Genomic DNA, 72089 nt, shown 5'->3' on the forward strand with positions numbered 1-72089 from the left:
CTGAAAGATACTAGTAATTAAAATATTTAAATACACAGTATGAAAGCGGCACAAGATTTGAAACTCAGCAGATGGATTTGGTTTGCAGAGAACCTTTTCTCCACCACTTAGGTACGTAATTATCAATGGCTACAGTCTTTGCTGCAGCAGCAAGATGAAAAGCAAAAGCAAAGTTCTTAAAATGTGGCTCCTCGAGCTGAAGATTCTCAGCTCCTCCAACCCCTTTTATGTCACAGGAGTTCACTAATATTTCCAAAAATAAGAATTGTCATGTTGTTACATGGGGGGATAATCTCATGAAAAACGTTTGTGATTATCACCTCAAAAAGACATAATTTATAAACACTCACTTAAAAAGCACGCACATTGTATTTCGCTTACGTTCCAACAGTTTAATGTCTACTGTGGAACTTACGAAAGAAGATAAATGAACAAAAATCTGTTAAGAAATTAACAGAATCTGAAAAAAGGAAACTTCCAGTGAGGAGGACTGACAGAGGGAAACACTGACCGAGCTGGCAACTAGAGATTTTAAATGTTGAAAGAAAAAAAAAAAAAAAAGGGCAGAGAAAATAAAGGCCTGCTAACAAATAGGGAGGGACATAAAAATCAATGAGCCACTGATAATGGGTTTTATATGGCTCTATTTTTTAAAGAGAAAAATGAAGGAAAGAAATTTGGGCAATTGGTAAATAATGACAGCCTGGTTAAAGTTAGTATTGATGAAATGTAGGTAAGAGGATGCTGGTCACGGGAACTGAATAAATAGCTCACCATACAGTTGGGGAGGAGTGTTTAATGAGGTACTATTAGGATGGATCATCATCCTTTTCCAATTCAGCATTATTCTTAATGACAAAGAGGGAGTGAATAATACATGACCGAAGATTGTATAGGAATTGAGTCTGTTGCTGCTGGAAATATTGCAAATAGGAAAGAACTATAAAGCCAATGGATTTAATAAAAGCGAGTATAAATATAAGCCAAAATTATCTCTGCCAAACACATAAGGCAGCCAGGAATATTAACAGAAGAAGCAAAGCAAATATAACCCCATTTGATAATGGTATATAATTTGTTAACTAGTCACATACACAGACCTCTCTTATCCTTAGAATCCACAGAGGACACCCCTCACAGACACTGGCAAATGGATCACCTGATGTCGAAATAAGGGTGTCTTTGCAGATGGGCCATGTACACTAGAGAAATGCAGGTCTGGCCCTCAGCTCTAGATAGTTATGGACCAAATACTTAGCTGTTATTAAATAAAGTATCAAATTAATTAATGAAGGGAACGCTACAGCTCTGTATCCTCTAGGATTCTTTCCATAGTACGAGGTGGAAGAGAAATTACCTAAGGAAAACTTTTACGTGACCATCCAGAAAAGAAGAAAATGAGGGGAAAATGATAGCAAGAAAGTGAATAGATGACAGAGTTTCAAGAAGGAAGTGGTAGCTTGTGCCAAATGATACAGAAAGGTCAAATAAGATAGGGAAGAAGCGTCGGTATTGAATTTGGCAATTAGGATGTCATCTGTGAGAATTGACGGATAGTTTTTGCCCAGTGGCTGGAGCACAATCTGGAGAGCTGTGATGGATGAGTGCTCAGTTGTTAAGAAAATAGAGCAGATATAAACTATTCTTTTAAGAAGGTGAGTCTTGATGAGAAACAAAGTGAAATAGGGTGGTAACAGGAGAAAGACATAAAGGATAAAGAATGATGTTTTAAAATCAAGGATGTTTGTTGTTGAAAGTAAGAGTTGGTAGATAGGGAGAAAGAGCTTTGTAAACTCCTATTAATTTTGCATGACTCAGATGAAATGCCACCTCCTTTGTAAAGCTTTCTGCATCCCCCGACTCCACCCTCAGCTAAAGTAGGGTCTTCTCTTTTTGCTGTGCCTTCTCTGTAGTGGCACCCCACCTTGTCCACACCTCAATCTTACCACTCTTCGTAGTGTATTCGAGTTCTTTTACCTACTCCTCTAGACTGAATCTCTTCAGAGCAGAGATTATGACTGCACCCTCAGTTTCTATCACAGTGGATGTCACATCATGTTTGATTAATAAGGTCACAATAAATGAATAAATTAAAAGAGTCAATCCTGTTTTCTAGGCCATATGGAACTCTTGGTTAAAACTTCATCTTAAAACAAGGATATGGATTCTGGCAAAGCAATAACAAGAAACAAGAGAAAGAATCAATAGGGCAGAAGATCAGAAAAATAAAACTGAGGATGTGAATCCAAGATTAAGAAGGAACCCACGGTGATGAGTAGACTAAAACCAACCACCGAAAACGTTATTGTGTGAAACACTGAGAATCAAGGATCTGGAGGATATACGCTACATCATAAAGAGAACTTTTGAAATTCTGAACCTTCATTTCCTTCTTCCATCAAAACTCCCTAAATATATAAGCGGATGGCTCATAGGCCAACAACTGATATAATGCCATTTCCAGTCTAAAGAGCTGAAAGAAATTTGCTTCTTTAAATATTGATATAACTTGAAAGAGGCGCGATGACTTATTGAGAACCTCTTTCCAGGGGTTTAAAAGGAGAGAGTTAACGTCCCATGGAGCACATAAATGGGAGAAGCTTTTGTTTGAAAAGACAAAATTGTTAACGCTGGGAACACAAACTGGATCTATAAAGTGGTTAAGATCAAGATGTTTAATAGTGGGCTTCACTTAAGATCTTAGGATCCTTTCCATCCTGTGTCAACTTAAATAGTTGGTGATGAAGGATTTAAGATCTTTGCTGGCATCAGAATGCTTGACAGACCGTAGAGTTGTCAACCTGACATGTTTATGACCCTGAAGTCATGTTCAGTATGACTTCAAGTTCTTTAAGCTTTTATCATCCTTATGGTGCAATAGACATGATTTGAAAATTAATGGTGCTAAAGTACAGATAAGCCATACCACCAATTGAGCTGATGATTAAAATCAACCACAGTTAAAGGATGTGTACGGTCCACTTACGAGTGAGTTCCCCTAACCCACTGCTGGAACTATTCACAAAAAACGTGAGGTCATAAATCTTGTTGGTCTCTGAGGCTAACATTAAAAATTATCTGACAGAAAATTATAGATATGTGGTATATATGAACAAAGACCTTGGAACTTTGACTTTTAACTCCAGTTTACTATTTGTAGCAAGCCAGGTGTCTTAGCACAGGGCACTATAACAAATTACCATAGACTGGGTGGCTTATGAACAACAGAAATTTGTTCCTCATTCTTCTGGAGGCTGGAAGTCTGAGAATAGGGGTTTGTGAGGCCTTCCTCTGCACTGCAGGCCGCTGACTTCTCCTGTATCCTCTCATGGAGGAAGAGGAAAGAGAGCTCTCTGGGGTCTCCTTTATAAGGACACTGATCTCACTCATGAGGGCTCCCCCTTCAGGACTGACCACTTCCCAAAGGCCCCACCTGCTAATATCATCACACTGCAGATTAAGATTTACATAGGCATTTTGGGGGAACACGAACATTCAGTCTGTAAAACTAGGCATCCTCTATTTTAAGGAATGCTCCAATGAAAGTTTGTTTAGCTAGTAAGTAGTGAAAAATTTTAAAGAAGATTTTGCTAGTTAAAATGATTATATCTTTGCAGTTCTGACAATGAATAAGATTCCTTTCCCCATAATTTCACAAAAACAAAGTTAAACTTTGTTTCATTAGCAATTAACTTTCAACCATGACACTATGTTTGCCCACATTTTGTTAATATCGTCCTGAAATTACTGAATCTACATGATGAAACAACTTAATAAGGTTCTGTGTGGTATGAGGGGCATGAGATTTTTGAGAATGTGATAGGATTTTTTGTAAGCCTTATTTTTAGCAGAATCTTCTTTCCGTAAGTCCACATCACGTAGCACCTCCGGGAGGCAAATATTGCCAGATGATAGGAGACTAGATCACAGGGCCTATATTACCACCTGTGTCTTTATGATCTATTTAAAAAGATACTGAGATTTCCTGGGTAACTGAGAAATAGTACAGGACAATAAGAAAGGAAGAGTTCATCGGCACAAAACCGGGCCCTTAACCTAACTTAAGATAGAAAATACCCATGTTTTAAATAACTGTACATAAAGAAAGAAAAATCCCTAATTCTGATGCATGCTGTCTCTTGCTCATACCCCATCCCTACTTCACTGCCAGGCTGTGCCATGAACAAAGACAAATGGAGAAAAAAAAAATTATGGGAAGAGAGAAGAGGGAAAATAATGATAGGGTCAACGGATGATCTAAAGTCACTGCCAGAAATATGAAATCCACTTCAAGTCTGAAAACACAAAACCAAGTGATATCAAATATAGACAAAGGGAAGGCACTGAAAAATGTGCATGTTTTGAAGGGCCTGTCTTCAAAACACTTGGTTCTAAGAGAGACAAAAGTGGGCTGGATGGAGGAAGCCCCCTTTTTCAGGTTGGATAGCACAGCGTTAGAGTTCTAAAAGACAAAATGGAACCACCAAGTCAGAGGACTCGGGATTCCTCTCCCTAGAGCCAAAATTTATAAACAAAAATAAGCTGGTTTTCTGGAGGTTGCTATACTGATTGTGGGAAAACTGGCAAAATTAACTCAGCCCTGTTGATTAGTGAATGGCATTGCATTATTACTGATTTCCTGGTTTCATTCATTGCACTGTGGTACCAGAAGATTCTCAGATTAAGAGAATATTATAAAAATTGCAACTCTCCAGTAAGCCGAAATTATTTCACACTAAAATTTTAAAATGAATGTTACGCAAAATTACTCATGCAGGTACTCATATTTTAGAAGTGTAGTCTGCGTGTGTGTCCGGACGGAAAAAGGTGAGAGTGACATCTCCAGTGACCTACTAGGCGCTGTTCCATGATCCAGCACCAAAAGCCCCCATGTTAGAACTCAGAGAGGCATGGCTTTGGCAGGCAAGCTAATTTAATTTTTTTTTTTTTTTTTTTCCCAGAGAAACACCTTTTCTCATTTGCTATTGCTTTCAGTAAGACTGCCACATCTGGTTCCCTTGTTGGCTTCTGCTTCCGTTCCTGTTCAGATACTCAAAAATACCAGTGCCTTTTTTCTGACTGGCCCTCCTAATTCTCAAACGTTCAGTTCTCTTCCGTTTGCCACTGTTATTCCCTTAGTCTGTTTTTCACCATTCCAGAGTGACTCTAAGATTCTCTCAGATAGGCTATGAATATAATTGTTAGGTGATCTGCTTCTGGAACTAACAAATCGGTAGCTACTCGACGAGCCAACTTAGACGCAAGGATTCTTTCTTGAGTCTCGCCAACATGAACACAATTTCTCTTGGAGTCACTGGATTAATTAAAATGTAAAGCATCAGAATAGAAATAGGAAATTCTTTACTTTGTGTCAGCCTCAGAGCTTCACACCTGCTACCTGTGAGGTAGGTAATGTCCCCATCCTCTTCCTAGGGACAGCGACGCTTGGGCACAGACCTATCAGCGATCTATCTAAAGCACAGGGCCGTTAAGTCATAGATTCTCAAGCAGCCTGGCTTCAGTGTCTATGAACTATTCTGCTTCTGTAGTCCAGTAGTTTCTACTGTTTCTGAACTCGAAATAAAAACAGGTGCTCCTTTACTCTAAAAATGCCATTTTCCTATTGAATCGCTAAAAAAATTCTATGACAATATAAAGGAAAACATGCTGAATGTTTGCAGATTTAAAGGAGAGCCTAAGGAAGGCCATCTTTTTCATAATACTATGGGTTTTGGTGTCTTGTTGAAAGATGTAAAATTGGGTCAAGGACCAGAAAGCAAGGGATGTGGTAGATGAGAGAGGGTATGTTCTCTGAGGCAGAAGCTGTATCCTCTGACCACTGAAGAATGGAAAGGAATAAGAAATAGTAAGATCAAGCCCTGGAGCAAGCAAATTCCCGGGAGAGACAGCCCCACCCTGGAGAGCTTCTGAAGAGCCCCCGAGAGGAGGGCCAGGTTGGGGGGCCAGGGGACTTTACCCCTCTGAAGGAATGAGTTTCCAGCAAAGGACTGCAGACTCCCCCATGTTGGGCTCTCTGTCCATCTTCCAGTTGATTGTGGACACCAGAGGAAGAAGGGTGCACATCTTAAAGCCTGGCTTGCCACTCCCAGGCACGGATTTCATCCTGAAGTAAAGAAGACACGGTCAGACTCCTGTTGGAGCAGCCCGTGCACACAAGCCTGGACCTTGCACTTTGCCCTCATCTCTCCTGTCAGTGTGTCACAAGATTTGAATTTGTTTATTTTCCTCGGATCCACTTTTTGCATAAATTCTTCACAGGGGGGTTACTAGGAGAAACTGTGACCGAAGAAGTTGTTATCTCTAATGGCTCTGAAAGTTGTTAACTTTAATGGATTAGAACTGGAGGCATTTTCAGCTGGGTGATTTCAGGTAGCAGGGGAACTGAGCAAAAGACTTTTTTTAGGCTCTGGCTGGAATTCCAGAGTTCAAATCACATTAATGCCATTTGGTCAAATGTACTGAAAGAACAATCCAAGCACAAATCCTGCCATTGCCCTGCGTTCCCTGAGTGACTGGTAGGTCGACTCATCCGTTTTACCCAGATTGGGGGAGTTCTGATTGAAAATCAGAGTGATTTTGTCCCATTGCATGAACATTGTATATATGATTTGATTCTCAGATGTTAACAGCAAGATGGATTTTTCTGTGTACACAGTTTTTCACCCAAGTTCTGTGGTTTCTGAGGTGAACTCTCCACACACAGGCATCGTTCTACAGTTGTCGCCTTCCTCTGTGATTTTGTCCACGAGTGCTCAGGTCACATAGCTCTGCCAACTGCGCTTGACTTTGATTCCCAGTAAAGGATTCTCATAGGATTGTGTCAGCTTTTTAAAGGAAAATGGATTTTCCCGGATGGAGGGTGTAACAAAGTTCTCTCCTGAAAAAGAACTGCCACTCATCCTGAAGTGGGAAAACGGATGACTTCTGGGGAACAGACAAGGGAATTCTCCAGGTCCTGGGATTGTTGGGATGCAGAGATTAGGAAGAGGGGCCATTTTTAGGTCCAGTCTTTGGCCAACACCACAAACCCATCGAATCAAGTCTGTTACGTTTTAATAACCCTGCAGTCTGCTTGGCCACCATTGCCCTGACTCCCTTCCTCTGAGAAAGCAAGGGCACTGGGGGGAAGAGATGGTTGTGCAAGCCTTGGAGTGGATAGCTGTGGGCAGGCATGAGGCTGAGCACTCTGAGGTCCGACATTCCCCGGATCTTTGCTGCCGCCAGCAGAGCCAATCCAGTACCCTGGTCTGAAGAAACAAACTGCTGTTTAAGCCACCTAGTCTGAGGTACTTCGCTAGGACAGCTCCACCAAGCCAGCCCGGCGGCATTGAGTGCAATAATAAATCCTAGCGATGTGAAGCCAAAATGTTTTTACCCAAGTATTATCTCTGGCTCTGCTCTACAAGCACAAAAGTTGAATTGATTCCTTCTGTTATTGCTTCTTCAAGTGTGCTAAGAAGTCTCGTAGGGGCTGGAAAGAGCAAAGTGCAACATCCAAAGCAGTCCCCTAACTTACTCTCAGGGACTGTCTCACCCCAACGGCACTAACACAAATGGCTGTCCTTCCTCCAGAGACTTGAGGAAGAGCAGAGTTCAGCCAGGGCCACAAAACAGGCCTCTTAGTGGCTCCTCCGATAGCCTCTGTTGTTTTCCTTTTTTAAGTTGTTGCCTTGGGAATTGAGAGAGTATTTACTTTGAAATTTTAACTCTACATTTACTGCTTTTTTTTTAGAAGCTGTTGGGAGGACCAGAAAGTTTATTGCAAAAATGTCATATTAAGCTCCATTAGTGTCCAGAAAAGAGTGATGTTAAAAAAAAAAAAAAAAAAAAAAATCACCGTTTAGACAATACATCTTTATAAAGATTCTTGGTAATTTTGTGACACAGTAATAACACACAAAATTTAATCACTATTCAGGAAATATAAAAATTAAGTGATATTCAATGACTTCATCCCTGATGCCATAAAGGAAATATACTTACAATGAAAGGCACACTGGATAATAAGTTAGGAAACCGTGACTTTTGTCTCAATTCTGTAGTTTTCCTTGAAACTTAGGCAAGTAGCTTGACCGTTTTTATTCTCAGGAGCCTCTTTTGTGTAAAGGATAAATTGTAAATAATCTCAAGGCTCCCATACGCTTTAAAAGGTTTATATTGCCATGCTTATACTCATAATTAGTGGCATTATTGAGTACCGGATAGTTTATCTATAGAAGGAGTCTTGCTGGCAGGTCTTTCCTAAAGAAATACATCTCTGTGATCAGGAAGAAAACTCCATGGTGGGAAAAATTTTGTACCTGAAGAGCCTATACTTTGAGCGTACTTATTAGCAGGACGATGACAATCAGTGCGTGTGTCTACCTAGTCTTTATCGTTCATTCACTGATTCCTTCACATACTGCGTTCATTTATTCATCCAAAAGACATTTATTGAATACCTACTCTCTACTAACTTGAACAGTCGGTGACCTGGCTGGAGACTAAAGGACCTGAAGGTATTATCCCTTGCCATGAACACTAACAGGATAGTCAAGGGTAAAGGAATAGAGGAAGCATCAGCTGAGTAGCCGAGTTAAGAGTAACTGGTGGAGAGTTTCACGTTTTAGTATAAAACAGAATGTATCGGTGCTGCAGTATGACTTACGTGCATTACGCCTGAAAGTTGGCTTGTTCAGAACTAGTCCTGAGCACTGGGGTTAGACTGCGTAGCTAGTGGAGATTCACGATCCTAGGTGTGTGGGAAGAAGGGATGCAGAGACTGTCACTTGCACGAGAAAGATGTCTTTGGGGACACGGCAGTTGCCAGCGCCTGACCTCCCAATAACCTAACGTCTTGTGTAGGAGGTTTGAGTGGCAGATAGGTAATTTAAGAAAGAAAGTAACCATACTAGTCCTGGGATGAAGAGTTCTACATATCTGTAGGAGCAAGGGGAAGGACTGATTCTTCCTGGCTAATTAGATCTTCGAGTAAAGAGTAGCATGTTCCTGGAGCTTGACCCGAGTGAGTAGATTTTGACAAGCACAGAGAAAAGGAAGTGGCTGTCCCTGTGAAGAGAAGTATGTGCTATGACAGGGGAAGTCATGGTAGCCCAGAATGAGGTTGTCAGAGAGTCAACAGATTTATTTACTGGAGGGGCAGGAGGAATATTAGATTCATCTAGAAGCCCAGGCTTGAAGAAGGCATTGAAGAAATGATTAGATAATATATTGTTACATAGGCCAATCGGAAAGGTCTTCTGTGATGAGAATATTTACTAGTCTAAAACACTGGAAAAAAGAATCAAATAGGTCAAGAACGGAGAGTAAGCCATACGATTTCATTTCAAGAAGCATAGCCCTGAGATAAATCTGTGAATTTTCATTTGTTGGAGAATGACACTAACTGAACCAGATTATACAAGGTAATACTTCCACCATGGTTTCCATGATATTTACAGAGAATATTATTGGTGAATTACAAGTTTTTCTTCAACCTTTATGCATAATGATATTTCTAATTTCCATGCCTCTGTGCCTTCTATCCAGAAGGTACAGACTCTGTATCCAGACTCTGACTTCTACCCAGACTCTGTACCGAATCAACCAGTGCTTCGGGACCATGCCTTTGCCTACCTCCTGTATTGCCTTAGCTTTGCCTCCATCACCACTTCACACACATCTCGTATTCCGTTAATTTAACATTAGCTATTATTCCCCAGACATACTTCTCTCATTCGTATCCCCATGCTCCCTCGACCTCGACTTCCCAAATTCCAAGTCTTACGTCAAGCTGAGCATCACCCACCTCAAATACTTTTTTAATTCATGTGCCTTGAATACCTAATAAATAAATATATTTCTTTAAAATTTTGAATACAAGTATTACCATTAATTTCATGATTTAAGTTTATCATCTATTGTATTTTCAAACACTAGGGCTTAAAGCTACTTAGCTAATTGATATATAATAGTTGTCTAATGGGATTAGAGTTTAACTGTATCAGCCAAAATGCATTACTGATGCAGTAGATTACATTACATTATTCATACGATTACTATTACTATAAAAGAGTACCTCCCTCCCTACCAAGGAGTCAAAGTGTGCTGAACTTCTCCTTATGACAATTGATTTTATAGAATTAGTCACAGTCATTTGGCGTGTGCTTATGAATTACCTTCTTTAAGAGATGAGAAGGCAATTCTATTTGTCTTTTGAAAGCTAACCAAAAATCCACTGTGGGAGTCAGCTCAGCGAGTTGTGGCACCTGTTCTGTTCTTCACAGAGACAAGGCACCTGTTGCCAAAGTGCTAATAATGTGTGCAAATTGGTGCACAGCACCACTTGTAAACACTGCCTCCAAAGTAGACTTTTCTTTTTTATAGGAGATAAGTAATCAGCATATCAGCACCCCAACTCTGAATGTCTGGAATAGCTTTAAGTCAACATAAGAAATATGGGGGGAATATTTGCAGCAATAATCCAAAAGTACACACGATTCAATATGCAAATGTAAGTTATTTTCCTTTTTTAGTAATACACTTATTAGATTTCCTTTTGGACTTGTATTTGAAAGCAATAAAAGACAATAATAAATTCCATCTAAATCTCTAATCAACCTACAACTTTCCTCCTCTATAAAGTTTTCTGCAAACAGGGAGAGAGAGAATTTTTATTAATGAAGAATGTAGAATGAAGTTACGAGCAAAAGAAAAGCAAATTTTTGTTTCTTATCATTTCCTGTTTTTCTCTAAGGCATGTTATTCACAAAGAACCCACTACTTACCTCAAGCACTTGATTCCTGAATTCCAGGGAAGAACCAGAAGATATTGACATACTCCCCAGTATTAGATCACAATAGACAATATTAAAATAAACAAAAAAATCTATTGTATCCATCAGAAGGATCTTGCTCTGATCCAGATTCTTCCACTGAGTAGCTGTGTGCCCTCAAACAAATTATTTCTCAGATCCCTTATCTAGACATTAAACTATGATATTTCTATATTTTCTTTTGATTTCAAAACCCTACCTATTCTCAAACTCATGGACATTCTTAAGACTCATAAAATTTCCCCTTTTTCTTCTCAATTTCTTGAATGTAAAATCATCTGCGAAAAATATACCTGAGAGATTCTATTCCAAGAATCCTCTCTCTAATCTTATATTCCCATCCTCCCAAATCTCCCATGATTTCATATGCACCATTTCAACACTTTGGTTGCAAGAAATTTAAAGATTCTTGATCCCTTTGTTCCTCTTCTGTCAACTCCTGCTGGCCTCTCTTCCCTCCCAGTCCCACCTAGAACATGGGGTAGAACATCAGTTCTACCTCTTTGCCCTGCATCCTCGCAATTAGTTCATTTTACTGCACTTTCCTAGTAAAAATCTAAGTTAGGAGCAATGTCAGTGCCTGCCATATCATCTTCAGTTGTGCATGACTAAGGATTATTGGTGGATATTACACAACCATGCAGGTGGTTTCCCCAAGAGGTTTGTGTCTTCGTTCTGATGACTTGTTTAGACTATCATTCTCTTCCATTCCCTTCTAGCAATGTTCTGAGCTTCCACAAATGTCTCACTTAATACTCAAACCCTTTGCCTACAATTATCAGCAGAAAACGCACCTCCTTTATTAAATTAAAAGAGAGAGAGAGAGACTACCAATGTCAATTTACATCAACTATGCAGTCCCTGTCCTAGAAGCCAGTCTACATCCACATCTAAGTCCTGGTCTCTCTTGGCCCCTTTAATTCATCTTTTTATCTCACCTCTGAATATTGCATCCAGAGCATTTCACTTGCTATCAATTGCTCTCTCCGTTGCATCTTCAACATTCTTCTGTCTACTTCTTCCCCTTAGCTTCTAAATATACCTAAGCCCCCCCTTAGCATCTCCCAGCCAGCTACTTCTCCATCTGTGACTCACTCTCATCTGCAGTTAATGAAAGCTTTGTGGCCATGCCCTCTACAGTTTTAGGGCACATTCAGTGCTCCAGGGCCCAGCATGCTGTCTGCTTCTACGTCCAACAAGCTGAAACTGCTTTGGTAGTCATTGGTGGTCTCCTGATTTTGAATACAATGAAATTGTCATTTGTGACTTCACTGAACTGCTCTTCTGCTTTTGGGAATTCTGCCGACTTTCATTTTTTCATTCTTGACACTGTCTAATCTCTTGGTTTGCCTTATACAATACGATGCACTATACTCTTTGGGGGAGTGGTCTCTCGGACACTTTATTCTCTTGATTCTACAAGTGTTCAAGTTTTTGTTCTCTGTGTTATTCTTTGTTCCTTGTATTTTGATTTCATATATTATCCTGGGTCATCTCATTTATTTTTAAGTCTTAAACTACTGCAGACATATTGAGAGCTCCCAAATTTATTTTTTCATCCCAGACTTTCTAAGAAACTTTATATTGAAACCCAGTCCAGGATATATTCTTCTAAGTGTCTCACGTAGACATCAACATTCATCAGATGAAATGTTAATTTCTCGTCTTTCTCAACTGACTTCTCTAATATCTCTTTATCATGTAGTCTTTTGTATTTTCTCGCTTTTTAAATATAATTAAAATTATTTTTTCCCTAATTTTGTCTATTAAATATTTTCTATGTGTTTGCTCCTTCCCATTCCAAATAAGAAGTTTAACGGAGGATACTGTTGTCTCTCATTTGGCTAATTGTGTACATTTCTAATTGCTTTCCCAGTCTCTGCTTTTGTCCCCCTCAAACCTATCCTGTACATAGTTGCCACAGAAAATTAAAACCTAAGTATTCATAAATATTTATCCTTGCTATCATCATAATCTGTCTATATTTCTGTCTTATAGCTGGAAAGGGAATTCTTCAAAGTAAGGATTTAGGGTTTATTCACATGTGAATTCTTAGCAGAACATCAGACATGTAACAGAAAGAAAAAACAGGAGGAAGATGTTGACTAAGAAAGCAATGCTATTTTTCTTAAAAGAATATTTAATTTATCCTTCTTTGGATGGGAAAAATACTATAATTTCAGTAAAATCATTTATCATATTCATTCAATAAATGTCTACTGAGTACCTATTATATAGCAGACTCTGGTTATACAACAGTAAAGAACATAATCTGTGATTTTGAAGTTTATAAACTTTTTTAAAAATATGTTTTTAATGTTTATTTATTTTTGAGAGAGAGAGAGAGAGAGAGAGAGAGAGACAGAGTGTGAGCAGGGAAGGACAGAGGGAGAGAGAGAGACACAGAATCTGAAGCAGGCTCCAGGCTCCCAGCTGTCAGCACAGAGCCCCACACAGGGTCCCGAACTCACAAACCGCAGGATCATGACCTGAGCTGAAGTCACACACCCAACCAACTGAGCCACCCCAGCACCCCAAGTGATTTTGAAGTTTAAGTACTTGATGGAGAACTTAACTTGTTTTATAAACAAAAACAAGCACCATGGAGAAAATACAAGCAATTGGATGAGAAGTAATGTCATAGAAGGTGGTTTGCTATTGTAAATATTGTAGACGAGGTATCTTTCTTTGACATTGGATCAAAAAATCTTAAATAAGAAGAGGATACAGGCCAACTTAGACAAATATTTGAGAGCATGTTATAAGGAAGGGAATAAGAAGTACTATGATCCTGAGGATGGAGTTTTCCAGTGATTCTGAGGAAAAATAAGGAGGCCATTGTGGTTGGAGCCGACTTAGGGACAGGAGACATGTGGTCAAAGCAAATGGCCTCATAATCAATGTTACAGAGTTTTAGTGCCATAGAGGGACTGCAGCCTGCAGTTGGCAGTGAGGAGAAAGAGAACACTTACCCAGATTCAGGCCCAGTGGGGTGAAGGCTCAGGGAGACAAAACAGCTGCCCCCTGAATACCTGTAGAGGAAGCCACGTCCTTCAGGGAGATTTAAGTTTAATTGAGGGTGAGTGGAAGGTAATTTGTAGAGAAGAGAGCAGGGAGTTTTATTTATGATGGACCATAAACTCCAGAGGGCTCACTGGAGAGGTTTTAGGAGTTAGGGAAGATGGAAGAAGGAGACATATTAAAGATATGCAAAGATATATAGTAATTAAAATGTGTGCAGTGAGGGGAAATCCGGAAGTCTGGGACTCCCTTCGGTGATTGACACAAACAGGTAATGGGCTTAATGAGATTAGTTCTAGCTGGTCTCAGAGGAAGCAGTGGTAGGGAGGCTGTGTGACAGGGGATGGGTTTGGGGATAGAGTTATGGAGGCTCAAATGGGAAGGTTTTATTCTGAATGTGTAGTCTTATCCCTCCAGACCCCTGTTGATTTGTTGTTGATATTTTGGGCAGAAAAGAATATATTTTGTGTAAGTATAAAGAGGAATAAAATATCTTTGTGTTCAGAATAAAAATTCTATAAATTTTTGTGTAACATAAATTTTTATTTCAAAATACCTACTGATTCTGGGGTGACTGGGTGGCTCAGTCGGGTAGGCTACTGACTTTGGCTCACGTCATGATCTTGCAGTTCACGGGTTCGAACCCTGTGTCAGGCTCTGTGCTGACAGCTCAGAGCCTGGAACCTGCTTCAGATTCTGTGTCTCCCTCTCTCTCTGCCCCTCCCCCACTTCTGTCTCTAAAAAATAAACATTTAAAAAAATTTTAAATACCTACTGATTTATTTATAAGTCTGAAAAACACTATAACTAAATTCACATTGTACTTGTTATAAACCTGGAATTATTTCAATGGCATTTCAGCTCTCTAAAATATCTATTCCCCCTTGCCTGCTAGAATGTCCACTCTTAAATTCATTCTCTCGATTTAAGTCAATTCTCAGAAAAGAGACGACCTCTATCATCTGCACATGTGGAAGCAATTTATCCAGGCCCTCCAAGAAGGTGTCTAGAAGATTAGATGTGCAGGAGATTATTGGGAGAAATACCTGTGAGAGAAAATGAGGAGGGGTGCAGAGGAAGATGGGAAGCCATCGGCCTGGTGCACCTCTCACCCCTGTGATGGGGAAGGCTAGAAAGAAAGGTCTTAGGTTACAGTGCAGTTTGAAGACAGTTTCCTGAGACTGATGGGGGTCCTCAAGCTGAAGTCTCCAGCCAGAGGAGCACTGTGTCTCAGAGGAAAGAACCTGCCTTAGTGTCCTTGCTGCACTGAGTCATTGAGCAGCCAACTGGAGTGTCACCTTGGTGCAGGTGCAGCAAAGGATCCAGAGCATCCTAGCGAGGCCTTTAGTCAAAAGTGTTTACTGCAGTAGGAAATCTGAGAGGCACATTTTCTCATCTGCTACAGTAAATTAGCAGGCATCTTCAAATAAGTTTAGTTAAATGCCATGTATGAAGGGCGTGAGATAATGCTGCAAAGACAAGTATTGACATAGAAGAGGGTATACAGAAAGCAGAAAGAATCCTTTGGGCAAAGAATGGCATCATGAGTTGAATTCGTGTTCCCTCTGTATTCATTTGTTGATGGCTTAACCTGCATCAAGATTCGATTATATTTGGAGATAGGGCCTTTAAAGAGGTGACTGTTAAAATGAGGCCCCTCGGGTGGGCAGTAATCCAGTCTGACTGGTGTCCTTGTAAGGAGAGGAAATGTGGACACACACAGAGACACCAGGGATGTGTGTGCACAGAGGAAAGACCATGTGAGGATGCAGTGGGAAGGCAGACATCTGCGAGTCAAGCAGAGATGCCTTAGGAGAACTCAGACCTGCCAACACCTTGGTCTCAGAGTTTTAAACTCTAAAATTAGGAGAAAATAAATTTCTTTTGTTTAAGCCACTCCGTCTGTGCAATTTGCCACAACAGCCTCAGCAAATTAATACAGATGTTTCAACGGTTAGAGCTCCCAACAGGAATGCCCAACCCATAGCATAATATGCCATTGTCACGGGAGCTGCTGGAATGTCCCTTCATTCTTTCATTTATCAGAGAAAGTTTCTGAGGAAGTACTTTAGGAGCACAATTAAAGTTGAGGCTCTACCCATGCAGAGGTCTAAGGTCACAGTTACTCTAAACAGAGAGAAACGCAGGAACAGAGGCTCTGAGTAGGGAAGCAAGACTGGATGAGCGCCTGTCAGGGATGGTGCAGGGGTCATTCCTATAGTATGTAAGGTATTCCCAGAGCCTCTGTGTTGTAGCTGCAGAAGTCACCGTTAACAGTGAGGTCCATTAGTGCCACCGAAAGCATCATTTACTGAGACGCTTTTCACGGTGAGTACAGGCAGGAATTGGAAAACATGGCGGCTCATCGCGTGTGCTTAGGTGATCTTAGAGGCCTTTCTTCATTGCAGTCTGTAGAGTCTGGTTAAAAGGCAATTTAGTGAAATTAGAGCAGATTGGCAAAGTGTCTAATCCTCTGATTTAAAAATAAACAGTGTGGAAAACTGTAACTTGTGATATACCTGTCATCGATGAAGAACACTGTATCCCATTCTAAAAAAGGATCTGATTTTTTCCAACTTCATTCGAGAAGTTATGCCCTTAATCTTCCAAACTTATTAAAACTGGTTTAGATGCAAGATAATATGCTTAAAGGAGTTCTTACACCTAATTTAGTGAACGCAAAGAACAGAATTTAGTTTTTCTTTTTTTATGATGCATACTGTACACAAATCTAATTAGAGACAAACTTTGTTCTTCATACAACAAGCTGAGAATTATCAAAATTAACACCAAAGGCCCTTGTTAAGTAGAAATGGATGTAGGTCAGAAATAGCCATGATTATAACTACAGATTTAGAAACTAACAAATTGAAGATATGTATATAAAATGAATAATGTAATTTCCAATTTTGAAAAGAATAAACACAAGCTTACATTTGGATTAATATTTTCACAGGCAGTTTACCTAGAAAATATGTGTAACAGAAAAGAAACCTGATTGTCTGTGTCAGTTATATTGGTCAATTCTGCTTTTAAGCCATACCCATGTAGCAGTAAAATCAATTTTCTTTGACATACACATTATGTCTCAATAAGTAATGGACTAATCAGATGTTTTATATGGTTTCACTTTGAAGAGAAAGAGGCACATAATCTTCCTGAAAGTCGGAAATGGCAGACATTCAGGGGTTCAGTGATTCTGAAGGTGGAAAGAAAACAGGATGCTTAACATGTTGAAAAGAATTACACTAAAATGTTTACCAATGATGCTCCGCCTTTACACATGACTTTGACAGTCCATGTCTTAACCTATTGGCCTCAGTGGAATCCAAGGAAAAATGTTCTTTAGAAGCAGTAAAAAATATACCATGGTTTATCTTAACTTCTAGATTAGATTGTTTATGCTTACTTTCCTTGAGCTGTCTACAGTAGAGATTTAATTTTCTAAGCACAATTCCAGGCTTGAGTATTTATGCAACTTATGCAGGTGGCATCAATGAGACTGTTAGGATCAAGTCTGTAGTTTAACTACTTGGGCTTGAATTTCAACACCGGCCTTTATTATCTGTGTAACCATGAACCACTTAACCACTGTGCATGTCAGTTATTTTATCTGTAAAATTTGAGTAATAATAACGACTTATTAAAGGGCCCTTAGGAGGATTGAAGGCATTATTTCACGTAAAGCAGTTCTAGCAGGCATAGGCACTGATAAGTGTCTGATACATATTAGCTTTCCTATTGCCTGAGCTCCAGAAAACATCCAAAGCAAAGGGTGCAGTGGCTGGTACTCTTGGTATATGGCAGAGCCCAGTCCAGGGACACATTCTCTAGTTTCTGAAGCTAGCTCAGAAGGTGATTCTGACCAGAGAATGTCACAAAACTGGCCAAGGCTCAGAGCTTCCTGAGATCTGCAGAGAGATGGACGGGTGAATTCCACTGAGCCTCCTGTATCTCCTGACGTAAATCCTGACCAAAGGGTCTTTTTGCTATACCTGCTCTTTAACACGTTTCGATCTCACACTATCAAGCTATGAAGATATTAACATTCCATTTCTATGAACAGTTTTTACTAAGTGCATCCCATCCCTCCATGGCTTCACAACCTCCAAGCTTCTCAGCAAGGCCTACGACACCTCTAGCCTGGTCTGCCTTGCATCCACCTTTCCCAGAATCATTACCTATCATGGCATCCTGCTCCCATAACTCTCTGGTTACAAGAATCTGGTGACAAGAATCACATGAGCAAGCTTGAAGTGGACTTTTTGCCAAGCAAGACTAGAATGACTCCAGCCTTGACTCACATTTGATTTATTTATTATTATTATTGTTTTAACGTTTATTTTTGAGAGAGAGAGAGACTGAGCACAAGCGGGGGAGGGGCAAAGAGAGACGGAGACACAGAATCTGAAGCAGGCTGCAGGCTCCGAGCTGTCAGCACAGAGCCTGACATGGAGCTCGAACCCACAAACCATGAGATGGAGACCTGAGCCGAAGTTGGACGCTTAACTGACTGAGCCACCCAGGCGCCCCCTTGACTCACATTTAAACTGCAACCCTTGTGAAAGACCTTGAGACAAAACCAATGGATTAAGCTACTCCCAAATTCCTAATTTGTTGTTTGGGGCAAAGTGGCATTTTGTTATGTGGCACTTTGGCCAGTTTTGTTACATACAAACAGATAACTAGTACACTAACAAAAAAGAGGGAAGAAGCCACAAGTGAAAAGCTTGAAAGTTGTCACTCCATCCTAACAGCGAGTAAAACATGAACAGATTGAAAAACCGGCAACTCTTCTTAGTGCGTAAGACAGGGGCGAACACAGGGCCAGCTGTTGCCCCAGAATCAGATAGGCTGAAGCTTGAGTTAGAAAGTTGGAAGAAGAGCTGAGGTTAGAGAGGAAGTGTGGCGTCCACTACTCTGATGCCTTCAGGGCTAGCAGACAAGCAGGGAGAACAGGAGAAGCAGCTGGAGACCCTAGCATACTCTTTGGCAAAGCTAGGAGGGTGCAAGCTAAGGGGAGTAAGGTCCAAGTGCTTATGACAAAGCCTAATTGTGATGCCAAGGGTTGGAATTCCTGAGAAAGTGCGGAAGAGTGCAGAGAAGGATATTGTGATGGACAGTGAAACAGACCAAACTCCCCTGGCCATCAAGAAGTTAATGCCCAAGCTCAGGCATGAGCCCGCATCCTTCAGGAGATACAGCAGATTGGGTGCCTAGGAAAAGTGGCCATTGTGGTGCCCAGGTGGGTGTTGCCCAGGACACCAGATTACCCTTGAAATACGGTACTTGGTTAATGCAGGAACAGCATGTATTCTTGTGTTCTAAACAACATGTGAAGCATCTGCCAAAGGTGTCTGGGGCCATCCACTGGTGTTTCTATTTGGTGATAGATTGGCAAGTTGATTATATTGCCCCCCTCCCTTCAAATGAGGGTTCTAAGTATGCCTTGGTTTATGTGGACATTGTGTCTGGTCTAACCCAAGCTTTCCCCTGTCACTGTGCAAACCATTCTGTCACCATCAGGGGATTAGAGAAACTGAGTACCATGAACAGATACCTTTGTCGAAAAGATAGTGATGGGGGGGGGGGGGGGGTCCACATTTCAAAGGTCATGATGTGCAAGACTGGGAAAAGAACCTGATATTGAATGGACATTCCATCCCCCCTATAAACCACAACCAGCAGGGCTGGTAGAAAGGAAAAATGAAGTATTAAAGCAGCAGGTTAAATTACTAACAGGTAAAACCACCTTGGCCAAGTGGACTAAAGTACTGCCCGGCCTTTGATACATTTGAATGATCAGCTGGTAGATCCTGTTGCCCCTCATGCCAGACTGGGAGCCCTGCAGAGACACCCAACACCTTAAAGGTACAAAAGTCACAGAAGATAGAAGTTGGCCGGACTCTGACCATGGATCAATGTGCTGTGCTGCTGAGAACATCAGGCATAATCGCGCCTGGGAAAGGTGTCATCTACTGGAATTTGCGGTGGGATGTTCCCATCGGGATGGGTGAGTTACTTCATACTCCTGGGGGAGGGGGAGCTACTCAGTCTCCCCTGGGGTCCCATTGTCCTGCTGCAGGCTGGACGTGTGGAAGCGCATGGTCCCTGGGATGGAACGCACACCAGTGCATGATGGGAGAATGCAGGTGTCCTGATCTGGCACATCCCGCCCCCACCATAGCTCCTCATGCCTGGTGGTGCTGCCTCCCCAGCCAACATGTATAGATGCACAACCAGGGGAAGTTTCTAAAGCTGCAGCCACATTAACATCTAAGGATCAGGCCACAGCTATAATTATTTTTTTTTAATGTTTATTTTTGAGAAAGAGAGGCAGAGACAGAGGGAGACAGAGAATCCCAAGCAGTCTCCGCACTGTCAGTGCAGAGCCCAGCGTGGGGATCGAACTCATGTGAACTGTGAGATCATGACCTGAGCCAAAATCAGAAGTTGGATACTTAACTGAACCATCCAGGCACCCCGGCCACAGCTATAACTCTTATAGAAGGACAGTGACCAAGTGGGCTTGACCAACAGTTGGTTATGTTGGCAGCTGCCCCTCTCTAGCTTATCAGGTTGCCATGGGGGGTATCACCGGGGAGGGGACTGGAAAGCCTAGAACAGTACATTGAGGAAAACAAGCTAGGACTAGTACTCTTCATTCATCTGACATCACCAGTACTGATCCAGAAAACTGGCTTGTGGCTCACACTGTTGATAACACCCGACAAGGGTATTCTTTTTCTGTCAAACTACATGGGCAGCCCATCAAACTGATGACCAGGAAGGCGCTTAAAATACCACCATCAGAGCACTCAGATTGGAATAAGTTCATGTAGCTCACACCAGGTAAAGGACATTTGAGCATCAGGGTACCCCTATGCTGGAAACAGAAATATCACTCTAAACAGAACCAACCCAGTTGTGCCAGGAATACGGGATGGATATGAATGGAACCATCCAGTCATTCTGTCACATTAAAGGAGAGCCAGTGGTTTGGCACTGACCCATTACTCCCCTTCAGGTATTCCCTGGGTAGCCCTGAATGGGACCCAGTGGTTGTGTGGCCCAGTCCGTGGCCATGGCTTCCACTTGGGTGGTTGGGGCACTTGCACCCTTGTTCTCCCTGGGCACAGAGGAGAATCCTCCCGCTGTAACAAAAATTTGTAACCTCACTCTCCTCAAGAAAGAGGGCACATTCTGTTTCTACTGGTATGATCATTTGGCTACAGTTTTTGTCCCCGCCATTAGCCTGAGGGCATGTGATAGCACACGTAGAAGCCCTTACTACGTTCACTAACAAGCCCTAAATGATAGCTGCCAATGGCTGTCTTTAGTGAACACTGAAAGGTCTCTAATTGGAAAAGCTGTGCTCCAAAATAGAACCGCCTTAGACATTATTATTGCCTCGCAAGGAGGTACCTGTGTCATTATAGAAACAGACTGTTGTGTGTTCATACCTGATGAGTCTGCTAATGTATCCTCTTTACTAAATCGCAGGAGGATGCAAATGAACTCTGAATAATCCTCAGCCTGGAGGACTCAGTAAATCAGTGGGCTCTTGGTGGGAAAAAAGTTACTTATTTTGGGAATCATTATCTTAATCTGTGCTTTTTTTTTTTTTTTTTTTTTTTTTTTTTTTTTTACGAACCTGAATTATTTCCATGGTATCTGCTTTCAAATGTAGCCAGATAGCTGCCAAATGAGCCACCTCCATGCTAGTGAAGCCCCTTGCTGACCACGCCAGGCCCATTGCAGAAGAGGGAGGCATGAAAAATTTTAACATCCAGTCGGTCTTGAGGGTTGGAGTGTCTGGGGAGGTCATCTAGAAGACATGGTCATGGGTTGACCGGCAAGTTGGCCCCGGGCCATGGGAGGCTCCTCCACCCTCTCCATCTTTGAAACATGCACCCTGCCTCCTGTTCCCAGAGCCGGCCACCTCCAAAGATGCTGCCTTGAGTGAGCAAGTGTTGTGGAAGCCATCTGAGCTGTATACATGATGGAACCCTGTTAAGGTCTCTCTATAAATGTTTGAGATCATGGCGAGTAGGTACAGAGATCTAGTGGTCTTGTGGCCACCTAGACAAGCCTCATAAGTAAGTTCCCTTGTGCATTAAACCTTCTGCCCACGGATCTGGATGGCTGCCTCTTTCCTTGGTTTCCCCCTGCCCTCCATGTACAAGGCCAGTTTTAAATTTCACCCAAGCAACTACCTAATTTGTGAACCAACATCTGTTGCCAGTAGACCTGCTTGCATGAAATGTTAAAAGAAGTTCTTTAGTGAGAAGGAAAATAAAATAGGTTGGGAACTCGGAGCTGTATAATGAAAGGAAGAGCATCAAAGAGGAAATAGGTGAAGGTGAAATGAAAGCTTTTGTTTTTCTTATTCTTTTTGAATAGTCACCATGCTATATGCTACATTCTCAGAACTTGTATCTCTCACAACTGGAAGTTTGTGCGCTTTGATCACCTTCTTGTTTTCTTCTATTTTTCTTATTCTTAACTGATCTAACATAATGGATTGTTCAAAATGATAATGGCAAAGTATTTGATTATGTATGCTTATATATATGTGTTATGCGTATACAGATGTAGATGTAGATTTCCTTAGTAGAAGTAGAAGTGAAATGAATGACAACAATACAGGGACAGGAGGGAGCAATCAGGATTATTTTGTTATTATAAGAAATATGTCTATTATTTATTTTAGCAAATGCTAATCTCCTTATCCCAGAGAAAGGGGTGGGGGAATTTCAAAATTGGCTCAAGATTTTTTTTTATAAGAGGTGTCAAAACAAAAATTAAGTGAAAGGAAAAAATTGTGTATTTTTTAAAGTTGACAAATCAGGTAAAAGAGAAAATATGTTTTAATTTTCTTGTCGGAATGAAAGCTTAGCAATCAACAGGTTCCTAGTTTCAAAAGAATCCACCTATGTCAAAAGTGAGAGACGGACAGACCTACAGATGTAGGAAGCTGAAGGTTAATACTGACATAACTGGGAACCAGAATAGGAACACAGAGAAGTGGTCACAAGCTTCTCAATTAGTATTATCGGTGGCTGTTGCCATGTTATAAGTGTGTTCTGTGGCCTTGTTGCAAACCGCGAGACATTTTTGCAAATAAATATTAATAAGTACATATGTATACAAGTTCTATGAGATGCATTCTAAGAAAATAATCCATATTGGAAGCAACAGAAGTCTTTAAACTTATAAATTCAATATATGTTCTTAGCCTTTCTAAAATATCCAAATATCACATCATTTGAAAATTAATCCAATAATGTTTTCCAAAGTTTGTAAGTATTGGACTGTTCACTAAAAGCTAAAGTCCTTTGTAAATACTTTAACAGCGGAATCTCACATAGAAGATGTGAATGTTGTATAATACTCTGATCCGAATACAGAAATTGATATAAAAATCTAAGTTAGCAGAAGTAATATTGATTTTAGTGGTAAAACCAAATGAGAACAAGCACACAAATATTCTCATTCTTAAAAAGTGGGATGAGCTTATATGGTGCCAAAAGTACCCTAACACCAATTAGAAGATTCTTTTTGGCTCACCTTAACAGTTCAACCAACAAAATCCTAAAATGAAAGAAAATTTTCTTCATCTGTAATATTTGTCATGGAACAAAAATCAACTATCAGAGAAGGGCACCTATATGTATGTGTATACACACACACACACACACACATACACACACACACATTATTTTAAAACTTCAAATTAAGCATGGTAACTTTTAAATATTAAATGAGTTATATTTGGGGGGGGGGGTGCCCGGGTGGCTCAGTTGGTTAAGCATCAGACTTCGGCTCAGGTCATGATCTCACAGCTTGTGAGTTCCTGTCCCGCGTGGGGCTCTGTGCTGACAGCTCAGAGTCTGGAGCCTGCTTTGGATTCTGCATCTCCCTCTCTGCCCCTACCCCACTCATGCTTTGTCTCTCTCTTAAACTTAAAAAAACTTAAAAAAAGTTTTTTAATAAACATATTGCATTTTTTAATTACTAGGTTATTTTATTTAGCAGTTATTTTGTGTATATATATCAAGTAAAAATTATTTTCCATTTTATTTTTGATGATTAGTTTTATGTGTTAGCTATGGTACCCAATTATTTAATCAAAGCTAATCTAGGTGTTGCTATAAAGATATTTTGTAGATGTTGTTAAAACCTACAATAATTTGACTTCAAGTAAAGAGGTTTGCCTTCAATGATACAGGTAGACTTCATCCAATCAGTAGAATGCTTTAAGGGCAAAACCTGAAGTTTACCAAAGAAGAAGAAGAAATTCTGCCTCAAGACTAAAACCTCAAGCCCTCCAGCCTGCAGACCTGCCCTACAGATTTCAGACTTGCCAGCCCCAACAATCACAAGTCGATTCCTTAAAATTAATCTCTTAACACACACACACACACACACACACACACACACACATTGATTTTTGTTTCTCTGGAGAACCCCCACTGATACAGTACTGAAATATAACATCTTAATACAGTATTTGTACATAATACTAACACCTACCTATTATGCTTATATTTTTACCAAAAAAACTTTAAAACTGTCAGTTAATCCTGTACTAGAAAAAAAAATGACTTCTTGCCTATCATTGTGATTATTTGTTATCATTTCCGAAGAGTAACGTGTGTCAGGAGTTTAGAAACATGAATAGGCATTTAACCACAGAGAATAGAGTGGAATGGAATCTGAACTAGTCAAATCCGGTTAAGAATATATTTGGGGGGGGGGCTCTTCCGCCACCATTTGAAATCCGGCTCCATACAATGCTCCACCACAGCTGTTGCCGTGACCCAGACTGCGCGCCAGCAACCCCCCACCCGCCCCCCGCAGCCCACAGCTCCACCACCATGGAGGACATGAACGAGTACAGCAGCATAGAGGGATTCGCAGAGGGATCCGAGATCAACCGCGAGCAAGAATCCACAGGATGACGGCAAAATATTTATTGGAGGCTTGAGCTGGGATACAAGCAAGAAAGACCTGACAATATTTGTCTCGATTTGGGGAAATCGTAGACTGTACAATAAAAACAGATCCAGTGACTGGAAGCTCGAGAGGATTTGGATTTGTGCTTTTCAGAGACGCTGCTAGTGTTGATACGGTTTGGGAACTGAAAGAACACAAACTGGATGGCAAATTGATAGACCCCCAAAAGGGCCAGAGCTTTAAAAGGGAAAGAACCTCCCAAAAAGGTGTTTGTGGGTGGATTGAGCCACGGTACTTCCGAAGAACAAACTGAAGAATATTTTGGAGCCTTTGTAGATATTGAAAATATTGCACTTCCCGTGGAGACAAAACCAAATGAAAGAGGACTTTGCTTTATCACATATACCGATGAAGAGCCAGGAAAGAAATTGTTAGAAAGCAGATATCATCAAATTGGTTCTGGGAAGTGTGAAATCCAAGTTGCACAACCCAACGAGGTCTATAGGCAGCAACAGCAACAACAAAAAGGAGGAAGAGGTGCCGTGGCTGGTGGACAAGGTGGTACTAGGGGTCATGGACAAGGTCAGGGCCAAAACTGGAACCAGGGATTTAATAACTGTTATGATCAAGGATATGGAAATTATGATAGTGCCTTTGGTGGTGATCAAAACTATAGTGGCTGTGGCTGTGATTATACCGGGTATAACTAGGGAGACTGTGGATATGGACACAGATATGCAGACTACGGTGGCCAACAGAGCACTTATGGCAAGGCTTCTGGAGGGGGTGGCAAGCCATACTAAAGGAGGACTTTGGAGAAAACAGGAGGAGATTGCTAAACCCATCTTGCAGGACGGACGGCATTGAAGATCAGCCTTCTGTTGATCTAAGGTGATTATTTTGTAAAAGACTTCGTAGCGTACAAGACACAACTGTGTCCAACTGTATATAGCCGCCAATTAGTTTTCTTTGTTTTTACTTTGTCTTTTGCTCTCTGTATTATGACTCAGTGTGGAGTTGTGTTTATACAAATTTTATTTGTGTGATTTCATGTTAAACCTCAAATAAATGCTTCCTTATGTGATTGTTTTTCTGCATCAGGTACTAAAAAGCTCTGTAAAAGTGTAACTGAAAATAAACAATAATTAAGGCACAGTTTATTTTGTAGGGAATATTGGTCCATAGGGAGAAACGGTGGTCCTTTTTTGAATAGCCAGCTACAGTGTCCCCCTGTTCCCCATTTTTCTTAGATGTATTCTATATTCTGAGGCTTCATTTCCCTGCTAACTGAGGTTTCCACCACACCTTTAATATTTCTCTGTGCATTTGGAGACCTTGTCATAGTGTTGTCATTAGTGGAAGCTTTCTAGCCGACCATGAATCTTCTGGATTATATTGTGAAGAAGTGTGCCTTTTTAGCACAAAGCATGTTGGTAGTTCCTTTTCATAAATAGAAGCAGTTGTGCTTTGTTCCTGTCTCTGGAAAGCCATTGGTTATGACACACTCAATCAGAATCTGGTCTGTTAGAAAGAGCTTTGGCTAATCGTAATACCATGACATTACTTGTTTTCTTGATTAAAACATCCAGATATACCCAGGGAAAAGGCAGTCTTAAACAGTGTGTTGGAGCTACAGTTTAAGAGTATCAGAAATTGTTACAAGGATTTTGGCAGAGAGGTATGAGGTGGTTAAAATTTGAGCAAAAGTGAGATGCAGATATTTGAAGTAGGGACTTGAGGAAGTCGGTTGTATTCTACTGGTATTGTCGCAGCAAGCACCAAACTGAACAAAATGTTTTCTTGTGGGGCGTTTTTTAGGAAGCTATATTGGGTGTTAACTGTTAATGTGGTGTGAGCTCTTAGAAAAAGTCATGCTAGTAGGTTTCATCATTTTTAATGCATTAGTGCTTGAGCTGCGTAGTTAAACATCCCGTATTCAGACATAGGAAGGAGTCGTGAGGAAAAGTATACTTTAAATTTTATGTATGTCGATGCAAATCTAAGGTGACCCGAGTTATTACAACAGATTTTCCTGGTGAGTCAAAAAGCAGTTTTAACTGTAGATTTTGAAGAATTTCCTGGGTAAATTTAAGCTTTAAATTTTATATTCACTGTCCTTGGATTTAAGTTTTTTTGTTTTGTTTCTGTGGTTCTACATTAGCCTTTAGGATTGGCATACGGGTTCTTGTGCAGAGTAGTTGACCTCACCTTCCAGGAAATGTAAATTTTTTATGCTGCTGAACCTGCCTTTTGTTTTATTTGGTGCCTGCAACTTTCTTTGTTTAAGGATGTTTGTACTTGCTAGCTATCAAGTTACACTGCACTTGGCCTTGTTTTGCTCTTGTTTTGCTGTTTGACCTTAAACCTAGGCCAAGTACCAATGTTGGTTATTGCAAGGGACTGCTTATTCTTTCAACAGGCAACCTTAGGGAACAAGGGAGATTTTCATTTTAAGTTATGTTGTCAAAGTCTGTCAGTGCAGTGTCTAGGGCAGTGAATCCTGTTAAGTTCAAATTTATGATTAGGTGACAAGTTGACGTTGAGATTGATTGTCCTTTCCCTGATCAAAAATGAATAAAGGTTTTTTAAACAAACAAACAAAAAAATGTTTGGGGGCATTATTCTCATGGGTTTTTTTGGAGAAAACTCAGGGACTACTGGGTGGGGAGGGGCAGCCATCAGAAGGGAGCATTGTTCCCTTGCTGTCAAATTCTAGTCTTCACCTATACTGGCTGACTTCACACTTGATTTATACATCAGGTCTCTATATACAGCTTTATTCAAGCATAGGATCCCACTGCTGCAGATTGAAAATCATTGCCTTGCCAAATAAATCGCAATCAGGTTAGATCGGAGGCATATGGGTAATAGAAGTGAGGAAATGGAGGGGTGCCTGGGTGACTTAGTAGGTTCGGCAACTGACTTAAGCGTAGGTCGTGATCTCACAAGTTGTGAGTTCAAGCCGCACACAGGACTCTATGCTGACAGCTCAGAGCCTGGAATCTGCTTTGGATTCTGTGTCTCCCTCTCTCTCTGCCCCTCCCCCATTCTCTCCCTCCCTCCCTCTCTCTCTCTCTCTCTCTCAAAAATAAGTAATAAAACATTATTATTCTTTTTTAAAGAAGTGAGGAAATGGATACCGCATGAACAACCCAACCTCTCCTTCCTTTTCATAAAGAAAATGTCACAGATTTTTGAAGTCCGAGTTTGGGAGCTATTTTCCTCTTTCCTAAAAAACAGCCATTATTTTAGATAGAAAAGTTTTCCCAAGTCAGAAACTTTCTTCAGAGTTTTTTTTTTCTTTTGATTTTTTTAAATAAACAAGTTCTCGAGAATTATCAAAATTAATTTTACAAAAGGAAAATATCATTTTAATGTGAGAAATCAATATGAATAAATATTAAATTATCCTTAATTTCTGTTTTCTTCCCTCCGTTGTCCTAATTGTTTAAGAATCTCCTAGAGCTCGTGTTCATCATCGCCTTTGCCACATTCTGCTTCTGTGGTTATGATTCCATCAGGTTTTCCACTCTAATAAAATCTCTGTTTGTGGATTTATAATTTCATTTCAAGTCTTCCCTACAGAATGACAACCTTTGCCCAGTAGACAGCTTCTTTATTTTAAATTCAAGAGGAATATGCCAAGTAGGTTTCTCACTAATACACATATAGCTCAGTGTTCTTTTAGTAAGATGTTATGTTTATTTTTTTCATAATTCAGCAACTGATTTAGTATTAGGCCTCTTTAGAAAATCTGAACTCAAGAACAAGGCAGGTCCTCACTCAGCCATCATCAAAATAACGCACCGAGGTTTAGTGTCTTGATATGCTCAAGCCTTACGTTTCTAAATCATTTAATGTGACCTTACCTTCTTGGAGAATGGAGAGATTTCCTGAGGCTAAGCCAGTTAAAGTTGCTTGGCATTTGTGCTATTTTGGGAGGTAATAAGCTATTCCCTCCGTGTTCAGTGTCACAGACCCTAGTGTTTACACCATATTATAAAACCTGATGACAGACAGCATAGCACCAGCTGGCAATGTGACCTTTCTCTCCCTTAGTGATTCTGTACAAAGCAGGCCCTTTCCTCTTTGTCTTTCTGCATCCTCCCTCCATATAGTCTTGGCCTCAGCTTTTGTGGAATCAGTGAATTAAATGAGATTATACAGATGAGACAGCGTGAGTGTGATTGAAAGTATTTGTATGACTTGATGGCCACCTGAAGTCTTAGCTTCCTCTCCTGATGCCTGATGCCTTCATTTTCTTTATTTGGTTGATAGGCAACAGGGTAAAGTGAGAAGTGTGTGCCTTGTGACAATAGATCTGGATTTGAGTTCATGTCAAAACAGGAACTAGTGATGAATGATGGCAGAACGATTTGACCTGTCTGAGCTTCAGGTCCCTCATCTGTAAACTGGGGGGTTAAAATACCCACTTCTGAATCTATCTTTATGAGTGTTATAAAGTGTTGGCATCCAGTAGGCCTCAATGCATTATAGTTATAATAATGATAAGGATTAACTTTTCTGCAAAAATGGTATTGATGAAGAGTTTAATTTTGATCATTTTAATACTCACCAAGAGAGAATGGGCCAAACTGGTTCATTCTTCACCGACTACTGCCGTTGGATGGAGGAAACAATCACCAGAGATAACCTGGAATATGGCCAAATGGAGATTTGCTTCTTGCGAGTTGACTGGCAGGCACTCAGAACTCTGTTATTTACACTCCTTTCTGACACTGGTGTATAACTCCTGTGTTCATCAGAGTCCAGACAGTGGCAAAAGAAATGAGAGGAAAAATTTTTTTTATCAATCCCAGTTTAAAAAAAAAACACTCTAGTAAAAACAGAAATTTCTGGAGGAAAAAAAAAGTTCAGATTAATAAATGGAATACAGTGGTTGCTTCTCTGTATAGCATGAAGCTTTTGAGAATCACAGGCCTAGTATGAAACAGGTCTGAATTTAAACTTTATTTCTGGGGGCACCTGGCTGGCTCATTTGGTAGAACATGTTACTCTTGATCTCAGGGTCATAAGTTTGAGCCCCATATTGGACGTGGAGCTAACTTAAAAAAAATTAAAAATAAATGAACTTCCTGCCTTCCTCCTTTACATATTATGAGAAACGTGAAAAATATGAAAAGGGACAGAGTTTATGAGGATGACGGACAATTGAAAAATATTTGGAAATATTGTCGTCAAATGTTAAATCTTAAAACTTGAACCTACTTATACATAGTTGGATAGAGTGTCTTCACATGTTGTGATATCCCTATAAAAATTACTTTTACCCATAATATCAATGTTCAAACACTTTGTAGAACAGCAGGACAAGTTATTACAGAACATGTTCAGAGTCCATTACAATCTAAGCTGGAAAATGTTTTAAATGAAACCCCAAATTCTCATTGATTCTTTCCCATAGCTTATACATTTTGGAGTAATACAGCTCAAATTCCTGTTTGCATCCTGCTTTTAAAACCCTCACTGCTCAGTGGGTTGGCTGCTCTGTTGCCTATTCTGTAAGCAACCTTGGCTTTCCATCTCAGAAGGAATCAATGGAGTGGGGGGGTGGGGGCAGGACTCTTTTCAGGATATTTTGTTCTCCAAGACAAAATCACTAGTCATTAAAAAAAGTGTTATTATATACCATATACTTTCAAGTAACTAAATAACAATGAACTCAACATTAACTCTGTAAACATTTCAGTTTGCAAGGCACTATTCCTTCATATTTTATTTCTGACCTGTGTAAGGGCACCAAAATATTCTAGGACACCAACAGATAAGCCAAACAGTAGTTAAAAAGTTTATTGCCTCTAATACACTGGTATTAAGCAAAAGGAGGAGAAATAAGTCAATAATCATAAATGGATTTTCTACCAAATGAAAAGCATTATCATGAAAAACAATTATACTCCTAGAGTTTACCATCAAAAAGCTTATAATCTAGTAATTAACCTTTTACGGCAAATGCCATAGTGGGTGTTATTCCTTTATCTGGAAAGGATGTAAACCGTAATCTTAAAAGTGACACTGGTCACATTCCAGATTGCTAAAATAATGTAAGGACAACCTCAGTACGTGAAGAAATTAGTTTTTCTTAAAATTAGGTCTTCTAGATGATAATTTTATCATGAAAATTTAAAACATAAGACTACTACATTCTAAACAAGCAATAACATGAAGAACAGCCTTCAAACTCAAACACCTGGAGATTTCATTATCTGCTTGCGCATTCCCCCAACTAGATGTGCCTTTCATACAGAAGAGTTTATTAAGAGCATAGTAAACAAAAGGCTATTTTGCTAGCCAGAGAAAACTGTTCAACATCTTTGGGAAATATCCAGAGACTATTGTTTCCTCATGTGCTGCATCAGGAAGAATTTTGTGGGTTATCAAACATAACCCCATGCTCTCAGTCGAATCACTCCCTCATTCATATGTGATATCAATAATGTCAACTGCAGTGTTGTTTCTGAGTAATATATCGATGTGCCATGATTCATGGAGAATTAAGGGAAGCAGAAACTGCTGATAATGGAAGTGCATTGAATTTGTTTTATTTCTATTTGGTAGCAGTGGTGGTTGGATATTTGAGGAGAGGAGGCCAAGGAAGAGAAAGATAAGAGCTCCTGTTTCTATAAATCAAAAAGTCAAACTACAGTAATACACTCAATCAGAGTTAAGAATTAAAAAGAGAGAGAGAGAATAAGATAAATAAAAATTGATAGGAGAAGCTAATTACTCCAAGTGTTTATATAATAATAACTTTAGCAGAATAAAGAATACCTATTTCAAAGTGACAGTTACCATTAAACTTATAGTATAAGGTAAATCCATTAAAATCACAACAATTAAAGGGATACCTAATTTTATCATCACTATTTAATATTATATAAACATAGTTCAACGCAATGAGATAAAAATATGGAAATCAAAGACTTACATGTTAGAAATGAGAAGGTAAATTTGCATGCTCTATGATTATACATAAAATTTGCAACAAAATCAAGTAAAACACTGTTCAGATTCATTAAATTAGAGAAAATGAGCAACATAAAATTAGCACAAATAAATGAATATAATTCTAAATGGAACGAAAGGGGGAACGTGTATTGATATCAGATGCTAGTCTACAGAAGGCACAATAAACTAGTCTTACATTTTTATGCGGTGCCAAATGTGGTATCTGTGCATATAAGCCCAAGTCGCTGGAAGTACAAAAAGAGTCTGATAACTCAGTATTATAATAGGAAACTTTAATATATTTTTTCTGGATTTTACTGCTTAAGCAGATATAGTATAAATAAGTTACAAAGCAGAGGTTACCAATAATGGCCAGTGGATGTAAAGGAATCCATGATTTTCTTTTAGGGGGGCCAGGAACTCCTTGAATTGATAGGTAATATTTTATGAATACATTTTATGTATCTTCTACAGAAGAGTACTCCCCACCTAAGTTACTCTGAGATGCAAAAAGTGTTAATTGGTATAAAGTGTCTAGATAATTTCATCAAGGTATTTCATGTGTATGTGCATATATATATATATATATACACACACACACATATATATACACACACACACACACATACACACACACACACACACATATATATATATATATATATATATATATATATTCAACCACTTTACCATAAAAAGAAATTGTGGGATATCTATAAAAATCTATGACGATGCACTATATACATCTGCACATATATAGATACATACACAGAGTATGACTTGAACTCCTTCTCTAACACATTTAAAAGGCCACATTCTCTAACCATGACTCAACAATAGTAGAACTTAAAAACAAAAGAATAATTTCTAAAATCTAAACACTTGAGAAAATTAATATGTTCTTTTTAAAAAATTTTTTAAAGTTAATTTATTTTTATTTTGAGAGAGAGAGAGAGGGGCAGAGAGAGACGGAATGAGAGAAAGCGCCAAGCAGGCTCTGCACTGTCAGCATGGAGCCAAATGGGAGGCTCAAACTCAAGAAACATGAGATCATGACCTGGGCCAAGATTAAAAGTCTGACACTCAGCTAACTGACTGAGCAACCCAGGAACCCCGAAATTAATATACTCTTTTAAAAATTAGTACGTCTAAATAAACCATAGGCTAAGAAAATGTGAAATATAATATAATATGTCAGAAGTTGTGATATCCAGCTGTCCTCAAAGGAAAATTTAAATCTTTAAAAGCTTCTATTATTGAAACTTTTTATGAAGCTAAATAATTGATTTAATGTAAGAATTAAGAAAATTAAATAAAAAGAAAAGCACAAGATATGGATAATGATGAGCAGAAATTAGAAAGGAAAAAGAAATTTCATTAATAAATGAAGCAGGAGCTGGTGCTCTCAAATTGTCATTAAGATATCCAAAACCCTAGCAAGTCTAAAAAACGGAAATACATGAGAGGAAATGCCAAAGTAAAGTAAAAAAACAACAACAACAAAAAAAAACCATTATATTCAAGGAATAAGAGGATTCCTTTTTTTAATGAAAGGAACACTGCTGTAAAACACCAATTTAGTTCAAAATGCAGGAAAAAATAGAAAAAATTCTATGAAAATATGAATTACTACTATTTTTCAAAGACATTAAGGAAATGAAATAGAGCCATAACTGTGACTGACGATCAAACAACTACTCCCAAAACACACTAATCAAGGGTTGTCTTGGATAAAATTCTGTCGTCAAAGAAAAATTATTCTGGTGCCATTCATATTGTTATCGAGCAAAGAAAGATATTACCATAGATGCAGATATCCTAAATAAAATATTAGCAAATGGAATCCATCAGACTAAGATAGCCTTACACAGGAGAGTTTATTAAGAATGCAAAGATTATTTAACATTCAGAAATACATGATGATGGTGATGATTGTAACAAGGATGAATTTAGGATCAAATTATTTATTTCAATAGATACCAAGAGATCATTTGATACAATTATCCTTTAATTAAAAAAGTCTTTGATAAATAAGAAAAAAGATATCTTCCTTCTTAACACTAAAAAGAGTTGATTAAAACAAAGAGCAAATATTCCCTTTTAAGGAACATAAAAGACAAGACTACCATCTGTAACCATGGCTGTTAGCTAACAGTCTTCTCTAGGTCTTTATAAAATCTGTATCTATAAGTGTATTCTTTCTAGGGAAGCTGTACTACTACTCGGTTTCAGACACAGTGGAAGAGAGTTGGGGAGGAATAAGAAATCCTTATTGTATTGGCAAGAGACTAGCAGGGCTTTTCTATGTAATTAAATTCTTCACCAGATGGTTACTTAATGCCTGCTCTCTGCCTGTCCCTTTTGTGATTCAGGTATAAATAGTGCAAAGAGGGTTTCTGGATTTTGATCATTTCTATTATTTCCAGTTTAGTGATCTAGAATCCAAAGACTTTTGAACCAAGTTGCTGTTAGCATACCGCTTTAATGCTTACCCTAAATAAGTCCTACAACTTTTAGCAACCAAAGGATGTTTTGCTGAAAAGCAGCTGAGTGTTTAAAAGCACAGCACCGAACAGCCTGAGAGGAAACACCGCTCTATCACTTACCATGTGACTCTGGGCAAATTATTTGCTCTCCCTGTGACTCTGTTTTCTCATCTGTAAGTGGGAATAGTAACGATACTCTTGTGTCGTAGGGTAGTTGTGAGAATTAGCAGAACTGATAAGGTAACAAACATTTAGAACAGTGCTGGGTTATGATAAGAACCATATAAATAAATGCTATTATTACTTAAAAACTGAGCATGATTTATTATCCCGAGGATAATTTTTTTTATTTTTTCATCTTTCTCATCTTTGTAAGGGTTTAATTGAGGAAATAAATGGCTTACACTGAATAAGGAAGGCTATCTCCGTCGATATTTTCATTACAGTCTTCCTCAGAAATCAGAGAACACAATAGTATTAAATAATAATCATTTAGTATCCATTCTTATTATTTCTATGCACCCAAAGTACTCTTTTTGAGAATTTAAACACCTTAATGGTGATGTTTGACTAAGAGAATATGAATATGTTCCAACGTATCAGGAAAAGTTACAAATTATGGCATCTATTTTGTTCTTTTGCCCTATTCAAGAGATTAAAACACATTCTGAGTATCATATGTCAACCTATATTGAAAGGTAGTTCACAGGAAGCAGGAAAAACTGGGTGTGAATATAAAGGACCCATGGTACAGTCTATAAATACTCCTTCAGCTCCTGAAGGCTCTTTTTAGGGTTTAGTCTTTTTGGTTTCACATGATTGCTTCCGTACCATTAGCAGTGAGTCTATTCAAATAAAAATAAAAAGTAGCACTTAAAAATGCTCTTTGGCACTTCAAAAGGCCATATATTAGAGAGCTAATTGGTATAGCTTTTACAACTTTCACATTGATTTTTTTCCCATTGATTTTCCCCCCCTCCTTTGAGCTGTCTTTTCATCCTGCTACTAGTATGAATTCTGCTTTTCGGTTCTTGAGTAGTTTGCACTCAAGAGAAGATGGTGAGAGTGACAAGCTTCCCAAGAGCTTTTGTTCTTCTGTGCTGCCATATTTTAATTTCAGGCAAGTACAACTAGTTGAGAGTATACCGATTGGACTATGTTGGAAACCTTTCTTCTTTGGAGACTTAAAATTTTCCATGAAAATGAGATATTCTGGCAATTCAGCCTGGGAGCATTGAGTTTCTCTATGCAGAGTCTCCCCCCTTAAAGAATTTGGGGAATGACAAGATTTTCTTCTGAGCGCTAATTTCTTTCTAGAGTCACGAGCTAAATACATACATTTTAATGTTTCAGAAATTGGTATTCTATTTTCTGTCATCACTATCATCATCACTACATATCTGATTATTTGACCCCTTGTTTTGTTACAGTAATTTTCAGTAAATTATAAACATTTCAATAACATGAGATGATAGTTGAGGAAACACATTGGAGAAGGTCCTGCAAACAATTTGAAGAATATATATGTAAGAAATGCTTCCAAAACACATAATTGCTTCAGACTTAGTAGAACATTTGGTGTCTTCTCAATGGTGAGTCCAAGGCCTGTACACTTTCCTCTGTCTTCTAGATGAACTAATCAGCCTCCTTCTCCATTACCCTTGTTCTATTCAGTGTTTTTACATTAAATAAAGTACTTAGTTTTTGTATTTGGCCATGCTTGGAATAAGGTCAGGTCAACATTCATAGAGAAGATAAATCCATTAAGGAGATATTTAAAGAGAAAATCAACTTGCAGTGGTGACAGGTTATGGGGAGAAAGGGAGAATGAGTTGACAAAAAGGGTCTCCAAGTTTCCAGCTGGCTCTGCTGTGTGGTTGGAGCTGCTTGAGAGATGTTTGAGGAAGGTGTGGTCAGGGGTGAATATCCTGAGTTCAGTTTGGGACATGATGATTCTGAAGTACCTTGGCGACATCCGAGCAAAGATGTCCAGTAGACAGTTGGCTGTAAAAGTGCAGAAGCTAGAAGACATCTGAACGGGTATGCCATTTTATTTGTTAGAGACTTCAATGTTAAAATTTGGGTGGAGAATGCCATCAGAGTGAAATGTTGGCGCAGGTCAAAGGAATGTCTGCTTCTATCATAACTGGAGTATAGGAACGAAAACATAAATTGTACTGTCACTCTTTTTCAAAATTTCTCTTCTACCACTACAGAAATTTCTACATTCTTAGAATGCTCTTCTGTTCTTTTTTTTTTTCCCAATGTATCTTCTGCAATTCTTGAATCATCAATTTATGCTGAACATACTAACCCATGTTTTAAAAGTTTGCTTATTTTCTTGGAAGTTCACTTTTGTTAAATAACGCAAGTATATTTTTTAAATAATAAATGTTTCATATAAAAAAATAGTAGTTTCCTTCTCCATCCTTCCTAATCCTCAGGTCTGACACCAAGAGTCAGGTGTTCAACTCTTCTGCTTGTTCTAAATAATGTGCATATGCTGACATTTCTTTGTTTCCAAATTTGAGATAGTATCTCCTGAATTTCTTTTCTTGTAGTTGAGGATTTATCTCTGTTAAATATTACTCCCAAACACTTCCCTGAGTTCTGTCTTTTCCAATATTTTGAGCTTCTTGAATTCTTTTTTTAATGTTTCATCCTTTAAATTTTCTAATATTCCTCTTTGTTCTCTCATTATTCCTTTTTACTCTGATCTCAGGGATATAATATATTTATGTATCTGAAGTTACTAATTAAATATTTTTAAAGATTTTGGTCTGTTTCCTGAACTATCTTTTTTTCCCCCCACAAACCTTGCTTGGTTTTTTGTTTCTTTGGTCTCCCTTCTCTCCTTTACTATAGAAGGTTCTTCAAAAGTCTGATGATTTTTGACTGTGTATTGCATATATAACAACAAGACTCCTAGAAAGCTGATTGAAACTCAGAATGGTGATCAGCCTTGTAGCCTGTTCACTTCACCAGTAGGTAATCAGAAATGTGTTCACAGGACAGGAAGCCTTCTTTTGGGGAGTCAAGGGTGATACTTTCACTCCCTGTGGTATAAGTGTACATGTGTATAGTATTTATCCCTGGATTTCAGCAGGTTCAGGGCTTATAGAAGTTTGGCTTGCTACTATGTGGACTTTATCTGAATCTTCCTGTTTTTATCCTTGGAGTTCATCCCTGACTTCCACTATGCCCAGGATCCTCAATCTGGAACTTTCTCACTAGTGTGCCCTGTGCAGGTACTTCTGGTGTGTTTTCTGTATGTAGTCAGTTACATCTCCTTGATCTGACGTCTGCTTGTAAAACGTGTCAAATGTGTCATCCATCCTTGCCTTCAGTCACATTTTCTTTGCCCATTTTAGAGGTGCTTTGATGGAGAGAAAAGATAAATACACAAACTCAATGGACTTTGTGTAACTCGATGTCTTCCTCTTTATTTGATTTTAAAATCACCATTGTGTTTCCAAAGCCTAGCATGTTACGTGGTTTATAAAAGACAACCAGTACCTGACCTGAAATGAATAGAACTCATGGTGGTTTTGATAAAATTAATGGGTATTTTCTTTTTTTTAAATAATTTCTTCTATTAAAAATATTTCCATGAATATTATAACTGTGAATATTATAACTATGAATATTTCCCCCCCATTTCCATGAATATTATAACTGTGCCCTCTTCCTATTTTAATTGTTCAATAATTTCCTGGCCTTTTGTGACACCAAAGAATAATTGTTTTCAGGAAGTGATATGACACCGTATCTATCTTATGGGAAATTCCCTGTTTCACTGCATGGTCTCCCCCTATCCCTCAGCACTAAGAATGGAAAACAGTTTTATATTATATTTTTGTATTGAACTGAAAATCAGTTTTACCTTACATTACATGTCACAATGGGTCTTTAAGAGAAGAAAAATCTAAAATATATCCCTAATAGAGTTATCAATACGGGCATAAATGCATCCCAGTTATATGGAGGAAAACAAAGGGCAATAATTATTTCACACAGTGACATTATTTTTGAGTGGCAAATAGTATTTCTTTTTATATTCTTATTATTTTTTTAATTTTTATTTAGAGAGAGAGAGAGAGAAAGAACATGGGCCTGTACAGGGGAGAGGCAGAGAGAGAGGGAGAGAGAGAATCCCAAGCATGCTCCTGGTGCTGTCAGCTTGGAGCCCAAAGTGGGGCCCAATCTCAGTGTCCTAGGATCATGACCTGAGTGGAATGCAAGAGTTGGACACTTACCCAACTGAGCCACCCAGGCCCCCAGAAAATAGTATTTCTAAACCCTATTTCACAGGTAAGAAAAAAATGAGATCCAAAGACATTGCAGATCTATCTAGCTAATTAGTAGCTGAAAGATTCCATCTCCCAATTATGGTCCAGTGTTTTTCACATTATACCAAAATTCATCTGAAGGTCTTTTAGATAAGTTGCTCCCCAGTGTTATGAAGTTTCCTGCACAACTCTGCCCTTGTCCTGGCATCATGATTAATGAACTCGGCTTTGTATAAAGTTTTTCTTCCCATCACACCTTCACATGACCCAGAATCACAGTTGTTTCTTTGGAAAAATTACTGATTTCAGTTGCATGTTGTTCCGATAGCATTATTAGAGCCATTAGAGTAAAAAGTTTATGCTCCCACGTTTCTTCTTGATACCCTTGTAATTACATTGGTTGAGATATAACTTTACCCTCTCAAGTCTCAATCTTTCTTTTTCCTTAGGTGAGGATGTGCCCCTGACTGGTGGGCACGGCAAGTGTACTTTGACAGCTTTGCTTCCCCATGTCTTCCAAAGAAATGTTTAACAAATTATTGCGGACGTGGAACATCCACTATTTTAAATAAGGAAATTTTCTGGCCAGCTCAAGGTCAGAAAGTATTTTCTAATTATTATGTCTTTATGTAGACTCTAATATCATGCTCTCAGAACAGACCGGCCAAGTTAATAAAGATGTATAGCTTAAATCTTTAGAAATAGGATTCAGGAAACTTTGCAACAGAAGCTGTTATATCGATATTATACTTTCACTAATCAGCTTGAAACATGTCTCAAATGGAAGGAAAACAAGATATGCTTGCAAATAAAATTCACTATCTAATCTTGGAGGAAATCAGTTAATTCTCTGTCCTTCAATTCACACTGCTTAATAAACAAGTGAGCCATATTGCCTGTTTGCTATAGTTTGAAGTGTTATATTTCTACTTCTCTCAAAATATTTAGGGATTCGTGTATCTAGTGTTCTATAAGATAATTACATTATCTGACATTTCCTGGGAAATTTTTCATTAAAAAGGGAAGCAAAAATACTGCAACATTGAGGTTGGTTAATTGGAATGTGATCATTTAGGGGTGCCTGGGTGGCTCAGGTGGTTAAGTGTCTGACTTTGGCTCAGGCCGTGATCTCTCAGTTCTGTGAGTTCGAGCCCCACATCAGGCTCTCTGCTTCAACGTAGAGCTTGTTTCAGATCCTCTGTCTCCTTCTCTCTGTCCTTCCCCCATTCATTCATGGGCATGCTCTGTCTCTCTCTCTCTCTCTCTCTCAAAAATAATCATTAAAAAATTAAAAAAATAAAATAAGAAATGTGATCATTTAGATGGGGATGACTGTATAAAATTCATTTTTGTACTTTATCTGACAAAATTATACTAATAAACTGTATTACATATGTAAATATGTACTGTAAAGACATATTTCACCTGCATTAGATTATTTTAAGGCATTCTCTTGGTTATTACAGTAGCAGCCCATATTGATTGTATGAGGTTTGTACTACATGGAAAGCCACACAGACAAAAACAGAAGTCACCAATCATCCATCCGCCAGTCCACCATAGGCTCTTTTAATAGTTTCGTGTATTCAAATTTCTCCCCTATTTTTCCAAAGTTAGAGATAATTATCTAAACTAGTCTACTTGATGCTACACATTTAAAACCCCATTTTACATGTTAATTTGTACTCCTCTTGTCTTTAATAAAGGGCATAAATGTTTTCCCAAGATATTTACATATTCTTTTATAACACGCTCTTCAGTATTTTGTTGTTTAAATATGCCACAATTTATTTCACCAATCTTTGGGGATACTTTAGAAGCATTGTTTTACTCACAGGGAAATAGCAGGAAATAGCCTGCTCATTACACATAATTTTAATGTATTCATAAATGTTTCCCTGAAGGATCTCAAAGCAGGAAGGGTTGTTTTTGTGGGCTTTTTTATTTTTTTATTTTTTTGGTGTTGTTTTTATTTTGAAGATCATTTAAACTGTAATAAATAATTAAAATGAATCAAGCTCTTTTATTTAAAAATTTTTCTAACGTTTATTTATTTTTGAGACAGAGAGAGAGAGAGCATGAACAGGGGAGGGTCAGAGAAAGAGGGAGACACAGTATCCGAAACAGGCTCCAGGCACTGAGCTGTCAGCACAGAGCCAGACACGGGGCTCGAACCCAGGGACCGTGAGATCATGACCTGAGCCAAAGTCGGACGCCCAACCGACTGAGCCACCCAGGCGCCCCAAGCTCTGTTATTTTAAATATTTGCTTGAATTAGTCATTAAGGCAGTTTGGGTATCACTTAAGAAACTTATTGGGGCGCCTGGGTGGCTCAGTCAGTTGAGCATCTGACTTCAGCTCAGGTCTTGATCTCTCAGTTTGTGAGTTTGAGCCCCACGTTGGGTTCTGTGCCAACAGCTCAGAACCTAGAGACTGTTTTGGATTCTGTCTTCCTCTCTCTCTGCCCCTCCCCTGCTTGTCCTCTCTCTCTCTCTCTCTCTCTCTCTCTCTCTCTCTCTCTCTGTGTCTGTCTCTGTCTCTCTCTCAAAAATAAACAAACATTAAATTTTTTTAAAAAAATAAACTTATTGAGGTTTTATTGCTCTTAGGACAGAAGATGGTCTGAGTGAAATTTTGATTTCAAAAATATTACACCAAGGAAGACATCTGGAAAGCTATACTTTTATTCTAGTGCCCGTGCCCTCATGTCCTTATATCAATATTAGAAAAATAATTATTCTTTCATTTCCAGCAGAAAACAAACATAGAGGGAAAAAGACTGTTTTCTTGGATCTAGAGCTAATTCTCCATTCCTATCTCCAGTTTTATACACAGAAGATTCCATTTTTGTGGAACCCTTCAAAAAGCACATATTTGGCAACAATGCTGCTCAAATGATTTATTTTTTCAGAGGGAAGTTTTACTTCCTATAACAGGAAGCCTGAAAGGATCCTCTTTAGGAGAAAACAGTACACTGGACACATTTAGAAGGGCAGGAAGTCTTTGGTTATGCTCCATGGAGTAGAAATCTCTTTCCGTTTAAAAAATAGATTTTTCTCGGGGAGCTCTGTTCTTCTTTCTGCTGAATCAAACAGCTTGAATTTCTGATGAGGATTCTTGAGCGTGTATTTGTCTTGTGCTGACACGGAGATTCATGGCAATACTTGCCACTAACACAAATGGGAGCTAAACACATCAATCGCTTCATGTGAAGATTAAAACTCTCCTCTGCATTTGAACCCAATACATTATTGGTAATTACATTATGTGTCAATAATAATTTCTCTTATTCTGTTTAACACTGCTGCTTAGAAACAGGCATCTGATCGCACCACAGAGGTCATAAAAAACATGAAAAACGTGGAGATGTTTTCTTTCAGAGTTTTGTGGGGCTTAACCTAATGATAGAAAGATTTATTAAAATCTCCTTGTGTTAATATAATTCGTATCTGTTGCCAGCAGATACAAAACAGAATAAAATATTTAACAGTTTACATAAAATGGCAGTTACAAGATTTATTTTTCTCCAGATAGGATTCTCTTCTAATATGTATCAAAAACAATTTGACGACAAAAGGATTTTTTTTTAATGTAGCATATTCGAATACTTGATGTCTAAAATAAGACCAATCCAAGATTTTTCATGTGGTTCTTATTTTTTTTAATAATAAACTATTTACTTAGTGATAAATGAATGTGACGCTGTAATTTTTCAAAATAAGAAGTTAGTTTCCTTATATGAGCACATGCATATACGTATATATCAAGATTTTGTCATATTTTCCCTTTGTATGCATATCTCCTTAGGAGTTATTTTAGGCAGAAGTATATTTTATTATGTCAGATTTCATCGAATCTATGATGTCATCAGCCTTAAGGCACATTCTTATACGACTGTGTACCATTAAGAAAAAAAATTTGTGACTCCTTGAACTATTACAAGATATCATCTTACCACTTATTTTATGCTTTTGAAACATTAAAATGTTGTCTTATGAACCCACCTAAAATAGCAGGGAAGGGAACGCTGTTGAGGCCAACAGTGTTTATGTTAAAAATTAATTCCAAGTTAAAGAATAGTAGCATCCAAGTAACCACTGCTGACCTAGTTTTAAACTATTCAGTGCTTTTATGTTAAAATGGATTTTGGTTTATTATCGCCAAAGAGGACACTTTAAATATCTGAAGATTACTTCAGAACTAATGGGTCCTCTTAATTTTTGAAATTCAGACCAGAAAATAGACATTAAGAAGCAATATATAAACACTCATAATAACTTCAGCAAATCAGACTTTCTTTTTTTTTTTAATCTTTTATTTATTTTGAGACAGGGAGAGACAGAGCATGAACAGGGGAGGGGCAGAGAGAGAGGAAGACACAGAATCGGAAACAGGCTCCAGGCTCTGAGCTGTCAGCACAGAGCCCGATGCAGGGCTCGAACTCACAAACCGCTAGATTGTGACCTGAGCCGAAGTCGGACGCTTAACCGACTGAGCCACCCAGGCACCCCGCAAATCAGACTTTCAATACAAATAGTCTTTCAATAGATGAGAGAAAGAGAAAGAACAAGCAATATTTCACCCGTTTTAATTTTTTTTAATGTTTCTATTTATTTAGAGTGAGAGAGAGCAGGGGAGGGGAAGAGAGGGGGGAGGGAGAGAACCAGGCTCCGTTCTGTCAACGTAGAGCCCAGTGCAGGGCTTGAATCCACAAACTGTGAGATCATGACCTGAGCCAAAATCAAGAGTCGCATGCTTAATCGACTGAGCCACCTCCATTTTAAACAATAACCAACCCCTCTTTGGGAACCAAAATATTCCTATTTACCAAATTAGGGTGTTTTTTTTTTTGTTAGGTATTATGTATGTATGTTGACACATTCTCTCTCTTGGCCCCTTCGCTATCCTAGGCAGCTTCCTCTTTCAATAGTCTTTCTGTCAGATATACAATGTCTGAGTTTTTTTTTAAGTTTATTCATTTATTTTGACAGAGACAGAGACATAGTGCGAGGGGGGAGGGGCAGAGAGAGAGGGAGGGAGGGAGAATCCCAACCAAGCTCCACACTGTCAGCACAGAGCCTAATATGGGGCTCGAACTCACGAACTGCGATATCATGACCTGAGCTGAAGTCAAGAGTCATATGCTTAACCGACTGAGGCACCCAGGTGCCCCTGAGATATTTTTTGTTATAACAGACTTCAATCATAAATCCTTGGGATGAAACCCAAATTGTCTGTAGAACTTGGTTGATACTTTAGTTCAATCATATGTTCACAATATCATTATTTATTTCTGTCATCAACTCAACTCTTCACTTGGGTGTAGATTTTACTAATTTACGTCCAAAAAGATGACCTATTTCCATGTTTTATATTTTTATCATGCCAAAAATTAAGATTGTAGAAGCATTTGCATGCATGCCTGCTAATGATCATTTTTATACAGTTTGAGGAAGTTTGTACACATTTGCTAAGTATGTCCTTATTACCTCTAATCAAAGTTCACGATGGATCATTTTCCTTAGCACCGTCTAGAGTTGAGCCCGTGCTCCTCCCACACGTTCCTCACACTGTGCGCACACAGTTAAAATAACCCAAAACCAGGACCCCTCCAGGCTGTAGGTCTGTGCTGTGAACAAGTACATAACCTTGAGTCAAGACTTTTCTTGGGCTTCCTGTCCTCTGGCATTCCATCTGTCTCTCCCTTAGCATCCATGAGTAACGAATGCAACTGCTTCCTGTTTTCTTGCTTTTCAGTTTTTGTTTTGTTTTGTTTTTTGTTTTTTTTGTCTCCTGGCAGCAGGGATGGCGGGGGGGGGGGGGGGGGCAGTGGAGGGGACAGTGAAGAATATATAATTTACATTTAAAAAAACCTGCAGAACTGCATTGGAAGGAAGCGTATGAGATGTAAGCACAGTCTTGAAACATTTGGAGGGGGGTCGGAGAAGAAACGAAGCTGAGACAAAGAGCTCTGGCTGGAAGAAGGGCAGGAGAGCTCAGAGGCAGAGGGCTCTTCTGTCAGAATAAACGTCAGTCCCTTTGCAGGGTCCTCAAGGCTGTCCATAGCTTTGCTCCTGCTTCCCTCTCTGCAGCATCTTCAACTATGCTTACCGTGTGTCTCACAGGCACACCTGGGCCCTCCTTTTTCCTTTACTACATAGTTTTCCTTGTACCGGCCACCCTAACTCTTCTAGGGCTGGGCCGACTCCCACTCGTGCTCCAAGCAGATACCCCTGCGCTGGCTCTCTTCCTTGTATTTACCCTTTCCTAGGAAACATCACCTTCGGATTCATTGTTGGGTGCAAGATCTTTACCCCAGGCACTCTCTTCATGAAGGCAGAACTCTGCCTTTCTTGTTTAGAGACAGATCTCCAGGGCCTCACTTGTAAAACATTTGTTATGTAAATCAAAGCATGAGGCGACAGAGGTAGGAATAAGCAGGGAGGGAGATGTTTTTGTAAGATAAAGCTATTGAGAATAGCTGGTGATGCATTTGTACTGCAGGAGGGGCGGGCATGGATACATACATCTTCTCAACATTCGACTTTCAAGGACTTGTTTGTCTGTTTGTTTTAATAGTCAGGAACTTACATGAGATGTCAAAATATACGTATATGGAAACCACAGCACAAATGTGAAATGCAGGCTGCTGTTCTATTTGTACTGGGCAGCACGGGAGATTGTGAAATTGATGTCCCTGGGTGACCATGCCTTCCACATTGTGTAGTCCCTTGCATACTAACTCTGGGCTGAGTATGTGACTTTCTTTGGCCAGTGGGAAGTTAGGAAATACGAGGATTGATAAATGCTTTGTTATTATAGCTTACCCGCTGGGGGATTCCTACCACCAAGGTAGCAATTCAGTCTGTGCTGTCTGTGGGGCCACATGGAGGAAAACTGAGTTCCCCAGCCAAGAGCCCCAGCTAACCAACAAATGAGTGAGACCACCTTCTACCATGCGGCTAGCAAGGCCCCAGATGCCTGTAGTCACAGGAGTGACTCCAGACAAATCCAACAGAAGTACCACCCGACTGACTCCAGCCCAAATTGTAGAATTGCGAGCAAATAAATGGTGGTTGTATTGAACAAACACACAAAAAGAATAATAGGGTTGAGCAATGGCAGGTGACTCAGACAAACGAAGAGGGAGACAGAGAGACAGAGAGCGAGAAGCTTTGCTTGGGGACGATGTTTTAAAAAGGAAGGAAAAGGGGGCGCCTGGGTGATTCTGTCGGTTGAGCGTCCGACTTCAGCTCAGGTCATGATCTCACGGTCCGTGGGTTCAAGCCCCGCGTCGGGCTCTGTGCTGACTGCTCAGAGCCTGGAGCCTGTTTCGGATTCTGTGTCTCCCTCTCTCTCTGACCCTCCCCCGTTCATGCTCTGTCTCTCTCTCTCTCAAAAATAAATAAACATTAAAAAAAATTTTTTTTTAATTAAAAATAAATAAATAAAAAGGAAGGAAAAGAATAATGACAAGGTAGAAGAATGAATCTTGCTGACTTCACAGTTCTGCCCTGGATTATCTCTGACTGACTGATCAACAAGATCTCCAAAGCACTAAGACCCAACGACATCAAATGGACCATATGAATTCCGCCCCCCCCCCCCCCGACTAATTTTCTGATGGGACCGACTTGTCTTGGCATTAAAATTTATCACCCCCTTCTCAGTGATGGGAGGCTGAGGAGATTGCGGAGAGATCCCTGTTCCATCCACTATATTGTAAAATAGAAGAGCACTCAGGTTGCTCTCGTCTGCATGAAAGCAGAACATTTTACAGGCAGGGATGAAGAAATGTAATTCCTTATTATTGCTACAGTAATTAACCTTATGTGGAAAAATAAGAAATGCCTCAATGGTACTCTTCTGATACCAAGATATTACCTACTCATTACAAATCCCCAAAGATTTCCAATTTTCCATTATATAACTTTAGTTATATAATATAACTTAATATATAATACAATATATAATTAGTCTATAAAATATATAGTATATATAAATATATATATAAAATATATAAATATATAATATATAACTTAAAATAAGTTATATAACATCCATTATATAACTTAAGGAAATATCAAGACATCCAAATTACTGATTTGAATATCAGAGATTATTCTATAACTCTTCTCAATAATTACGGACCTTAGAACTAAATTATTCACTTCTCAACATTTGGAAACTGAATGAAGAGAAAAGAAAATGATCCTTAAAGTATATATCAAAATATTCAAAATCCAAATATGTGGATAAGATGTCAGCTTATATTACCTTCCACCAGTGCCAGTAGGAGGAATTTAAGGCTCTTTTGTTTTTATTAAAATACTACATGCACGTATTTTAATACTACTAACCAAACTAATAGTATACTATATGTTAACTAACTGGAATTTAAATAAAAACGTGAAACAAAAAAAAAACACAAGGAACCATTTGCAAAACGTAGAATAATTCCACTCTTCACTAAATTCTTTTGTTTTGCAAAACATAGCTATTAGTCATAAAATATTTTATGAGTACATCATATTAAAACAAGTTTTTAAAAATACTAGTGAACAAAATACAGTACAAGTACAAAGGAACTTAAAAAGAAAAGCCACAATTCCTGCTCCAAACTTCCTCGCTTACAGTATCATTTCTCAGAGGCTTCTGTGTGGAGTTCTCCCACTAGTTACTGATTATACCTCTCTGTGCAGGTTATCAATCGGAAATGCTGATGCCACAGAAGATAATTTAGTACATCCGATCCAATGCCACCTTCCCTTTCTCCCCCCCCCCCTTTTTTTTTGGTTATGTTTAATGTAATTCCTTCATCTGATGTTTTCAGACTTTTAAGGAAATGTGTGGAAGAGTTGCAAGAATACTACAGAAGAAATCACCAGGGGAACCTGGATGGCTCAGTCATTTCAGCCTGCAACTCTTGATTTTGGCTCAGGTCATGATCTCCTGGTTCATGGGATCCAGCCCAGCGTAGGGCTCTGTGCTGATAGGGTGGAGCCTGCTTGGTATTCTGTGTCCCCCTCCTCTCTCTCTGCCCCTCCCTTACTCTCTCTCTCTCTCTTTCTCTTTCTGTCAAAAGAAATAAATATTTTCAAAAATATTTTTAAAAATCACCAGATATCTTTTACCCCAGTTCATGAGTTAAGCAAATTTGACACAATTCCTTTCTCTTTCTTGCTCTCATGCTCTCATTCACATATATGAGTATATATAATAAATTATAAATAAGAAATCTTAATATGTTTTCTATATGTGATAAATACATATAATAAATCATAAATATATACATATTTAATACCATTAAGAGTAGGTGGCAGATATTTTGCCCTTTTACCTCCTAAATAATTCACTATTCCATTTTATTTTCTAGAAAGAAGCATTCTTGGTATAAAATAGTTAAATTTAGGAAATTTAACATTGACATACTATTTTTTTAATATTTCTGACAATTCTTCCAATAATGTCTAATAAGATATCCTGCCGTCTGCCTATGTCAAGATCTAACTCTCTTTTAACTTGGATAAGCCCCTTTACCTTTCTTTGCCTTTTGTTACCAGTTTTGAAGACTACATGGCACATGTTCTTTAGAATGTCTCTCACGTTGAATTTGTCTGGTGTACCCTCATGAGGACATTCAGTTCGTGCATAATCCGTAGAAATACATATAGGTGCATCATTTCATTCTCAGTGCATCGCATCAGAAGGCATGACTTAGTTCCATTATTGAGGACATTACCTTCAATCCTTTGGACAAAATTTTGTCCAGAAATTGTCTTTGACTTGCAAGTATTAAATAGTATTTGAGAGACACTGTGGAATATAGAAGTATTTTGTTCCTCATAAAATCATATTCAATAATTTTAGCATCCATTGATGACTTTTGCCTGAAGTAATTCTTTCCATACTGGTTAGAAAATGGCAAGTGTCTAAATCTGTCATGTCTCCTGCATCCATTTATTGGTTTGTTTGCTTGCTTACTTGATTCTTTGTTCTGTTATCAGTCTGGAATTATGGGATTTTCTTTCATTAAGGGAGTTATGATACGTTATTATTGTTTTTTTTTCCCACAAATTTGGTCAGTAAGAAGTTCTTCATGTTGGCTGGTGTCTATGTCTTTGGAAAAACCTTCATCTCTATTTGTTTTCTTTTGAGCACTTTCTTTCCAGAACAGCTTGTTGTTATTCTCCTTCCTGTCACTGGAATCAGCCATATCACCAAAGAGCCCTACTTGTGTTTGGAGCGGAATAGTATTTAGAAATCAGTCTCCCCCAGTAGTAATTTTTTTTTTTTTTTTTTTTTTTTTACAATGCTATGAGTTAATGTATATAGGGATCAAGGTGGGGGGTAATCTAGAGGTAACAAGGTGTGGAAAGCCACCCAACACAGTTGTTCTATAAAGAGTATTTCAATTGTCCCTCCTCTTTGATTTCTGGTTCTTCTGCCCTTGGGAATCAATTGACTCTGGTCTTAGAGTCTCTGAGAGGTTCTTCTCGCTCTTTCTATTTATTCTGAGTTGTAGCCTCTATTTTCTCTTATCCTTTGGCACGTGTCCACTTTCTATACTTTAAAGGTAAGTCAAAATCTTTTCTGCACTGGTATCTTCCGTACCACTACACTATTCTTTTTGCTCTCATGAGGGCTTCGGAAGAATGCAGAAAACTTCACAGACTCACCCTGTTGTAAATTAGAAATACAAAAAACAGGGTAAGATTATCTCTTTCTGTGTATACATAGATATACACACATAGACCATAAAGGGTAGCTCAATAAGATGTTGCATTTAGAAACTACAGATATTGGTAATTTGGAAAGATGAGAATTTAAAAAAAAAAAAAAAGATTAGTTTTCTGTTCTTTCCACTATGGTAAATTTGAGGTCATGAGATGTTTAAATTAAAATAGTGTCTTTTATTAAGTAAAACAGTAAACTTAAATAATATCTTAATAAAGCTAAATTTGCGATCATTAGTTACAAAGTAGAAAGGAAAGCTGACATTTTACAGTTACGTCAGCCTGATTCTTTGTTTCCAAGGCAGATAAGGAACAGATAGAAGAAAATAGGAATCAAAGCAGCCACACATTGAACATTCATCACATTAAGTGTCTTACTGTTGAAAATTAATGGATAGAAGTTGAGCTAATTTTACATATGTCTCAATCCATTTGGGTTACTATAACCAAATATCACAGACTGGGCAACCACAGAAATTGTATACAGTAGTAACTTATTTCTCACAGTTCTGGAAACTGGAAATTCCAAGACCAAGGCGCCCTGTGGTAAAGGCTCTAGTAAAGGCCTCTCCTTGGCTCATTACCAGCACCTCGGGCCTTCTCACAGCATGCTCACATGGTGAAAGGGGCTAGTGATCAGTGAACCTGTTTTCATAAGGCACTAATCCCATTTGTGACTTAACCACCTCCTAAAACCATCCTCTCTGGGGATTGGGATTTCCACATGAATTGAACACAAACAGTCAAACCATAGCATTATGAAAGAATCTTTCTTAAAGATAAATACTAATTCCATAATCACTGTACTTATATTAGCCAGTGAGTTGATTTTTTTTATACATCTACCAAAACACTGATTGTACATCCTTTTATTTTAAGACCTTTTTTAAAACTTTTTTTAACGTTTATATATTTTTGAGACAGAGAGAGACAGACTATGAATGGGGAAGGGTCAGAGAGAGAGAGAGAGAGACACAGAATCTGAAACAGGCTCCAGGCTCTGAGATGTCAGCACAGAGCCTGATGCAGGGCTTGAACTCACAGACTGCGAGATCATGACCCGAGCCGAAGTCGGACACTTAACCGACTGAGCCACCCAAGCGCCCCAACACCCTTTTATTTTAACTTAATTGTGCAACCCACCTCATCTGTAATGTAAAGCAAATCAGATCTTTGTATCTAGGTAGCACAGAATTTAGCTCATCAGCAAAAATAAGAGCCAGTATATTCATTCCCAATTACCATTTTGTAAAGACATGTTTAAATCATAAAAATACTAAGATTCCTGGAATATTAAGATTTAACCTCCCAAATGAAATTACTGTCATTTTAAATATATGTACTTAGGTTATCACAATGGAGACTTCAGCTATGCGGTTTAACAAGCAAAGACAGATGGAAAAATGTAACACTTGTAGGCTCGCAGTGGATGTCAATTCCTATAAATACAACTTAGAATAATACAATTGATTGGTTCCAGCTTGGCTCTCTGACACAATACTGCTGAAGAAAATTACTGGATGTTTCTCCTACTCTGCAGTTAGATACAATGATGTTTATTAGTGTTTGAAAGTGAAAACTGTAACTTACTGGTAGCCCCTCTCAGAATGGCTGTGTACAAAGAGATTTTTAACAGACCCCAGTGTATGATGGAACTTGCCAGGCCATACTAGGAGAAAATCGAGTTGCATAGTTTTTTTCTTAAAGAAGAACTCTGGTCTTAAAGGCCATACTAGGGAGAAAATCAAGTTGCATAGTTTTTTCTTATAAAATAACTCTGCTCTTAACTGAATGTTTATGTCCCCCTCCCAAATTCATATAGTGAAATTCTGATCCCCAGTGTGAAAGGATTTGGGCATAGGGCCTTTGGGGAGGTAACTAAGACATGTGGGTGAAACCTGAATATTGGAATTATTGTCTTACTTACGAGAAAAGAAACTGCTGTCTTTCCCTATCTCTCTTCTCCCCACTCCGCCATGTTGCTAGGTGAGGAAACAGGAAGTCAGACATGTGCAAACCAGGAAGAGGGACTTCACCAGAACCTGAGTATGATGGCACCCTGATCTTGGACTTCCTAGCCTCCAGAATTGTAGAAATAGATTTCTGTTAGTCTATGGTAGTTTCTTACAGCAATGCAAGCAGACTAAGACTTCTGGCTGTATAATGTGATGTATCACTTAAGAAGATAGGGCTTCGAGTAAGTGCAGAAGCAGGACTTGTTCTGTACAAAATAAAAAAGTGGAAGCTTGTGCTTGCTATTTTTCTACCAGGACTCGGGAACTACTCTACAGCTCTAGCCAAGAGCTAATGACAGATACACTTCAATGATTCAGCCATCCTTTGGCAGTATCTTATACATAAGATACGCCCTGCCGTTTTTCCATCATAACTTTTCTTTTACTTAGCAAGTTTATATAAAAAAGTATGTATTTTCTGCAGATAAATTTAATGAGTAGGAAAAAAGTAATTTTACTGGATATCTGTTTTATTGAATAAAATAATAATTTTGTTGAATGCCTCCGTATCCACTAGTCTCATAGAAGCAGTATTAGCTTGCTGGTAAGAAAGGGATTTGGATCTGACTGCATGGCTGTGAATCTAGTTTCACTGCTTACAAGCTGGATAACTTTTGCCACTTCATCTATGCTATGTGAACTTAAGGTTATGAACTTGTAAACTGGGGAGAAGCCTAACATCTAACAGGATTGTTGTGAAGATTTAACGAGCTAATGCCCATAAAGTCCTTGGGATGATACCTGGTACGGAACATAGTAAATGCTCAAAAATATGCCACCTAATATGGCAAATAATGGTTACAAACGTGGGCTGTGGGGCTGAGCTGTCTGAAATTGAATGCCCACTCCATGACTTACCAACTGAGCCTCAGTGTCCCAATCTATGAAGTGGGAACAGTAGTTGTGCTTACCTTGTAGGCTGGCATAGTTATACGACCTCGTGATAGCACGAGCCAAGGAAATGAAATCAATGATCCCTCTCTTAAGAGGGAAAGACAGGGCAACATGGAATTCTCATTCCTTTCAGGATTTTGTTAGTCATCAGTAAGCCAAATATGAAGTGTCGGTAAAATCCACACCTATTAACAAGTGAAATAAAACAGTTGAGTTTTATGTTGTGTCACGTTTCTACTGTTAGGATATGAGCAAAGGACATATGCATCTACAAACCACCAAATACAAGTTGTGTATTTCAGCGATCGCACATACAAGCCAAATATTCGTAATTGCACTAAAACTGGTGTTGCACAGTATGAAGACCAGTGGCAAAATTCACAGTAATTACTTAAAAGCTTAATTTCCCTTCACTGGTTATTTGTTTTATTTTATTTATTTACTCTTTCTACTATTTTTTTTATTTTAAAACTTCATTTCTGCAAAGCGAATGAAAAAGTGTCAGAGGGGAGAGGTGTAAAAATTATTCTTGCATCTTTGGGAACAGCAAGCACTTAGTTTGAGAAACGAGGACTAGTTTTCCATTAAATAGCAAATTAGGAGACAAAGCACCACGATGAGTCGAGAGGACATTGAAAGAAAGAGAATTTTTTTTTTAATTTTAGTACTTTTAATGGTGACTTTCCTTACTTGTTGAACAAAGTGGCTCTCACTTTCATTTTGCCTGGAGCCCCGCAAAGGCAGGCAGGCCTGATGCGAGATAGCTACAATACTTAATACAGTACCAAACATACAGTATATGCTCAATAATGACAAGCTGTTGCAGCTTTTATTTTATTGCAACTTTTACACTAATTCTTCAATTGATAGAAAGGTGGTTTTCCTACTGACCCACTTTAAAATAGAGAAGTAGAAACGCAAATCTCACACACACACCCGCCCGCAAATCTTGCCCTCCCTTTAAACAAATGTGGGCACCCATCTTTCTGAGTGTGCAGGATTCAGGGTCTTACACCAAACAGCATTTTGTACTTTTCATTGATCTGAACACATTCGGTCACATTTTCAGTAATTCTGGAAGGTGCAGATCTATTACATTCCCTCATTCTGTTTTCCCAGATCTCCATTGTGATCCCTTCTATGTAAGGCCAACTATACTGTCTTGTCTCAGAAATGTATCCTACCTGGTTTCTCCCTTCAAAGCAGCTGGTTTATGTCTCATGAAATCCTGGGCAAAAAAACTGAAAATAGAAAGAGAGAGAGAGAGAGAGAGATTGATTCACTTCTCCAATAGAGAATCCAGGCTACCCAGAGTAACCCGTACTCTGCACTATCTAATATTTAATACGAGGTTTATTTATATGCATTTGCTGTATGTTCATGGATATCCTGTGATTTATTTGTTATCGCCAATGTTTTACAGATAGGAAAAAGAAAAGACTCAAGAGGTTATTTAATTTTCCCTTAGTAAATAGTAATAGAACCAGGGTTCGATTCCTAATTGACTCGAGCTATCCAGTAAACATGATGCCTCATACCCCATTAGTTGTTCATGTTTGCTGATAGGTTATATTTCTTTTCCACCGAACAAAATCTCTTTGGGACATATACATGTCAGATGAGGACCCTGGAGAAATAGAATACTTATCTTAAAAAAAAAATGAAGCCACCCTATTGTTTTTTTAATAATTTATGTTCCCGAAATTATTCATTTATCACCTATGAGGTGGTAGGCGTTGTGTTTAGTGCTACATTTTTCCAGGTGGAAGACATCAAGTCTTTGAATTTTCAAGTACCTTACGATTTAATGGGAAGACACACACACAAACTTGAAATTCAGTATTTTTCAAATTCTAATTTACATAGGAATCACCTTAGGATCTATAAAACCACAGACTCTGAGCCCAACCCCCCAGAGATTCTAATTCCATAAATCTAGGGAGGGTCCAATGATTTAAATTTCTAGCAAGTCCTCACATGATCCTGACACTGCAGGTGGTCTAAGGCTACTTTATGAGAACCACTACCCTAAGGTAATTGTTATGAGGGGTGTTTGTACATTGAAATAGAAGACAGTGGAGAGCTACCAAGTCTTTAGGGTGAAATCATGAGAAGAGACACAAAAGAGCGAACATTTGTCCAGACAATTTGGGGGTCTGGAGTTGACCAAGTGAAGAAACAGAGGGATGGAGAGGATGCGGTGAGGAAGTCCTTATAAGTAGAAGAAATTCACATGTCCTTTCTAAAGCTGCAGTGATAAAACACTCCAGTTACACTATTGATAACATATCAAGCACCTTTAGTTTTGACCAAAGATTACAAGATAGTCAGTGACTGATGAACACTGTATCAGATAAAACGCTTTGTTCCAGTGTCGTGCGTATGTATCTCTCTATAGAACTTGTCACACTGAATTCTACTTGCTGTTTTGCTTGGGCATTTCCCCAGAATATTCCAAGTTCCTTAAGAAAAGAGAGATCATGCCTCTTGCTTTTTCTTGCCTCCAAGCTCCAAAGTCTGGTTCACGGAACACATTAACACATGTTTGTTTACTGAAGAGTTGAATGAATGAGTAAAGTGAGCTGACCTCATATAGAATCACCATAACCTACAAAACTTACCTGAGGATGAGATCAACCGTGAACCTTCCATTTGGGGCACAAAAACATGTTCTAATCCCTAATTTATGGATTCAGTCTTAATAATTGTTAGGAAATAATGAAGATATTAATCAATTTAATGACTCAAAGTATAATTTGGCATTCAAACTGATTTTCCACTGTTAATGCAATCGAAGATATGAAAACATTAGATGGAGTTAGTCAAAAGGAATATAAACAGCTTGAGACAGAATTCAAGACAGCATGCTGGGCAATTACCAATCTACATCAGAAATGGTGACCCTGATGTAAACGCCCTCAGAGTCACATGGTAACAATCTGTCTGCAACAAACATGGAGCCACCCACTTTTGAGCATACGCACGGCCCCACAGCATGCTCGGCATGAAAGCCTCTCACAGGTCTCTTCATCAGATGCTTTAGGTTTGGGGGTTTTGTTTGTTTTTGTTTTTGCTTTTGTTTTTTCAGAATGAAATCTGTTTTGAAATATTCAGATGGAGTTATTCAAAATTACATTTATGGTGGACAGGACAGTATATCTACATCGATCATTAAATATGTGAAATAATATTTGGGGGGGAGGGGGCATGTGCTTCTTTTTTTCTGACTCCTAAGTAATATTCCACCTTTCATACATAAAATTTTGTTTCCCAGAAGTCTTACAACCACTGAAGTCTCTAGGTCTTATTACTCCTAAATATGTTGTTTAATTTATATCTGTTTTAAAAATCTGCTTTCGTTGTGGTGAAAATGATTATAGAATTTTAAAACCACTTTAACTGGTCCAAATGAGAAAGTAGGTTGTTCTGTGTTGTTATTTGCTGCTTTTTAAAAAGTGTTTTCAACTTTGAAGGTCAGAACTGTGCTCTGGGTTTAGAGGAAAGGCTAGGCTTTTCTCAGATAGTCAGCAGAGAGTAGAGAGTAAGCAGAAAGCATTAGTAACTCAGAGCAAAACAGAGCGAAGGCAGATTGCCAGGAGCCTCCTCTGAATCAGTAGCTTCGTTTTCTAGACCGACATCTCCCAGTCTGTTTAATCCATCAGATAAACCATTCCTGCAAATGTAGCCATTTTAATCCCTGTGATCTCAGCATTTGTATCTTAACAGTTAGAAAACCTTGAAAATATGTTCCTTTCCATTCTTACCCCATTAGTTGAAAATGATGAGACTATTCACTGATGATGGATTCGGGCTGAAGAAGGAACAGGCTTAGGTGTTAGGAAAAGAACTGACAATTGACCATCCATCTTTCTACCAGACAAGTCATATTACAAAAATGTATGTTACTATTCTAACTGTCCTCCTTAGATATTGGATATTTTGTCTTCCGCTTTCCTCAGGACATAGCACCATTTCACTAAAAATTATAGTATCCATTCCAACTGTGGGTTAAGTTAGGATTCCATAGATTGGGTTGATGTGGCAAAGTCCATTTCTTGGTTCGTTGGCTAGTGTAAATAAGCAGAAGTGACTTAAAATAGAGTGCTTCTTGTATCATCAAAAAAGGAAAGGCAAAAGTAAAAGCATAAAAATTAAAAACTCCCAACTAATTCTTTCCTTAGGATTATTATGGAATCTAATAATGATAATTGTGCTAACATCACAGTTTCTTTGACATCCAGACACTCTGCTAATCACTAAATATGCTTTAATTGTCTTAATCATTGTAATGTAATGCCCTGAAGTAGCATCAGTATACCACTTTAATAAATAAAGATACTGAGGCTCAGAGATAATGCATAACTAGAGATTAGTCTTCAGTTTTCTGTTCCTTATTCATCTGTGTTTAATGACAACTCTATACTTATTTTTTTAACTACTAATATAGATAATGCCAATATTGGAAAAATAAATACCATTGTCTAAAATATCATAATGATTTCAGACGTCTGCTGTGTGCTGAAACTACTCAGTAATAGAATTCCTTGTGTATCTTGCTGTAGAGAATTCTTTATTAATTGTGTGGGGTGAGAAGGGAGGGTTATCATCTTTGGCTGTTTTATTTTTTTAAGACTTGTTTTGAGCAGATTTCAGTTTACAACAAAATTGAAAGAGGAAGGTACAGAGATTTCCCATCAACTCCCTGCTTCCACAAATGCATAGCCTCCCCCATTATCAACATCACTCACCAGTAGAGTGCCTTTTGAAAAATTTAAAAATTTTTTAAGTTTATTTATTTATTTATATACAGAGAGAGAGAGAGAGCACGCACAAGCAGGGGAGGGGCAGAGAGAAGAAGAGACAGAATCCCGAGCAGGCTCCACAATGTCAGCCCATCTCCCGACACAGGGCTAGAAATCATGAACTGTGCGATCATGACCTGAGCCAAGTTCAAAAGTTGGACAGTTAACTGACTCTGCTGCCCAGGCGCCCCTGGCTTTTTTTTTTTTTTTTTTTTTTTTTAGACAGGAATGAACCTACATTGACACATTATCACCAGAAGTCCATAGTTTGACTTAGGGTTTACTCTTTTTTTTTTTTTTTTTTAATGTTTATTTATTTTTGAGACAGAGCATGAACAGGGGAGGGTCAGAGAGAGAGGGAGACACAGAATTGGAAACAGGCTCCAGGCTCTGAGCTGTCAGCAGAGAGCCTGACGCAGGGCTTGAACTCACGGACTGTGAGATCATGACCTGAGCCGAAGTCGGACGCTTAACCGACTGAGCCACCCAGGCGCCCCAGGGTTTACTCTTAATATTGTACATTCTATGGGCTTGGACAAATATATAAAGGCATGTATCCATCATTGTAGCATCATACAGAATATTTTCCCTGCCCTAAAAATCCTCTGTTCTCCTCTCCCCACACACACATCCACCAGTCACTGATCTTTTTACTCTCTCCTTAATGTTGCCTTTTCTAGAATGTTGTATAGTTGAAACCGTGCAATAAGTAGCCATTTCACATTGGCTTCTTTTACTTAGTAATATGCATGCAAGTTTCCTCTATTCTGTGACTCAGTTCCTTTTTAACACTGAGCAATATTCCAATATCTGGGCATACCATTGTTTATTCACCTACTGAAGGAAATCTTGGTTGCTTCCAAGGTTTGGCAATTGTGAATAAAGCTTCTGTAAACATCTCTGTGCAGGGTTTTGTGTGGACATAGGTTTTCAACTCCTTTAGATAAATTCCTACCAAGGAGCACAATCGCTGGATCATTTGGTAAGAGTGTGTTTAATTTGTAAGAAACTGCCAAACTGCCTTCCAGAATGGCTGCACCATTCTGCATTCCCACCAGCAATGAATGAGAATTCTTGTGGCTCCATATCCTTGATAACATTTGAGGTTGCCAATGTTCTGGATTTGGGCCATTCTAATAAGTTTGTACTGATATGTAATTGTTGTTTTAATTTGCATTTCCCTGATAATATATGATGTGGAGCATCTGTTGATGTGTTTACTTGCTATCTGTATGTCTTCTTTGGGGACATATTTGTTAAGGTCTTTGACCCATTTTTTTAATTGGATTGTTTGATTTCTTATTGTTGAGTTTTGGCGTTCTTTGTATGTTTTGGATAACAGGCCTTTATCAGATGTCTTTTGCAATTATTTTCTCCCAGTCTCTTGGCTTGACTGCTAATTCTCTTGACATTGATTTTTGCAGAACAGCAGTATTTATTTTAATGAAGTCCAGCTTGTCAACTATTTCTTTTATGGATTGTGTCTCTTTAGTGTTGGATCTAAAGGGGAATCACCATACCCAAGGTCCTCTAGGTTCTTTGCTGTGTCTTCTCTAGGAATTTTATACATTTCAGTGTGGTTTTATTTATTTATTTATTTATTTGTTTATTTATTTATGAGAGAGTAGGAGGGAGGATCTCAAGCAGGCTCTACGCTCAGCGTGGAACCAGATTTGGGGCTCGATCCCACAAACCTGGGATCATGACTAGAGCCAAAATCATAAGTCTGACCCTCAACCAATTGAGCCACACGGGAGCCACTATACATATGTGTTTTATATTCAGGTCTGGGATTCATGTGGGTCATCTTTCTATTCATGTTGAAGTGTGAAACCCTCAGCCCACACTTTACCCATTCCCACCAAAAACAATGGCAGAAGCAATTCAATAACATGGAAACATTTGAGGAAGTGCGTTTCCACTCTTCCCGCCATTTTGTCTTCACTCCAGGGGAGCAGCAGTAGCCAGTCAGGTTGGTGAGGGGTGGGCAAGGTATGTTAGAATCACAGGCCCAGAGCAGAAGACCTGAGTTCAACCTCCAGCTCTGCTGCTCACTCTGTTGTGAATTTGAATAATTCATCTAGAGTCTCTCTAGCTCAGTTTTCTTTAGTAGCAAAGTAAGGTTCAGCATTGTACTCACCTCAGGTTCGTTGTAAGGATTTCATGAACCAATAGACACAAAGTGCATGGAACTGTTCCAGGCACAGAGCCAGTACCCAATATGAGAATGCTTATGGTTGCTCTTTGGCTATATTACCAGTAGGCATTGTCACTGTGGTTTGAAATTAAGCATCACGGGTGCCTGGGTGGCTCAGTCAGTTGAGCGTCCAGCTCTTGACTTCGGTTCAGGTCATGATCTCATTTGTGGGGTCAAGCCCTATGTCAGGCTCTGCACACTGACAGTGCAGAGCCTGCTTGGGATTTTCTGTCTCTCTGCCCCTCCCTCACTCACCTGCTGTGTCTCTCTCTCTCTCTCTCAAAATAAAAAAATAAACTTAAAAAAATTTTTTAATAAAAAAATGACATTAAATTAACCATCAGGACAAAAACAACCTCTTTGTTAAGGTGCAGCATGGCACCAGATCTTATCTTTTACTTTCTGAAGTCAAGGGAAGAGTTCTTCAGATTCCGGTGTGGTAGGCACAAAGGTCCTACCACTATCTCTGTTCTTCCAGTGACTGGTGTGTTGGGAAAAAACAGAAGGACGCCTAGCTGAGAGAGTCTCTTTGATTAAATGTTTACAGGAAAGATTAGTTTTGGATGTAGATTTGTCCTTAACTGAACCACTCACATAATGCCTACAATCTGATTTTTATTTAACTGCCAATTCTTGAATATACTCTATTGGTAAAAAGTCAGAGCAGAAAAGAAGACTGGATTAGGGAAAGAATTAGTCACCTGATGCTGAGGAAGTCACATAAGAAATCTCTAGTTCTAGTCGTATTTCTAGTTGTTTTTCCCTTAGTCTTTGGGGAGAAAAAAACTATTCTTTTATGGGACTAAATGCCATGAGATACAGAGGTCAAGGGGACTGTGGTTACCAGCTAGTCTGGGGATTTCCTACTTCCTGTACCGTGGACCTCTTTTTGCAGTATGAAGTTTATGGACATCTTTACAGAAGCATGTTTATAAATGAATAATGTAAAATATCTGGAATTATTAAAACTATATTGAGATAAATTATAATTTATTTTCACTAACGCATTCGTGACAAGGTATACCAGGAGGTCTGATAACCGTGGAACTTTTGAAATAGGGATGAGCTTAAATGATGTTTTGAAAGATCTACACCATCTTAATGTTTGTGACTTCTGTGGTTGATAAAATCACAGGTACTGCTAACACCTCTTTGGTTTATTGTCTATATTCAGTACTGAAAGAAATGCTCGATTTCAGTTGGAAGTTCATTAAAATCCAGGAGTCACAGTTTTCTGTCTGAGACCACATTCTCCTCCCCACCTCCAAGGTCTGTCCACAGGCAGGCAACATGGAGTCTGTGGGCCTCAGGTTAAGAACCCCAATAGATGTAGAAACTGGGCCAATAGATGTAGAAACTGAGGCTCAGGGAGCTGGAGCTTGCCCAAGTTCACATACTGTTAATTTAAGGCAAAGTTGAATTCAGAACAAAAGGTCCCTGATGGCTAATCCATTGTTCATTGCCCCATGCTGTTCTGTCTGCTGTGAAGCCATTTTAAATGAAGATGAGGAAAAATGTCTGGTTATTATTTTCTAACTATTGAATTAATTTCATTGTGAACTGAATATCATAAGGACCCTGTAAAAAATGGGCAACTTCAGCAGATCAGTAAAAACCCAGTTTAAAAAAATAATAATCTCAGGAGAAAAGGGGTCAACTCCTTTGAGATTTTCACATAACCCTGAATTTGTATCTCACCAAGTCCAAATTAACTTTTTGTTTTAGTTTGAAAACATAGAGCACAGCAAAATTCACCTAACTGAAAATTTGCTTGAGCTTAGGGAAAAGAACTTTTGACTCTCCTACTGATCAACATATTTAATGTTGAGGCAGTAGTTCCTGTCAGATTATCATTTTTTTTCCTGTTTTCTTTTTCCTAGGAATGCAGCCTTTGTTTTCTTTGCTTGGACTCTCTCCATGTCTCCTACTAACCTGGTCCAAAAGTTATGTGATTCCTTGAGCGCCCTTTATTTTAAACGCATCAACTGAAAACCTTTGATTCAGAGCAGAATGAGAATTCTTATGTTCATGCAAAAAAAAAAAAAGAGAAGAATGCAATGTAGTTAAGCAGGGCAATGTAAACAATTGAGTATTGAAGGCTTATCCTTAAGGATGAAGTCTCACAGAGGTCCTATTTTGTTTTTTAACTGGCCAATGTTTAAATGGTGTCCCCAGGTCATACTTGGTGACAAAATCTTCTCATACCCTGATGATGGAACCCTTGTACAAAATCCCTGGATCCTATGGGGTATTTCCAGTGGAAGCTAGGATGTACGTATCCTGGTGAAATTCATAATTTGGAGGCAATGCTATGTGATATTATTTGCAGAATAGAAATACATTACTTTCTTTTAATATGATACTTTTCTTATAAACACTTCTAGCTTAACTCCCTTTTTATCATATAAACTGCATGGTAACAAGTGACTGGTGGAAACTATCAGAAAGGTCTTAGAAAAATGGCCCTTCTTTTGGCCCTACGTACAAAGTATGTACAACTAGACAAAATGGGAAAAGTTACTGGGAAAGACTGAGGAAATGAAAGAGTTGTGAGCACAAAACCAAAGCCAAGTGACAGGTCAACAGTCTGTAGTAACACAGTGCGAAGTGTGTGATAAGCAGTTGGTGAAGCAGGATGTAGAGAGTCATTGCCTAAATCCGGTTGTTCATCTGGAAAATGTGTTGAGTTGTCTAGGACTGCCAGGCAGCTCAATCCACCATGAACTTAAATGTTGCAAGTGTTGGAATAAAGGATGCTTTAGAAGTAACATTTATTGGAGTAGAGAGGAGTGCTGGGTACATAAAGATGTGATGGCCGGAATGTAGTTGGTAGGCGTGAATATTGTTTCAGTTTTCCTGTCTCTACCTTCTTTTTTTCTTCCTTTTATCCCTAAACACACACTTGCTCCCCTCCCAACCTCACAAACGACAGGCCATCATACTAATGTCCTGTGTGTGCGTGCGTGTGTGTGCGTGTGTGTGTGTGTGTGTATTTGTACGTGTTCTTCCAAAATGTGCATTGTTTTTTTGGTGGGCAAATGTCTTTAGCTTTTACTATTACTATTTATCATTAAATTATTGCTACTATATTGAATATATTATTAGTTTCTTTACATTTTTTTCAATGAACACTATATTTTTAAGGTCTATCTGTATTACTTTAGGTTCAGAGAGTTCTCTGCTGCTTCTAGGTGTTGTATGTTGCTCCATGGTGTGTATCTGACACATTTTTCCTATCTCTTCTTTTAGCAATGATGTAATCCCAAGTTGCTTCCAAGTCCTTACCACCAAAAGTAATGCTGCAATGCACATTCTTGTATATGTGAGGATTCTACGTTTTGCACACAGGTGTAACATCTGATATTTTGCATCTGAAGTGAGGGTGCTCATAAGCATGCACTTTTTTCATCTGGTGTCTATTTGTAGTCATCATGGAGCAAAGGCATACTTATAGGACCAAGTCGATCACCTGGGTTTAACTTGTATTCTAAACTCTAACACTGATTAAAGGTCTTTCCTCTTTTTGGGATGCCTGGGTGGCTCAGTTGGTTAAGCGTCCGACTTCAGCTCAGGTCATGATCTCACGGTTCGTGGGCTTGAGCCCCATGTTGGGCTCTGTGCTGACAGCTCAGAGCCTGGAGCCTGTTTCAGATTCTGTGTCTCTGTCTCTCTCTCTGCCCCTCCCCCACTCATGTGTGTGCACGTGTGCTCTCTCTTTCTCTCTCTCAAAAATGAATAAACATTAAATTTTTTTTTAAAGTCCTCTTTTTGTTTTTTTTTTTTAATTTTTTTTAATGTTTATTTATTTTTGAGACAGAGAGAGACAGAGCATGAGCAGGGGATGGTAGAGAGAGAGGGAGACACAGAATCCAAAGCAGGCTTTAGGCTCTGAGCTGTCAGCACAGAGCCCGATGTGGGGCTCGAACTCACGAGCTGTGAGATCATGACCTGAGCCAAAGTCGGATGCCCAACCGACTGAGCCACCCAGGAGCCCCTTTCCTCTTTTTCTTGATTGGGGTCCATTACTTCCATCAGTTGGGTGACTTATTGCCTGTGGATGTCTGGATACAGTGAGTCTAAAGTCCCCTAGGAACAACCTTACCTTGTAGTTCTGTTGGAACTTTAATGTTTCCTATAGAAGGTGTTATGGGATGGAAATGTGCTCCCCCTAAATTTATAGGTTGAAGCTTTCACCTCCAGTGTGACTTTATTTGGAGATAGACTTTAAGGAAGTAATTAAGATTAAATGAGGTCTTAAGGTAGGACCCTGATCTAATAGGACTGATGTGTTTTTAAGAAGAGGAAGAAACACCAGAGAGATAGCCATGTCTCCCCCAATACACATGAAGAAGAGACCATGTGAGGATACAAGGAGGAGGCTGTCTATAAGCCAAAAAGAGAGTTTCCAACAGAAGCCAATCCTGATGACACTTTGATCTTAAACTAATACCCTTCCGAATGGTGAGAAAATATATTTCTGTTGTTTAACCCACCCAGTCCCCATTGTCTTGTTATGGCAGACCAATAAGACAAACATAGTAGGAGTGTACCTTTTTGGAGGCCAGGACCCTCAATCCTGCAGAATTCCAAGTTGTGGGAACAGAAAGCACAAAATCTCTTGGAGGGTAATGTAGAGCACTGGTTAGCTGGCTACTCCTGCTTCTACCTCATGGTTCCAGGGGATCCTATTGAGAACATTGTACCATGTTGAAATACTGCACTTGATATATAAACTGCATCCTGAAGGATGACACCCATTCTATCAAACTGTTGCTTTTGAGTTAGTGTTTCAGCTGAGCCATTATAAGGCCATTTTAGCATTCTGTGAGACCAGATACCTTTGGACGTTCACCAAATCAGTGGCCACGAACCATATCTGAGGCCTCATTAATCTTCTCTAGAAATGATAATACATCTGGCAAAGCAGCTTGATCAGGCCTCTGCTTGTTTAAGTTTGCAGTAGCCTACAGTTATTCTCTAGGATTCATTCAGTTTCTCTGTAGACCAGTTTCACTGTAGACCAGAGTGGCAAGTTAAATGAAGATATAATAGGAATTAAGACCCCTGCATTATTTGTGTGTTTGTGGTGGCTGTCCTCCATGAGTACAGTATAGTTTTGTTTTTTTCTTTTTTTTTTTTTTTAAATTCACTATCTTGGCTGGGTGGGAGTTGGAGGTGAGGGGATTATGCTCCAGTTGGCTTTGCCATTCAAATAACGCTTATCTGACAGGATAGAGAACCAATATGGCAGCTTCACCAAACTCCAAGTATATCAATTCCAGTTTTACTGTCAGAGATTGGAGAAAGGACCACTTATGGGTAGACATACTGGGCCCACCTGTCAGTGGACTTTAGCTGTATACTCATGGGACCCAATTTTAATAAAAGGGGATACAGGATGATACTCCAGGTCCCAAATCTTATAAGCAGTAGTCAACAGAATTCTCCCAAATATTCTGTTATTACCTTCTGTGTACTGAGTAAATGGTTGTAGGGCATTTGTAGCAAAATTAAGAGAATCCTCACTTACTATGGTGTTGGAAGCTCTTCCTCCTAGAGACTCAGTTACCTCTTCTGACCATGGATTCTGGACCTGCATATTGATTTGGGTCTGGGGATGAAGAAGGATGAGTTTTAATTTTTTAAATTGGGGTGACCAGGCTCACCAGTTTGCTGTTCCACTCTTTATTTTGTTTGTGTGTGTGTGTGTGTGTGTGTGTGTGTGTGTGTGTGTGTGTGTGTGTTTTATAAATGTTAAGCAGCATTCTCCACGATTCCTTGCCTGTCTGTTTTATCCCTGAAGATACCATGATCTAGTAAGTATCTCCATAACTCCATGCAGATCAAACTCCTGGGCCACCCTCCTGTTTTGCCAGGCAACTATGGCCTCCTGGCTTCCAGTTGTTAAGTGCTTCCACCTGCTCTCATTTACTTGGTGGGAGGGGGCATCAAACCCAGCTCCGTGACTGCCTCTCCCACTCTGGGCCCTGGTCTGTAAAAGAAAGCCACCCCTGAACCTACTAATGCTGCAGCTGTCTGTCACTTACACTCACCACAGTCAGAAATCTGCCCAGCTCATATTCATGGTCATCATGCCTCCACAACCCTGTGCTATAATGGACAGAATGAATGTTTGTCTTTACATTCTTGGAATTAATAACTCCATCTCGGGGCGCCTGGACGGCTCAGTCAGTTGAGCATCCAACTTCAGCTCAGATCATGATCTCATGCTCCGTGAGTTTAAGCCCCGCGTTGGGCTCTGTGCTGGCAGCTCAGAGCCTCGAGCCCGCTTCAGATTCTGTGTCTCCCCCTCTCTCTTCCCCTCCCCTGCTCATGCTCTGTCTCTCTCTGTCTCAAAAATAAATTAAAAATTATTTTTAAAAATCTAAAAAAAAAAAAACTCAATCTCATATGACACATAAATATAAAAGCAATCATGCATGCATTAAGGGAGAAAGAAAAAGTTAACATGTATATATTCCATCTATCTCCATCTTAAGTTATTTGCAGCATGATCTCAGCGGGTTCTAACAATCAGCCTAAGTAAGGGTTTGACAACTTAATGTAGGTAAAAGTACATATTAAGAAGACTGAATAAAAATTTGGAGAACAAGAAGAAATTGTGAAAGAATCCTAGATGTGTAGACATATGTGTTAAGCGGAGTGAAAACAAATAGAAAAGGCAAACAGAAAGCCAAATAAATGGAGTGAAAGAAGATGGGTAGATAGACAGGTGACAGAGAGCCCCAAAGGTCATCATTCATTGAAGAGGCGGTTGGAACTTATAGTGGGATTTGAAGGCTAGGGTCAGAATGCTATAAAACTGAAGTCTCTGTTGGTGAAAAGTTAATGTTAATTATCCTAGTTTGAGCCCTCTGATGAAAGCAAAGACCCCAAAGCCAAAATTGTAAACTAAAATTAATTCATGCATATTTCGCACATACAGTGTATTCTGGTATCACATTTGTTAAAGTCACTAGCAGTTGAAAACAGCGAGCAAGCCACGCTGTTCCGCTACCTTGATAAACGTATGGTAATTATGCAGAGATTTGAGGGGCTACTCCTTAGTAAATTATTTTTCACAGAATGCTTGCAAACTTCAAATCTACCCCTTTTAATTTGAAGGGTGTTTGTGCTATCCCACCCAGACATTAAGAATATTCTTCTCCTATCACCGATTTCCATTAGTTTTTTTTTTTAACCAATTTCTGTAACACCCACTATATCCTGGGCAATGTTCTAAGACGCGGGGCTGCAGTGGGGGACGCTACAGATGTGTTCCCACTTCCCAGAGGGAAGTGATCTACGATCTTCCATGATGGGCAGTCTTCCATGCATTTATCACTGCTGTATTAGATTAAATGTGCAGATTTACTGGTATGTATAAAAACTCATATATATTCAAATGCACATCGGTACATATGCAAAATCCTTGAGTCATTCTTGACTCTTTTTTTTTTATGTCCCACCTCTTATCCATCAGCAAGCACTGCCATCCCCATCTTCAGAACCACTTTCCGCTTCGTCCAGTGCTGACACTGTAGACCAATTACCTCCCACCCAAATTGCAGTAACTTCCTAATGAGTTTCCCTTTTTATACGGTTGCTGGTCCTCCTCCCCACAGTCTATTCTCCACGCAGCAGCCAGAATTAAGAGTCAGATGATGTCTCCTTTGCTCACATCCCCCGCAGCATCCTACCTCAATAGGAACAAATGCCTATTATGATTTAAAAGATGCGTGCAAAAGATCGTGTTCCTGGAAACTCCATCTGTTTCGCTTTAGGAAAATCTCCCCGGTGCTCACTCCACTCGGGCCTCACTGGCCTTGGTGCTATTCCTCAGGCACAAGTGGAATTTACCAAGGGCCTCTGAACTTGCTGTTCTGGTTACCTGAATTACTGCTCCTGGGCATGGCCACTTCCCTCACTTCCTTGTGGTCTCTCCTTTCAGGTGGAGAACACCTAGCAAACGCCTTTCTGACTATCCTATTTAAAAAACTGTCTCCTCCACTACACCATTAGTTTCTACTTTATTATCCCGCTTAATATTCCCTTATGGAATCATTTGATTGTGTACTTGTTAGCTTATGTGTTTATTGTGTCCCTTCTTCTGGTAAAAGGTAAACTCTGTATAGGCAAATATTTACCCATTTAGTCTGCTGGTACGTCTCCAGAGCTTGATACATAGTAGGTACTTAATAAGGAATTGTTGAGGAATAGAATAGAAGCTTTTATTAAGCACCTGGGCATAATTCAATTTTATTAGCCCCTAGATTCCAAGTAAGCAATCCTTATAGTTTATGCCTGGCTTGTCCCAAGCCATAAGAAAAAAGAAAATCCTTTGCCACTGAGAGTAGCATCAACCTTAGAGACCTGGAGAATGAAAATTGAGATTGCAGATGATGTCTAACCCAATTCAGGCTCTTCCCATCTTCTTTGTTCTTTATCATCTCTCTTCTCATGTAAATTGTGATTTTCAGCTAACTCGTACTGGTTTTATATTTTGTTATAACATACATCCTAAAGTTATATTTAACATGTTTATAACAGTAGGATAAGAAGTAAATCGCTTAGAACAGTTGAGTAAAAAATTCATCTGAATGCCTATTTCGCAGCCATGTCACACCCCTAATATCTATACAACCCCTAATATGTATACAATTTTTTAAAAATCTAAAAAAAAAAAATAATAACTGAATCCATGTAAGGAAAGTGATATTATCCCATCTAACTGATGGGGACTAGGGGTTCACCTGATGATGTAAGGCTAGTAAGCCAAAGTGTGGGCATCCAGAAAAGGTTTTCAACCCAAACACTTCAGATAATTTTATTGTTATTGGAGAAATGGTTGCACAATGAAAATTAATTTCAAAACTCAGTGCACAATAAAACAATATATCCTACCCCTTTACTTGTTATCACACATGTTGGTATGAGTATATTGATGGGATGAGAGTCTGTTGACTTCATCCATGACATTTGTATATTTCTCATTCTATGCTTTATGCTCTAGATCTAGGATTTTTGAGAATGGCTAAGTTTTATGGGTCTCCAATGTGATAGTAATCACAGTTTTAATTCACATTGATTTAAAAAAATATGTGATGAGGGGCTCCTGGGTGGCTCAGTCAGTTAAGTGTCTGACTTCAGCTCAGGTCATGATCTCGCAGTCCGTGGGTTTGAGCCCCACATCCGGCTCTGTACTGACAGCTCAGATTCTGGAGCCTGCTTCGGATTCTGTGTCTTCTCCTCTCTCTGCCTCTCCCATGCTCATGCTCTGTCTCTCTCTGTCTCTCAATAATAAACGTTTAAAAGTTTTTTAAAAAATATGTGGTGATAGTGCAAATTCAGTAACGCTCCTAAATAAGTGTATATTGAATTAATTTCAGCCACCTCTATACATTGAGCAAAATACATACATGTGTAAAGTACTGTACTCATGTGGTCTCCACAGTGTTCATTCATGGTCTTTATAGAGATGTGAGGACAACAGATCAAGAACTACCAGTTCAACTCCTAGAAGAGAGGGACTTAATCTTAACTTTCTGTTGCTATTGTTTAGTTTCAGGGGTCCCCAGGTCTCCATTCTCAGTGTCCAGGCCTCCAGGATTTGTACATTTTGATGATTAATTATATGTGTCAACTTGACCAGGCTAAAGGATGCTCAGATAGGTGATAAAATGTATTTACTATTGTTACTTCTGAGTGTATCTGGTTTTTTTATTAATTTTTTTAATTTTTTTTCATTTATTTTTGAGACAGAGACAGGGCATGAGCAGGGGAAGGGCAGAGAGAGAGGGAGACACAGAATCCCAAGCAGGCTCCAGGCTCTGAGCTGTCAACACAGAGCCCGACGTGGGGCTCGAACTCACGGACCGGGAGATTATGACCTGAGCTGAAGTTGGATGCTTAATCCACTAAGCCGCCCAGGCGCCCCATGAGTGAATCTGTTTTTAACTACTCTTTTGGCATATCACTTAAAAGTGTTTTAACTGCCACTTTAGAATTTCCAATATACATTAGCTAACATATCTCTACATTCAAATAACGCTATACTACTTCTAGAGTAATGCAGATACCCTCTAATAAAGTATTCTTGATTGTTCCCTCCTATTCCTTACAGTATATTTATTTCACTTATTTATTTCACTTATCCATATGCTTTTATCACCCAATATATTACTATTATTAATTCAAATGGTAATTCCTTATATCAATTAAAAATGAAAAGTAAAATGTCTATTTTTATTTACTTTCATTTATATCTTCTTTGACATTTTCTTTTATGTATCTGAGTTTCTTCCTCTTTCATTTCCCTTCTCCCTGAAAATTTCTTCTAACACTTCTTGTAAGACAAATCAGCTGGCGATGAATTCCCTCAGATTTTGTTTTCCTGACAAGTCTTTATTTCTCTCTAACTTTGGACAGATAATCTCACTATATATAATTATATGTTGCTGTGTGTTAATATTTCACTCCATGGTTTTTGGTTCCAGTTTTAGTGTTTGTGTGTGTGTGTGTGTGTGTGTGTGTGTGTGTGTTTTGTGTGGTTTTTCGTTTTGTTTTGTGTTGTTTGTTTGTTTGCTTGTATGGTTTCTGATGGGAAGTCCTCTGTACGGTTTCGACTTGTCCCACTCTAAGGAAGGTGTTTCTTCCCCCCCTCTGCTGTCCTTCGATATATTCTCTTTGTCTTTGTTTTCTAGAGTTTGAATGTGATTCCTCGGTTGTTTGTATTAGTTTGCTTGGTGTTCTCTAAGCTTCCTGAATCTGTTGCTTCGTGTCTGCCATTAATTTCCGAAGAGTCTCAACTTATTACTTTAAATACTTTTTTCTTCTCTCTTCTATTGTTTCTCACCCTTCTGTCATTTTAACTTAACGTAGTTACCCCATTTGAAATTTCCCCACAGTTTTTGGATATCCTATTCTGTTTTTTCACTTTTTTTTTTATGTTTGTAATCCAAGTGGAGCCTTGATATTTATATATTTTTACATTTACTGGTTCTTTCCTTGGTCATACTGAGTCTAGGGTGCACCCACTCAAGGCATTCTGGTTTTATTTGTAGCATTTCTTTTTGGTTCTTAGGGTTTCCATTTCTCTGCTTATATTACACATTTCTTCTTGTTACATACTTTTGCCAGTACAGCCCTTAACATACCAAGCATAGTTATTTTAAATTTTCTGATTAGTCCCATATCTATGTCTGGTTCTGAGATTTATTTTATCTCTTAGGAGTATATCTTTTTTTCTCTCCTTCTGGCATTATTGGTAATGTTGTTGTTGTTGTTGTTGTTGTTGAAAGCTGGTCATTTTATACTGAGTAATAAGAACTGAGGTAAACAGACCTTTAGAGTAAGGGTCTGTGTCAGTCTGACTAGGAATTAGGCTCTGTTGGACCTTGGCTGTAGCTGTGAGTGTCAGAAGTTTAAATTCCTGTAGTTTAGTTTTCTTTCTCTCCTCTTGACTTTGGGTTTCCCTAAGCACTTCTCCTCAGAGACGGTCTGTGTCTTGCTGTGATGCACTTAATCAGACTTAAACCCTGTTTGCTTGACCTGTTTGTGTGAGAGGAAGGGGGATTTCTATTATTTTAGGATTAAATTTCAGGTTTTCAGTAGGCCTATATCTCAGACTTATGACTCCCACAAGCGTTTCTCCTGTGAGGCAGGAAAGATCGGCAGGTCCAGAGTGGGAACTATGTCCTTCCTGGCTGAGATAAGGCTTTGGAAAGACTTTTCCCCCAGAAAGTAGGCCTTTGGTGTTAGAGAGCACTTGGGGTATATTTTACACTGATTTCTTTTCCACTCCTGTACCAAGTCAAGGAGGGGATGTTACGGGGATCTTCATTAGAAGCTAGTGGAGTTAGTTCCTAGAGGTAAACCCATGAAACTGGTGAGCGCCCCAAACTCCAGCTCCTCACTTGAGGTTTCTCACTTCAAGTTAGCACACACTCGTCTCCCAGAAATTTGTCAAAATTACCATTTAAGTTTTCCCACCAGTTTACGGCTCTTAGCAGCTCCTGGTCCGGGAAGGCGGGGTCTTAAGTCATTCTGCAAATGGGGAGGTGGTGTCTTGCCATAAGAACTCGGTTCTCTGAAAGAATAAGAGAAATCATTGGTTTTCATTTTACTTAACTTGTACTCATTTTAAGGATAAGAGTGCTGACTCCCAAGCGCTTACCACGTCAAAACTGGTATGAAAATAATATATATAAGCTGGTGTTTATATATATTATTTCACTTTCCCTCCCAAACTTCCTGTGAGCTCTAGGGCAAATTACTTCACCTCAAGGACAGGCCACTTGTTATCATACATGTGGATCATTTCATTTCCAAGAACTTAGTGACTAGGGGTTGACAAAGAAAATACTAGAATTCTGTTTTCCATATTCTCTGTGATACATTTTTATCACATTCCTCTCTTTGAAAGTAAAAATAAATTAGCTCCAATAGCTCGCTTTCAGTGAACCATTGATTCATTCCTTTATCAAATAGTTATGAAGGGTTTACTGTGGGTTTGGCATCATGTAAGATCCTGCCCGTACCACAATATCATCTGTGTTCGGAAAGACCCCCGGTCAAGTGCAAGAGGCAGGAATCTAAACAAATAATTTAAATACTTTGAGATAAGTGATAAAAAAGAGGTTTGTACAGGGTGCAAGCTAGGGTTTAAGGTGGGAGGAAGGAAGTCTGGAAAATCAAAGTTGCTCTTCCCAAAGAATTAATGTCTCTCCTTCCCTGAAATAGTGCTTAAGATAGTGTCCTTGATATTATGACATTCTACACACAGTTTGTCTGCTTGGCACTAAAAATTTATAAGAATTTTTTTTGTTTGTTTATATCTGGGACTATTCGTGGAAGTACCATTTTCAGTAGTAACTTAGTGCCTGGA

At 38.8% G+C, this 72089-nt stretch overlaps 1 pseudogene; it reads left to right on the plus strand.

The window, feature by feature from the left end:
• The first annotated feature begins 20904 nt into the window (after positions 1-20904).
• Positions 20905-25899, plus strand: LOC125914286 (heterogeneous nuclear ribonucleoprotein D-like; annotated as a pseudogene).
• Positions 25900-72089: the final 46190 nt, after the last annotated feature.

The sequence above is a fragment of the Panthera uncia genome, assembly GCF_023721935.1.
Source record: "Panthera uncia isolate 11264 chromosome D3 unlocalized genomic scaffold, Puncia_PCG_1.0 HiC_scaffold_8, whole genome shotgun sequence".
NCBI classification, from domain to species: Eukaryota; Metazoa; Chordata; class Mammalia; order Carnivora; family Felidae; genus Panthera; species Panthera uncia.